Raw genomic sequence first — 72089 nt, 5'->3', positions numbered from 1 at the left:
AGACTCCTTGTAGAAGAAATCTCTCTTAGCATCTAGTGAAAAGTTACACAAATTATTTTCTTTTCTCTGAGCGTATAAGCTTAGAAACCAAACCTGTAGTAGAAATTTGTCTCACAGGCAAGGGTTGGGCTTCTTCAGCTGCTTGCGAAATAGATGCTTGAGAGGTAGAAGTAGCAGTTGGTTGTGGGTCCTCAGGGATCTTTGCCCACTGTCTAATACTATGATCCAACTTTGCAAGTGCCAAGAGATTGGAATGCATGTCATCACCGTCTCTTGAGCTCTCTCAACTAGACATATTACCTCTCTTTTTTCCTTCAGTGCTTGCTTTGACACAAAGCCATTACTATATGCATCAATCATCATAAGATCTTGCATACATAGACTCTTTATGCACTGATCGATGACCATGGCCTTTTTAGTTGTAAAAAGACTATGGGGTCCATACTCTTTACTTTATCATACTCCAATCGTAACATAGTTGCATCTAAGATGGGACCCTAAGCGCCAACATAGTTATCATAGCCTTCATACGTGTTTTCCTTGCTCAAACAAATAAGCACACTGAAGAGCTCGATTGTACCACTGCATGGTGCATGCACAAAATGTAGAGCACCATAGAACATTCTATGCCATCCAGGAACTTTCTGTAGAGCATCTTGCAGACGCACAATATCAACAATCTTTAAAAAGGCAAGGAATGCATATTGTGATTGTCAGCAACTTGTTGTGGATGAAAATAATGGCTCTATGGCCATTCTTGGATGCCCCTATGGCCATCCCAAAATGACTTTGAGGCCTTGGGGTCATGCAAGAATGGCCCTAGGGCCATTCTTTCACATGGTGTGCATGAAAAGAAAGGCCCTTGGGCCATTCTTGGATGCCTCCATATCCATCCCAAAATGACCTTGAGGCCTTGGGGTCATGCAAGAATGGCCCTAGGACCATTCTTCCACCTATTGCGCACATGTAAAGAGGTCATCCTTGGATTCCCCAACGGCCATTGCAAAATGGCCTTGGGGTCATGCAAGAATTGCCTTTGGGGTCATTCTTCCACCTATTGTGCATGAAAATAATGGCCCTATGGCCATTCTTGGATGTCCCCATGGCCATCCCGAAATGACCTTGAGACCTTGGGGTCATGCAAGAATGGCCCTAGGGCCATTCTTTCACATGGGTATGAAAAGAATGGCTCTCATTCTTCCATTCTTCCACATGTTGGATATGAAAAGAATGGCTCTATGGCCATTCTTGAATGCCCTGATATCCATCCCAAAATGACCTTGAGGCCTTCGGGTCATGCAAGAATGGCCCTAGGGCCATCTTCCACCTGTTGTGCATGAAAAGAGTCCATTCTTGGATGCCCCATGGCCATCCCAAAAATGACCTTGAGGCCATTCTTCCTCATGCTGTGCATGAGCAGAATGGTCCTAGGTCCATTCTTGTAAAGAATGGCCCTAGGACCATTCTTGGATGCACCCATGGCCACTTGCACCCATGGCCACTTGGGGTCATGCAAGAATGGCCCTTGGGCAATTCTTGGATGCCCCCATGGCCACTATTTCATGCACTGTGATGCATTTTAAAGTAAAACGGTGGATATTTTAGGCCTTGGGGTCATATACAAATGGCCCCACGGCCATTCTTCCTCATGTTGTGCATGAACAAGAATGGCCCTAGGGCCATTCTTGGATGCCCCCATGGCCAACCCTGACCTTGAGGCCTTGGGGTCATGCAAGAATGGCCCTAGGGCCATTCTTCCACCTGTTGTGCATGAAAGTAATGGCCATTTGGCCATTCTTGGATGTCCCCATGGCCATTATTTCACGCTCTTGGATGCATTTCAAAGTAAAACAGTGGATATTTGAGGACTTGGGGTCATGCAAGAATGGCCCTTGGGACATTCTTCTACATGTGTTGTGGATGAAAAGAATGGCCCTATGGCCATTCTTGGATGCCCCCATGGCCATCCCAAAATAACTTTGAGGCCTTGAGGTATTGCAAGAATGGCCCTAGGACCATTCTTCCACATGGTGTGTATGAAAAGAATGGCCCTATGGCCATTCTTGGATTCCCCCATATCCATCTCACAAAATGACCTTGAGGCCTTGAGGTATTGCAAGAATGGCCCTAGGACCATTCTTCCACATGGTGTGTATGAAAAGAATGGCCCTATGGCCATTCTTGGATTCCCCCATATCCATCTCACAAAATGACCTTGAGGCCTTGGGGTCATGCAAGCATGTCCCTAGGGCCATTCTTCCACATGTTGTGTATGAAAAGAGACCATCCTTGGATGCTCCATGGCCATTCCAAAATGACCTTGAGGCCTTGGGGTCATGCAAGAATTGCCTTTGGGGTCATTCTTCCACCTATTGTGCATGAAACAAATGGCCCCAAGGCCATTCTTGGATTCCCCATGGCCATCCCAAAAATGACCTTTAGGCCTTGGATTCATGTAAGAATGGCCCTAGGGCCATTCTTCCTCATGTTGTGCATGAAAAAGAATGGCCATAGGACCATTCTTAGATGCATCCATGGCCCCTTGAGGTCATACAAGAATGGCCCTTGGACCATGCTTGGATGCTGCCATGGCTACTATTTCATGCATTGTGATGCATTTTAACGTAAAACGGTGGATATATGAGGCCTTGGGGTCATGTAAGAATGGTCCTTACACCTATCGTGCATGAAAAGAATGGCCCTAGAGCCATTCTTGGATGCCCCATGGCCATCCCAAAAATGACCTTGAGGCCTTGGGGTCATGCAAGAATGGCCTCTGGGGTCATGCAAGAATGGCCCCAGGGCCATTCTTCCTTATGTTGGATATATGAGTCCTTGGGGTTATGCAAGAATGGCCTTTGGGGTCATTCTTCCACATGTTGTGCATGAAAAGAATGGCCTCATGGCCATTCTTGGATGGCCCATGGGCCATTCTTGGATGGCCCATGGCCATCCCAAAAAGGACCTTGAGGCCTTGGGGTCATGCAAGAATGGTCGTAGGGCCATTCATCCTCATGTTGTGCATGAGGATGAATGGCCCTAGGACCATGGTCGTAGGGCCATTCATCCTCATGTTGTGCATGAATAGAATGGCCCTAGGACCATTCTTGGATGCCCCATTACTATCCCAAAATGAACTTGAGGCCTTAGAGTCATGCAAGAATTTCCCTTGGGCCATTCTTCCACCTGTTGTGCATGAAATGGTGGATATTTGAGGCCTTGGGGTCATGTAGGAATGGTCCTTACACCAATTATGCATGAAAAGAATGGCCCTAGGGCCATTCTTGGATTCCCCATGGCTATCCCAAAAATGACCTTGAGGCCTGCAAGAATGGCCCTAGGGCCATTCTTCCTCATGTTGTGCATGAAAACGAATGGCCTCACGGCCATTCTTGGATGCCCCCATGGCCATCCCAAAATGACCTTGAGGCCTTGGGGTCATGCAAGAATGGTCCTAGGGCCATTCTTCCACCTGTTGTGCAAGAATTTGGCCATTCTTGGATGTCCCCATGGCCACTATTTCATTCTCTGTGATGCATTTCAAAGTAAAACAGTGGATATTTGAAGCCTTGGGGTCATGCAAGAACAGCCCTTACACCTGTTGTGCATGAAAAGAATGGCCCTTGGGCCATTCTTGGATGCCCCAATTGGCCATTCCAAAATGACACCTGTTGTGCATGAAAGAATGGCCCTTGGGCCATTCTTGAATGCCCCCATGACCACTATTTCATGCATTGTGATGCATTTTAAAGTAAAATGGTGAATATATGAGGCCTTGGGGTCATGTAGGAATGGTCCTTACACCTGTTGCGCATGAAAAGAATGCCCCTAAGTCAATTCTTGGATGCCCCATGGCCATCCCAAAAATGACCTTGAGGCCTTGGGGTCATGCAAGAATGGCCCCAGGGCCATTCTTCCTCATGTTATGCATGGAAAAGAATGCCCCTAGGACCATTCTTGGATGCACCCATGGCCCCTTGGGATATTCTTGGATGCCCCCATGGCCATTATTCCATGCACCGTGATGCATTTTAAAGTAAAATAGTGGATATTTGAGGCCTTAGGGTCATGTAGGAATGGTCCTTATACCTGTTGTGCATGAAAAGAATGGCCCTAGGGCCATTCTTGGATGCCCCATGGCTGTCCTAAAATGACCTTGAGGCCTTGGGGTCATGCAAGAATGTCCCTTAGGCCATTCTTCCACCTGTTGTGCATGAGAAGAATGGCCCTAGGGCCATTCTTCCACCTGTTGTGCATGAGAAGAATGGCCCTAGGGCCATTCTAAAATGACCTTAAGGCCTTTGATGGCCTTGCATGAAAAGAATCGTCCTAGGGCCATTCTTCGATGCCCCATGGCCATTCCAAAATGACCTTGACGCCTTGGGGTCATGCAAGAATGGCCCTTGGGCCATTCTTCCACCTATTGTGCATTAAAAGAGTGGCCCTTGGGCCATTCTTCCACATGTTGTGCATGAAAAGAATGGCCATATGGCCATTCTTGGATGCTCCATGGCCATTCCAAAATGACCTTGAGGCCTTGGTAGAATGGACCTAGGTCCAATCTTTCAGGCAAATGTTTGGGTCTTTGTAAGTGAGTTTTTTTAATAAAACCTCACTTATATGAAATATTAGTTTTTTTGGCTCCAAAAATAAGCAAAATTTGACAAAAATCTCATAAAATTACCAAAAATAGCTAAAATTTTACCAAATGCATCAGAAAATATGGTTTTGGTATTTGGCCATTAATCATGCTCCAAAAATATAGTGATCTGCTAAATTTAGTTGTTTCAGCCAAGTGGTCAAATGGTTAGGAGATTTCAGGGGTGTTGCAATATTTCAAACAAATTGTGCATGATAGAATGATGGCCCTATGGCCATTCTTGCCATGCACATGCAGAGATTGGCCATAGGACTATTCTAAAATTAACCCGTTGACACAAGAGAATGACAAATTCAAATTTTGGGAGGAAATTTAAATCTCAAATTTTGGGGAGAAATTTGAATTTTGTGGGAAACTCAAATTTTAGAATTTGGCGAGAAATTAAAAATTCAAATCTTGGGGGAATCAAAATTTACAAGGCAATTAAACTTTTACTAAGAAAATTCAAAATTCAAATTGTGCATGGTAGCTTTGGACCACCAATCTACTAGTAAAGATGATGTAGCTTGTTGATGGAAGCTTGGCCCTAGAACCGGTTGAAAGAACGGTAGAGGGGGAGGAGACACACACATAGGAAAAAACCCTAATGTATATTGCAAACCCTAACCATAGAGGGAAGCCATCTCCACTCTCACACAAAGCATAATGCTATAATCCATAATCCACACAACATACTATTAGTTGTGTCCACACTCTACTAACCCTAGCTAATGTCCACACACTATGACCAGCTGGACACGTGGTCATTTATGTCTCACATGTTCCTACCTAACATGCCAGCACATAGCATAGCTGGCTCACACTGACATCGAGCTTGAATCTCAACAGCCCCTCTCAAGCTCATGATGTACTGCTGATGAAGATGTAGATGAGCTTGGGATATCAAGACTCTCAACACTCCCCCTCAAGCTCATCCCATGTACTCCCAACATAGTACGGAAGTACTCAAACTTCTCCCTGCTAAGTGGCTTTGTAAAGATGTCTGCTACTTGCTTATCAATCTTCACATACTGTATATCAACTGTACCATCCAGCACCTTCTCTCTGACAAAGTGATAATGGACCTCTATGTGTTTGGTCCTCGCATGAAATATTGGATTCTTTGCCAACAACTGTATACTGCTCATGTTGTCAATGAATGACAACTTTGCCATCAATAGGCTCACACAAATCTGTCAAGAGACTCTTTAACCATATAGCCTCACAAGTAGCAATGGCTGCACCCCTGTATTCAGCCTCTGTACTGGATAAAGCAACTGTAGGTTGCTTCTTGCTACTCCAACTCACCACGGCACTTCCAAGTGTAAAAGTATAACCACTAGTAGACCTCCTGTCATATGAACTACCTGCCCAATCAGCATCTGTGTAGCCATGTATGTCCAAGCTTTTACCACTCTCATAAAGTAGACCATAATGTGTAGTGGTCTTTACATATCTCATGATGCATCTCACTACATCCAAATGAGGCTTTCTGGGGCTCTGCATAAACTGGCTTACCAGCCCCACAGCATAACTCAAATCCGGGCGTGTGATAGTCATGTAAATGAGACTACCAACCATCTTTCTGTACATAGATGGATCATCCAATTCCTCGCCATAATCAGCCCGCAACTTCACATTTTGCTCCAAAGGTGTACTCATAGACTTACACCCTGTCATGCCATACTTTGCCAACATATCCAATGCATATTGGCGCTGTACTAACCATGTACCTGCATGATCTTTGACCACTTCAATTCCAAGGAAGTATCTCAACTCACCAAGATCTTTCATGTCAAATTACCCACTCAAAGCTTTCTTGACATGCATCACATCTGCACCATGATCACCTGTGATAATCAAGTCATCCACATAAATGATGAGTAAAACAATCCTATGCTCTGTCTTCTTCACATAGAGTGAAGAATCTACTGTAGAAATCTGAAAACCAAGTGAGATAAGATATCTGCTCATCTTATCACTCCAAGCACGAGGTGCTTGCTTCAGACCATATAATGCCTTTTTCAATTTGCATACATGAGTAGGATATCTTGGGTGTACATACCCTTCTGGCTGTGCCATATACACTTCCTCTTGTAGATCACCATTCAAAAATGCATTTTTGACATCCATTTGATGCATTTCCCCGCCATTAGCTACAGCCGTAGCAATGACTGCTCTCACTGTGCCCATCTTAGCCACTAGACTAAAGGTTTCATCATAGTCCAAACCTTGGGTCTGTGCATAACCCTTTACTACCAATCTTGCTTTATGTCTCTCAATAGAACCATCAGATTTGCACTTTACTTTGTAAACCCATTTACATCCAATAACATTTTTGTCCTTTGGTAATGCAACCAAGTCCCATGTGTCATTATGGACCAATGCGTCCATCTCAACATCCATTGCTTTCTCCCATACATGCTCTCCAATAGCCTCTGTATAGCATGTAGGTTCCACATGCTTCACCATAGATGTCATATATGCATAGTGCATAGCAAAATCTCGATATGTCAATCTGTCAACTGGATATCTGACTGTGTGGGATCTTCGCAATGCATGCGGGTCACTCTGTACACCTGTAACTCTAGCATGTGGTGGCACATATCTATCCTGCCTAGCACCAGGTGTGCGTAAAACAGGTATGCCAAGCTCCTCATCTAAACTCTCTAAACTAGATGACTCATAACCTGTGATTCCAATTCCTTCGACCTTCTTCTTTCCTTTATCCATAGCACTACTCCCAGTGCTCACACTCTCATGCCTCAAACGTCCTGACCATGGACGTACAGTACTACTCAGCCTCTGCTGCTGGCCCAGACATAGTAGTAGAACTAGAACTTGCTTGTGGCAAGTTCACAGGCACATCAGCCTCAAGTGACTCAATGACTCCCTCATCTTTTGCTTTCTACAAACTAGCAAGCTCATCAAACACCACATCTTGTGAGATGACCACTTGTCTAGTTTGTGGATTATAACATTTGTATGCCTTTCGATCCTGTGCATATCCAACAAATACACATTTCTCTGCCTTAGGATCCAACTTCCTTCTTCTTTCATCAGAGGCACATGTACATAAGCTATGCATCCAAAAACTTTGAGGTGTCCAATGTCTGGCCTATAACCTGTAAGCCGCATCTCTGGCGTGCTTCCATGAATGGCTGCTGTAGGTGTTTTGTTCAGTATATACACTGCAATAGCACATGCTTCTGCCCAATAATAATCTGGCATGCTCTTTTCATTGAGCATCGCCCTAGCCACTTCACATATGACTCTATTCTTTCTCTCAGCCACACCATTCCGCTGAGGTGTATACCTGCAAGTCAACTGTCTTCTTATACCATGCTTCCTCAAGAAATGCTCAAAAGCCTTTGAGGTGTATTCACCACCTCCATCTGTCCTCAAACATTTAATCCAACAGCCATATTGCTTTTCTGCAAAAGCTTTGAAATCCATGAACTTTTCCAACACTTCACTCTTCTCTCTGAGAAAGTATATCCATGTCATCCTGCTGAAATCATCTATGAATGTCACATAGTATAAACTCCCTTTGATAGATGGGTTTTGTGCAGGACCCCATACATCACTGTGTACTATCTCAAGTGGCCTGCAACTCATATTTCCTTCTCTAGGAAACCTCAACCTAACCTTGAAAATACCATCAAGGACAAATGGGGACTTCCCCAGACTCAACAAGCACAATTTCATGTGGTATCAATGGCTTACTCGTGATCATGTATGAAAACATCATAATTTCTTAGTACTCTTTCGATTTTCCTCTCGCAAGTCTAGCCCGTAGAATGGGGTACCATACATCACAACAAATCTCACTAATGTATCATATAAATAGATCTTGGTGCTTGGAGCTTGGAAGTAATCCTGAAAGCACTCTCTCTCACGAGAGAGAGAGAGAGAGAGAGAGAGAGAGAGAGAGAGAGAGAGAGAGAGAATTATACTTACGTTTAAAGACGACCCAATGGGTCTTACATATATTCCGTGTGTAAATTGGATAGAAAAAAAAGGTTACAATGAAATATGTGAAATCATATACATAAAAAAAAAGTGAATGAAATATATAGGTAGTCCTTAAATTAAAGTTTAACTTTACAAGATGCCTTTATTAAATTATATATATATATATATATATATATATATATATATATATATATATATATAGTATACATATACATATGTACTATGTAGTATATAGTGGGTATATAGTGCTTAGTGGTGGCAAGTGCTAAGTATATATTATATAACACTAAATAATATATGGCATAAGTGTACACCATATAATATATAATATATATATTTTATATATTAGTAACTATATGGTCAGTGGTATGTACTATGTACTATGTGATATGTCTTATTATTAGTAGTATAGTATGTACTATATGAATTATGTAATATGTCGTTACCTAGTTGCCTAAAATATAAATTTTAATATGTATATAGACTATAGTTACTACTATAGTTATAGTTAGTACTATAGTTATAGTTAGGCGAAAAAGTTGAGGGTAAAATCTAATTATAGGTTGTAATTAAGCTAAGCATTTTAGGTTTCAATTAACCTAATTCCCACACTAGCACGATGGTAGCACAGGCAAACGTGATTTTCTTTATGGCACAACAAGCGAGGGGGGGTGTATGTAGGAGACGCTTGCAGAAGGCAAGGCAACAAAGGACAAGAAGGTGAGATGACATAAGAGGCAGCACGCCACCTAATATGGCCATGGGAAGCTCCTAATTAAGAGAGTGTGACATAAGAAAATGTGAGGCTATCTAGGGCAGCTAGATAAGGTGCCAGAAGTGCGAGGGGAGGGTGACGACGGCGGCAAGAGTGTAGGTGGTGGACATAAGGGAGATCTCAAAGTATTACTCTCTGCCTCTCAAACTACTACTCTCTCTCTCTCTCTATCTCTCTCTCAGTATTGCTCTCTCTCTCTCACACACACACAATATTGCTCTCTCTCTCTCTCTCTCTCTCTCTCTCTCTCTTTCGAGGATAAAACATATTTGGGTGTGGGGATGGTTTGTAATGTGGTGGAGGCCATGCGTCCATGGATGTGTTCATATGTTGGGCCTTGGGGCCTAGGCTTATGGGCATAGGCATAATGAGTGAGTGTGAAATGGAACAAAGTATATAAGATAATGGCTCATAGTTGTAGAGGGATCTTTTGACATCTTTGACTCTTTTATCATAATACAACTACTTTGATGTCCATGGCTCAAGCTTCCATGGTGAGCTTGTCCCTTCTTGAGATGCTAGGATGGTGACCTACACCCTTGTTGTCTAATCCAAGTATTAAGTGGGCCTCCATCTTGCAATGGATACCTCTAGTAAGGTTTTGATGAATATGAAGGATCAAATAACAATGAACCAAATTTGCCAAGGAGGAGTTGGAAATAATGCATGTGTTTTATAGTCATCCAATGACAATTTGGCTTGGGCATAAACAAGGATGAAGGATAGAGAAGATCATTAGGTACATGGACAAGGTTCTAAGCAACAAGGTAATGAAAGAGTATTTCATCAAATGTAAGGTGCTTCCTATTGAGATGTCAAGCTCAACATGAGCTGACACTCACGAGGTGCCTGCATGATCGTTCAACATTTACATCACTGGCGAGTTTGGTCGTTTGGCACCGACATATCTTCATCGCTAGAGATTCTATAGCTGGACTACATCAACTAGTCCACATCTACCCACTCCTCTTAGCGTGTTCACATTATGGATCGCTTGTATATACTCTATTATGTGTGTTAGTCACTTTATCTTCTTTGTAGACCTCTTTTTTTGTGTGAAGAAGAAGAAGAATTTTCAGCCTCTCACCTTGTGTGTTCTCTTCTAGGGTTTGTGTGAGTGTGTGTGTGCTTGCAAGAGATCAAGCTCTCTCCTCCCATGCATCTTTTCATGGTATCAGAGCTTGGTCATGCTAAGGGCTGAGCGGCAAGCAAGAGAAGCACAAGAAGCGGTACAAGGGTAAAAGCTTCATCTACTCTTCCCTCTTTGTGTTGTCTACTACACCCTTATCGGGAGGTACCGACAAATGAACTCTTCGAGAGGTACCAACAAACGAACTCTGATTGAGGAGCTTTATTTGCGTGGGAGGAGACCTACAAGGCAACTATGGGATTCGTTAAATGGGATTTTTTTGGTCGAAAACACATTTCAGGTGCATCTGGACCTCCGTTTTTCAGTTCCCAGTCGTTCATGAGACGGCATTGCGGTGGGTAAGTTTTGATTCTCTGCACAGAACTCTGTTTTTGGAACTGCAAGAAGGGGGATTGGTTGTGCACACACTGTGTGTGCTACAAAGTAGTCTTAAAGTTGTCATTGGGTGTATGTATGCAAAAATTGAGGTTACTCGTTGTGATAGTTTGGGTGCAGTATAGTACCGCTCTACAAAGAATACAACAGTTTGTGCAGGTCAAACAAGAATGCTGTTTTTGGTAAATTTGTGTTGCAAAAAAGATGTCGAATAATGGAATAAACCAGATTATTGCAGAGAAGATTAACGAGAACAACTTCCATGCTTAGAGGTTTAGATTGATAAATTTCCTGATGGGAAAAGGTTACTGGGACCACATTGAAGGTGAACATGAAGAGGCATCGGAGATACCAGAGATTAATCCAACTCTTGGTGGTAGATGTAAAAGAGTTCAAGGATTGGAATCAAGGAGAAAGGAAAGTCATGTATTGGCTTTATATTAGTATATATGACACCATGATTAGGAATATACATGATGCCAAGTCACCTAAAGAGACATGGGACACCTTGGTGAAGCTATATGAAACTAACACCAAGGCACGAAAGATTCAATTGAAGAATGAGCTTCATATCGTGGAGAAGAAGAATATGCCTGTAAATGATTATGCCTTGAAGATCAAGGTTATTATGGAATCCCTTGCATCAATTGGTGTTTCTGTTTTGTTGATGATGATGATAAGGTGGAAGTGTGTCTATGTGGTCTCGGGTGCCACAATACAAGGCATTCGTCTATTCAAACGGGAGAACATTCCCAACTTCACAAATTTGGTGTCAATATACTGATTGAAAAGAACTTGGGTGAAGATCAATAGTCTTCATAAAATAAAAATAGTTCAAAGCAGCAGGCCTTCTACACAAGTGCAGGTAGAGGACGAGGTAGAGGTCGTGGATGTGGCCAAGGTGGTGGTCGAATAGGTAATCAAAATTATGGTCCAATAGCAGCAACAATCCCAGGATTCACAACAACAACACAAAGGTGAAAGAGGACAGTTTAGAGGCAGGGGGAGTCGTCAAAAAGAGGTCATGGTAATTGTTGGCAAAGTCAACATAATGATACACGAGACTGGTTTTACTGTGGTAAGCCTGAACATGTGCAGAGTGACATGTGAAATGGAAAAGTGTGCTACAAAACAACTATGCATCCTCTAGAGCAGAAATAATGAGGATAATGAGAGGTTGTTTGTTATGCAACATATGTGGTTAATGCTGTGTCTGGAAAGGATGTAGCAGTATGTAAAAGGATGATGTATGGTATGTTGATTCAGGTGCTTCGAACCACATGACAAGTCATGGTGAGTTGTTCAAGGAAATGAAGAGTCTTGAAAGACCAGGTTTTGTTGAAATAGGGGATGACATTGCTCATCCGATTGCCCATGTTGGGGATGTGCAAATTGTCCATGCTTAATGGTAAGGTGAAGTACCTTGCAGATGTACTTCATGTTCCAAACATTACAAAGAATCTGGTTTCTGTTGGCCAGATGATTGAGCAAGGTTTGCAAGTCCGGTTTAACCGCGATGGCTACTATGTAGTAGAAGACTTAAGAGATAAGTGCAGGTTGGTTGCAAAAGGCAACAGATTGGACATAATGTTTACATTGAATGTGAATATGCTTGAAGTGAGTGCTGCAATGTTTGCAAATGGTTTAGGAGTTGTTGCAGATACAGACATTTGGCATAAGAGAATTGGGCGTGTAAATGTGCAAAGAATGAAGTCTCTGCCCTGCAGACTAAAGAAATTGTGATAGGGCTGCCTAAATTTAAAGTTGAAGGTATGCAGAAAGTTTGTGAAACATGTCAATTTGGAAAGCAAACAAAACATGTATTTCACATGACAGAAATGTGAGGAGGAATGTACTAAATGTGCATTCAGATGTATGGGGTCCTGCAAAGACTATGTCTATGGGTGGCTGCAGGTACTATGTAACATTCATTGTTGATGACCACACGAGAAAAGTGTGGGTGTATTTCATGAAGGAGAAGAGTGAAGAGTTCACTCATTTTCAGAATTTTAGAGTTATGGTGGCTGAAAAACAAACAGAAAATCATGTGAAGTGCCTAAGGTCAGATGGAGGGGGAGAATACTTCTCCAATGACTCCGCAACAAAATGGAGTTGCTGAGCGAAAAAACAAGCACATTGTGGAGATAGCACGAGCATTGATGGTGGCAGATAAGAATACGCCACATAGCTATTGGGGCTGAGGCTGTGTCTACAGCAGTTTATATCATGATCATGAACAAGACTCCTATTGTTGCAGCCATACATGATGTAACACCAGAGGAGAAGTTTACTAGCAAGAAACCTGATTTGTCTCACTTGAAAGTTTTTGGATGTGTTGCATATGTGCATGTGCCATATGAGTTGCGTGTACTAAGCTCGATCCAAAAAGCAAAAAAATGTGTGTTTATTGGGTATTCCCTTGAACAAAAGGGATATAGATGTTATAATCCTGCTACACGTGAATTGAGGGTAAGCAGGGAAGTTGTATTTGATGAGATGAGTAGCTGGTATGTTGTTGAAAAAGATGTCATTGTTGGGGCTGATGTAAGTGGAAATGTGGTTGCACATAATGTAAGTCAGCAATCACAATCATTGAGTGGACCAGAAGAGTCCTCATCCAGTGATTCTGTTGATCATGGAGTGGTAGGCTGCATCATAATACCAGTCCTGAAAATGTAGTTGGTACATCACATAAAGGCAAAGAGAAAGTGGTTGAGCCCCTTGGTATGCATGATATTTCTGCAGAGGACATTCTCTTGTTTTGATGGAGATTCTAGTGGCTCGGAGATGAGCCTTGATGAGGAGCTTGGGATTCCAATAATATGGACACCTGTGTGAAAAAGGCTATAGAATCCATGAATACAAAGTTACGAATATCTGGAAGAGTCAAAAACCATGTGCAGAGGTTAACTTATGATGGTTATGTGGCACATCACTATGCTTATATGGCAAAAGTTGTGCAGGTTGTAGAACCCACATGTTTTGATGAGGCTATTGGAAATGTGTGTTGGGAGAAAGCTATGGATGAGGAGATGGATGCATTGTATGGAAATGAGACTTGGGATTTGGTACCATTTCCTGACGGCAAGAAAACTATTGGCTGTAAGTAGGTGTATAAGGTGAAACATAATAGTGATGGTGGCTGCTAAAGGCTAGTTTTTACATCAAAAAGATGTAAAAAAATGGGTTCTTGCATGGTGACTTGCAAGAAGAGGTGTATATGGATCAGCCACCAGGTTTTGAGGATATAGGTCACCCAGAGTATGGATGTAAGCTTCATATGGCCTTGTATGGGCTGAAGCAAGCTCCACAAGCATGGCATGACAAGATTGCTGAGTATCTTGTCAGTATTGGTTTTCATATGGCAGATGCAGATCACTCTTTGTATGTGTGCTTTGTATGTGTGCAAGAGTGATAAGGGTATTGTGATCATCACCATTTATGTAGATGATCTTATTGTTGGAGGGGTGACAGGGAGGGGTGACAGGGGGGGTGACAACTTCGATGAGATTGAGCATGTGAAAAGTCTTCTCAAAAGGAAGTTTGAGATGAAGGATTTGGGAGATCTACGCTACTTTTTAGGAATTGAGGTCATTCGCACACCTGAGGGTATCTGGCTGACAGGGACAGTATGCATTGGACATGTTGTCCAAGTATGGGATGGCTAATTGTAAGCCAATCTCGGTGCCATTAGATCAAAATGGAAAGCTTAGTGTGCGGATGCAGGTTATGTGTTGGAGGATCCCACTATGTATAGGAAGATTGTGAGGAGTTTGATCTATGTCACAATCAGCAGGCCAGATTTGAGTTACACCGTTGGCTTAGAGAGCCAATTACATGTAGGAGGATTAAACAAATAGTTTTTTAATGTTACTCATGTATGCACATTTACATGGGCGGTTTGGAAATCAAAAATTTTAACATGTATACATACAAGAGGGAGTAAATGATTATGTTAAAAAATGTAAAAATGTAAAAATATGGTTATTTTAAATGCATATGTACTTGTACATGGCTATACAGGTTTCGGTTTATGTTGACACATATACAATTGCTACCTTCATCTACACGTGAAGTTTCCTTTCTCCACATTCTACACACGAGCTATAAAGTCCTCCAATATGAAGCCTAGACTATGTGAAGAAGCAAGGAAGGTAGCAAGTGGTATTTTTAAGCAAGGTTTTTAATACTTTGTACATTTAGGATCACATGTCTTGACTATTACTTAATCAAGCTACCCAAAACCATCAAGCTTAAATAATAAAAAGTTAGCCCAAGCCATCCGAAACCATATGTGTCTATATGATTTTGCCTAGCTAAGCTACCCAAAACCATATAGATTAAACTTTTTAACCTTACTTTAGTACTTGTAGTATATGGTTTCATCCAAAACCATGCCTAAAGTTAACACTTGAGCTGTATGCTTAAATAAATCTAAGATACTACAAAATAATCATGAAATTTACAAGGGTTTAGAAAAGCCATATCATCCCAAGCCATGTCATGACAAAGTCATCCCACTCTATATGTCATTAATTTATTAAAAAAAACATTTTTTTAAATCCCATTTTCTTACAACAATAAAACATAGCTATTTTTCTTTAGATATATATATATATTAAATAAAATTATTTATCCCCCCTTTTGTTTACTCCCCCATTTGTAAGTATACATGTTTGGATTTTGAATTTATACCTTCTTCTATAATATATATATATATAGATAAGAAAATTTTTTATCCCCCCTTTTGTTTACTCCCTATTTGTAAGTATACATGTTTGGATTTTGAATTTATACCTTCTTCTGTAATTTTACATAAATTTATTACATTACACAACTATTTATTTAATCCCCTCTTGCATGTATATGATATGTAAGTCCTCCAATTAAAATTTAAAACCCTCTGTGCACTTAGGTGCTAGGCTTGCTTGAATCATCCATACTCTTAGTTGGAAGACTATTGCTAGTAAGAACTCTTAGAGAGTAATAAAAACCCTTAGTAAAATCCATCATACAAGAATGTAGAAGACCCTATAATAATCAGATGCCTATAAAGATATGCTAATGTATTTCATCTCTTAGAGTGTACACCATTTAAACAAAACAAATATACTTATAGATTCTCTTGTTAGCATAATGTAGCTCACCAGATAATCTCTAGGTGTCTTGACTTCCTTTTGGTCTCTCGACATGGCTTGTATGCTGATTTGATTACAATTCAATCTTACTTGAGCTCTTTAAAGCTCATTTTTAATTGCTTAAATTATGAATCTCAAGATGAGAGGGCAGCTAATATGCTATGCTTGCTTATCCAATGCTCCAAAACAAAGGTCCTTACATGATATTGCTCAAATTTCAAATCAAGACAAGTTTTTTTTAAAATAAACAAGCAGCATCAATACATAGTACCCAATATAACTTTCCCCTCAATCGCTGCAAATTTTTGAACTGGGCTTGCCAACTTCTTGAACCGGAACTCGTGATCTTACAGACCTTCCCTGCTGGGAAATTTATCAAACTGGGTGTGTGCCTTGATATGGTCTGAGCACGTGAAATTTGGTCGGTGCCATGCTTTGCATCCATTGGGAACGGCTCGTCACATACATAAAAAACATACCCATTCAATACATGCCAATGTTCATCTTTGGACTCTCTTTGCAAGTCTCACCCCAAGTAATTCAATATATTTTAGTCTTCAAGGCATCCATCCCTAGGTGCAATGAAGAGGGGGGCAGGGCTTGTGAACTTGGGCAGAGCAGCCCTGCATGATGGTGTTGCTGGGGTAATTGCACCTGTAGTTCTTACTCATTTAGATGACTCAAGTCATACTTTTATCTCTTCAACAAGACTACTTTTGTTTTCATAGATCTGGTATTTATCAACGAGATTTGGGTTTTCCAAATAGAAATCTCTTCAAACCTTCCAACTATACATTTGGAAAAGAAGAGTGTTTAGCTTAGAAGTTAACCTAGAGACACCAGCACTTTGCCTGCCAGAGCTCATAGCTGCACACATAAAAACATATGAGCCAACCAGAACTTGTTTTCAGATCTTGTTTTCAGCACTTGTCCCCAGGTTTAGCCAAAGATCTTATGATAAAGCCATGACATTGCCGAGTGGATCCCGTAAAACGATAGGGACCTACACTCAAAGGAAACGATAAGCTTTCTTATTTTTTTCGCCAGTTGCAAGTAGAATTCATAATAACCCATCAAGTGGGTGAACATGTTATTGAGTGAGCTCTTGCTTTTTGGGATCAAAGTTAAGGATCATAAGAACTTTTCCGATCGAAACAATGTAGTGCCAAGTGGGTGACCATGGTGGCAAAGGTCCCGCCCGTATAAACATAGACGATGACTAAGAGAGTACACTTCGTACACAATAGTAAACTAGAAAGGTGACAAATAGCATAAGCAAACACTAATCCAACTCTTCTGGTCAATAATAAGAGCCAAACATGTATTTGGTGGAGGTATACTATTTTGTTTGTTGGTTTTCTATTTTGGCATGCACCCCATATATCTCTTATTAAGGTGAGCCAATGGGCATAAATATTATTGCAACATGATAAAAAGACAAAACTATACTCCACTTAGGGAGGCAGTAATATTATCCACAATCACCATCTTGTTTTTTCCAGTACCTGAGATGAAATCAGGTACATGCATACTCATATTAAAGATCCCACATGGGTGAGGAAGGCAAGGTATCTCAATGTAATAAGTCTGGTCTGTCAACATCCCAATTTAGTGTAAGGCTGCACAAGGCAGCACCATATTTATCTCCCAAACTAATGAGAGATCTCAAGTAACCATGCCATACCCACTTCATGCCTTGTAAGAAAGCCTATAAGAAGAAAAACCTTCAAGAAGAGAATCCTTTATGCACAGCCCTCAAGGCCCTCTCTCTCCAACACATAATGCACATGTTGATAGCATGTGAATAGGAACTGGATGTGGTGTAATCCTTGGTGAAGACCTTGAACTTAGTTAATCTTGTTACTGATGACTCATGAGACCATGCATATACCCCCAAGCATACAAACCTCTATACCCCTATACATCTGCCAATGAAATTCCTTACCCTAATACCTTCTAATAAGATCCCGGAAGCTTACATTGATGAAAGTGGTGAAAAGAGTCTTGTATTTGTTGAGGCCTCCAAAGTATCGGCCAATGACCATGCGGTAGCTGGGGCGACGCTTTGCCCGAGCCCAGTAGCGCAACAAGCTTTGCCTCTTGTGAATGTACTCTTTGTCCACCCTCAGTAGCTCCATCCAGCCCAATACAGGCAAGAGCATTACATCAGCCATGGTGAAAGAGCCCCCAGCCAAATACTCAGTGCTTGCAAGCTGCTCCTCAGCCATGTCCAACAATCTCTCCAGCTGCCTTTTGTTTTCCTCCAATGCGTCCGTATCCTTCATCATCTCATTGGTTGCATAAGCCCTGTGCAGCTTCAAATGATACTTGCTCGCAAAGGTGGGGTTCCGTGCCATCCTGGCAATAGTCACTCTGCGCTTGAACCTGCCAAAGAATGTGCGTATCTTCAAGGGAATGTGGCTCAGCGTGAAGAGCTTTGGATCCCACTCCTCTATCCATCGCATCCATTCGTGTAGTTTCTCCTTATTCACATCATCCCCACCTAATGGCTCATTGACACTGTCGATGAACCTGCAACAAGGTCAACGCTTTCTTCTCATACAAAGCAAGGGGCAGCAATAAAATCCCAAGATGCAAAAATGCATAGGCATGTATCAGCCACATGCACATGCACCGTGCATGAATCCATAGGAATGGATTCAATTGATTGATAAACCAATGCTTGATTAGTCAAGAAAACTTACTGCACAATCGCAAGTGTCTCAGTCAGAACAAGGTTCCCACTTTGGAACACAGGCATTTTACCATCAGGGTTAACCTTGAATAAATCCGCATCCAAATCCTTGCCTTTAATGGGATTCAAACTATGTGAAATGTAGTCCATTCCTTTCTCTTCCAAGGCCAGCCTCACTTTTTGGCTGTTCATTGAAAAAGCATGATGATACAGCTGCATGTCCCCAATGTGTCTTAAACATGCACATTAGCCGCAACCCCCCGTCCAATAGAAAAAAAACTTGGAGAGACTCTTAACTGTTCACAATCTAAACAATGTCTTCTTTGGAGATGAATACATGCAACAATTTATAGAAAATTCTGCAGTCTCATGCCTGTCGAGATGTGGTGGTGTTTAAAATCTTGGTGCCCCTGTTACAAACACAGGAGTTAGTCACAAAAACAATGGCACCTACCTATTGACTTTTTACTTTTGCAAGAAAAGAGACTTTATTAAGTATAAACAGAACTATACAAAGCCACAGCTAAAGGGCCGCCAAAGGCTGGTCAAACATCATCCCAGACGGCAAGGTGATGGTTCCAAGAAAGTCCTGACAGGATTCCATTTGCAGTGCACCTAGCTTGTTTACACCTGGAAGGTCTTTGGATATGTGCCCACGTGGCCATAGAGTATGTATAATATCTTCCCAAATGATGCATATCAATTAAGTACAAAAGATCTGAGTGTCATCCATAGCCTCTACGCATCTTGCCCTCCAAATTTGCCAAGCTGACATTGGCAATGATCTCCCTGTAAGAGTCCACTGTGCCACGGGACGGTACAAGCTGTGAGATTGGGACTTGCCCCAAAGTGCATTTATGAACCTGTTAGCAGTCATCTCCTGTCTGTACCATAGTACTCACTGAGAGCCTCTGTTGTGAGTGTGCCCGTCCAGGAGTTCTCTCCATTTTTCCCCAGTTTTCCGTGTTTTTTTCCCTGTTTTTTATGGTCGTGGGGCAGTAGTGTGCTGGTCGACTCCTCTTCTGGCCAACTAGTTTATGTCCTGGCCCCAACTGGCTATTTTTTTCTGGTGGTGGACATGCAGTCTGCTGTCGGCTGCCTTTAGGCTGGCCGACCAGCACTAGTGGGTGGTATAAATACCACCCATGGTCCCCCACCCATTTTTGTACCGGATCTTGTGTATAGAGAAGAGTTTATACAGCTTCTCTCTCTCTCTTCTGTGTTTTGTTCTCTACAGCAGTTGTCTCATATTTCCGCTATGCATTCCGACATGGTATTAGAGCCCCAGGTGGCTTGAAGCTTGGAGACAGTGGAAGCTTGAGGGTTTGCTGATTTGTGGTGTTGATTGGAGATTTCTTGGGCTGTTCGGGACTTGGAGATTGGGCAGAAGGCGGCCATCACCATTGGACAGCCACCTTGCATATTATTTGCAGCCTCTTCTTCAATTTTTTTTCCCACCCACCCTCCCTTCACAAGACCTTGTGAACCCTTGAGATGGCAGATTTGCTTGAGATGGTTGAGAAGCACGTGAAGATCCCTACTCTCCCCACATTCCCGGTGGATCGACAGTTGGACGGATGGCATTTGGAAGGTAATGATGGAGTCTGTCTTGGAGTCTTATGACTTGGCTAATTTCGTTGTGGTTGGTGTTCCACGGCCAGAGTTGGAGGACGGGGAGCTTTTACCCTCTACTAGGAAAGAACGGGATAGTTATGGGATCGTGTCAATGCCCGTGTGCCTTCTTTCATCTTCCTTAATTGCACACCACAAGTGATTAATCATATCAAACATATGACGCTGGCCAGAGGGATTTGGCAGCATTTGGCTTCTCTGTATAACAGGGTATCACCCATGAAGCGGATCTCCTTGGAAGTGCAGATGCGGGTGATGAATCCTGCAAAGTCTTCAACAATGCGGGAGCACATCAACAAGTTGAAGGCTCTTCAACAGGAAGTTCTTCAAGCTGGGAAGGAGATATCTTCAGAGGACATGGCCATCACTTTAATGTCTCATCTGACCTCTCAGTACTCAGCTTTCTACTCCTCTTTGATCACCAGTGGTGGCAGGCTAAGCACCATCACATGGGAGGAGCTTGTGCCTATGGTCTTGGACCAGGAAGAGTGTTTTACGAACCCTCCACACGGCAGAGGTTCTAAGGCCTTAACTAGCCAGTGGTCGAAAGGCCGTAACAACAACTACAATAAGGGCCAAGGGAAGTCTTCATCGGAGAAGTCTTCTGAGAAGAAACCTGATTCAGAGCGTGATAATTTGAAGGCCGAGTGGACCTGTAGTGAGAAAGGCCATTATTGGAGGAAATGTCCTAAGCGGAGTACCGAGAAGAGTGTTGATTCTTCAACTTCAACTACCAAGACTCCAGCTTTTGTGCACTTGGAGATTTTAGACACAGATGCTTTATCTTCTTCGAGCAGGGAGGCAGTTGGTCTCACCGCCGCCAGGGATACTCGGGAGTGGATTCTCGATAGTGGTGCTTCCAGGCACATGGCTCCTTTCACAAGATCTTAAATGGCAGTCAAGTTGCATTTTCATTGGCGACAATTCCACTATACCGATTCATAGTGAGGGCAAGATGGAGATTATTCCCCATGGCAAAGGGGGGAAGCATTCCTCTCATGTTCTTTACGTCCCAGCACTTGGTTTTCATCTTTTGTCAGTGCATGAGGTTTGCAAGACTGGCTTCCGGGTGGAGTTTGAGGAACATTTTGTTGCTCTACGGGACAAAGAAACACGTCAGGTTGTATGGGAAGGCGGAGTGGAGAATGGTATCTACAAACTCTCAGCACTCTCTTCTCTGACAGGCACTCAGATAGGTGACTTGTGGCACTTCCGTTTTGGCCACTTGAATGTGGATGTGCTGCGGCGGGCTTTCTGGGACCAGATGGTGGATGGCTTGCCAGATGTTGGTAGTAGCAGGCAGGCACATTGTAGTTCTTGCTATAGTTTTTCCATACGGCAAACGCATACGGGTATGGAAGTATGGAAAAAGTACGGTTCACACCCCCAAGAAATTCCATACGTTGGATACCATACGACACCCTAACTTTAAGGAAAAACATGCTACATATTACACAAAAACCCAAAGAAACTTGAAACTGCAAAGATTTTGGGATTAGAAAAAACATAAATGATGTAGAGCCAAAATCCAAACTCCGGAGTCCGGACTTTATATTATTGTAACTTGTTTACATCATACATGTATGATCAATGATGTATCATGTAACATGTTACATAAGTAGGGACTAGGTAGTGTGGAGTGGGAAAATGCCAAAACCTGTCACATGTAGGCTATGCCATGTGGACAAACATGAGGAGGTCCAAGCCTCAAGAAACTAAATAAAACACGAGTGGAAGCGAGCAAAAAGATGGATGATGGAGTGCTCATTGCACAGTGGGCAAGCCGCAAAACCTGTAGACTGACTCCTGAGCAGTGAGGAAAAACAAAACATAAGTAGAGAGTGAAAGAATACTTAGTAACCCTAAGGCTTATGAAACCGATCCCGTCAAGTGGGAAAGACTCCGTTGGACACCCACACGCTTAATAGCACAACTTTAAAACCACAAATATGAAATGGACAACTTAAAACAACTTGAAATTTAAATGAAATGAAATGGAAAGATGTACACCAGCACTGGGGCCGGAACGGGCCGACCCCCCCCTCAATATATGATATATTTATTGGGAGTATTTTAATAAATACAATGCTCCATGGGTTCCAAGAACCAGATAATGTCCATGTACATATGAAAACAGTACCAAACAAATAGGCCCGGATTTCGATGAAGAAAACTCGAAGCAGAACGACCACTAGTGTGGTCCAATCTCTACGGTCCTGTGCTTTCACTGGACTCCGCGGAGAGCGCCTCACTGGTGTTCCGAGACCACGCACAAACAGGCGCTCTCGTACTAACGCCTGGCTCTCCCGATCTCAGCACCTTTGGACCGAGGTTCGCCAATACAGCTTGGACAACCCGGCACCGAACGGGTGTTGGCCGAGCGGGATGAATCCTTTATCAGATTTAAACATATAATACTTTACTCAAATCTGAAAATCACTTACTTGTAGATGGTTGATAGAAAACCAATACTTGTGGTGTTTGTGTAGAATATGAAACCACCCTTGTTGAAGAAAGAGTTGCCTCGTGAAGAATCACCAAGACAAGTACCACCACAAAGGACACAGCCGCCTGCTGTGAGAGAGAAACATCCTCTTGCAAGGGAGGAGAGAGAGAATACACAGCTACTGGCAGAGGTTTAGAGCTTTGGTGTCTGCATGAAGAAGAGTTGTGGAGGGGCAGCCGACTGTAGTAGCACAGAGGCAGGTAGCCTTCAGGTGGTGGCAGCCGGCTGCAGCACAGTAGCCGCCTATGCACAGCAGATTCAGCAGCCGCCTGGGGTAAACATGCGCAGCAGTGCCTTGTGAAGATGGCCCACGTCTGAGAGCAGTAGCAACCGCCTGAAGGAGCAGCAGTACATCAGCCGCTTGGCAGGGTAGTAGGCGCAGCCAGCAAAACAGAGGGTACTGCAGTCGCTTGAGGCGTGTACAGCCACCAGCCACGATGGAAGAGATGGCCGCCGGTTGATGAGTCGTAAGAAGGAAGCGATGGATTCTACGCTTGAAGAAGGAGTTCTTTTTTTAATATAAATAAAAGTGAAGTTACAACTCAAGATTTCCACGCATGCATGTGGGGGGCTAGTGTGGGTAGGTGACCATGCCCACCCCCACACTCACTTAAAAGGGGGGCTCCCCACCTTGGCCCCTAAGTGGGTGCCCAAAGGGGGTGCCCACTTTTAAATAAATGTGAACACCTAACCTTATAAAACAAAGGGGTTAGAATAAAATATTAAAAACAACATGTGCGACATACTTACCACCTGTTCACATGCACTAAAGCTTGTCAGAATACAGAGCAGACTTCACGACTCACTAGCAGGCGTCCCCGCTCAGTAAGTAACACGTCAAGCAGGCAAACACACAAATACATGTCATGCGAAAACAGTTTCAAGCATGCAAATCATGTGTGCATGTGCAAATAGTAACATGGACATATCTCCCGTTCATGGAACAAGTACAAAATATCTGTCGGCACAAAACTGGCACGACATAAAAACATACAAACCTGGTCTTCCTATGGAGTGACAGTCCCATAGGTAAGACACAGTTCCAGGCACGAGTTTCCCTATGGTGTGACAGTCCCATAGGTAAAACACGGCACGAATACTGGCTCTTCCATGGCGTGACAGTCCCATGGATTGAACACAGTCCAGGTCATACACGGGTGGCACTGGTCTGGCTCCCGTCCATACGACACCATCCTGCTAACACACGGGTGGCACCAGTCTGGCTCCCGTCCATGTCAGCAAAATACAGGCCTCTTCACATGAGACACCGGCCTGGCCTCAAGTGAACGCGACGCAAAAACTGGAGATGGACCAAATGGTCGGCCAATTGGTGACATCCCCCCGGGCTTCTAGTTGACCTCAACTGAAAAGCCTCAAGATATGCCTGTAACAATTGCGGATAATCTGCAAAATAATCCTCATTTACCCATTTGGCATCAATAGGCAAATAATTCTTAAACTTCACAAGGTATCTCCTGGAAAGCTTTCCTGCAGGTAGCTTTCTCTCCTTGTGAAAAACAATCTGTTCTGGCTGGAGGATCTCCTCAAGCTCTTCAATTTCTGGCGGATCTTCTGTGATGACAGGCTCATCAGGATCTGGCCCCACATATTTCCGAAATAGACTCACATGAAAAGCATTGTGAATCTTCCAATGACTAGGTAAAGCAAGTCTGTAGGACACTTCATTGATCTTGTGAATCACCTTGAAGGGTCCATAATAGCGAGGAGAAAGCTTAGGATATGATCCTTCTCGTCCTGGCCTCTTCCGAAGCCTAGCCTTCTCAAATTTCAGCAATACCCAATCACCTTCTTTGACTTCCATGTCCCTTCTATGCTTGTCAGCAGCCATTTTATGCTTATCCTGAGATCTTGCAATGGCTGTCCGCACCTGACCAAAGGCAACATCCAAGTCACGAACATATTCATCAGCTGCAAAAATCTCATCCTTGGTACGAAGGATGGGTGGCAAGACCACTCTGCCATAAATAATCTCAAACGGAGCCTTCCCGGTGGAAGCATGGATCGTATTGTTGTAGGCAAACTCAACAAGTGGAAGATACTTCTCCCATGCACTCTTTTGATCTGCCACATAACACTTCAACAAATCCAACACGACTGAATTTGCAGCTTCACTTTGGCCATCCGTTTGGGGATGATAAGCTGATGAAAACTCAAGCTTAGTACCCATATTATCAAACAAAGCCCTCCAAAATAGGCTTGTAGTCCTGGGATCTCTATCCCCAACAATGGATTTAGGCATACCATGATGCTTGAAAATATTAGCAAGAAAAAGCTTTACCATATGATCAGCTTTTATGGTTTTCTTGACGGGCAAGAAGTGAGCTTGCTTGCTAAACCTGTCCACAATAGTCCAAATAGCATCATTCCCATACTGGGATCTAGGCAAATCCATAATAAAATCCATCGTGATACTTTCCCAAGGTTGCGAGGGAATAGGCAATGGCTGAAGCAAACCTGGAGGCTTTTGCCTGTCAAATTTCACCTTTTGGCAAGTAATACATGCACGCACATAAGCCTCAATGTCTTTACGCATGCTTGGCCAAAAGAAATACCTCTGAATCATGCGAGTAGTAGGCATAATACCTCTATGACCAGCATAAGGTGGAGCGTGACATTCGTCCATAACCTTTGGACGCAAATCCTTCACCACACATAGGCAATTATCCTTCATAAGATAACCCTCGTTGATAACATAAGAGGCATGTGAATGACCAGCCATCAAATCAGTCCATATATGGCAAAAATCAGCATCCAAATGATACAAATCTCTCATAGCAGATAGGTCTCCATGAGAGGCCACTGAGACTGCAGCAATATAAGGCCTCCTAGATAGTGCATCGGCCACCACATTTTTCTTTCCTGGAGTATGCACAATCTGAAAATGAAACATGGAAAGAAAATTTGCCATTCTCATCTGCTTCTCTGAAAGCTTGGTTTGAGATAGAAAGTATCTCAAGCTTTGATGATCTGTCTTGACTACAAATTCAGCCCCAAGAAGGTAATGTTTCCAAATCTTTAAGGCGTGAATTACAGCCAAGAGCTCTTTCTCATAGATATCCATATGAAGCTCAGCATCATGCAAACGACGGCTCTCGTATGCAACTGCATGCCCTTCTTGATTTAGGACAGCTCCTATGCAATCACCACAAGCATCACATTCAACCACGAATGACTTGTGCAAGTCAGGAACAATCAATACTGGTCCACATATGATCGCATGCTTGAGCTGCAAGAAAGCATCCTGTTCCTTTGAAGTCCATTTGAAAGCAGTTTTCTTCTTCGTGAGATCATGTAGAGGAGTGGCAATCATAGCAAAATGCCTTATGAAACGCCTGTAGTACGAACATAATCCCAGAAAACTACGTACTTGATGTACGTTTTGCAATTCGGGCCAATTCCGAATAGTCTCTATCTTTGCAGGATCCATTGTAACTCCATCTTTGGATACAATATGTCCCAGATAATGAATCTCTGAAAGGAAAAACTCACTTTTCTTGGCATTGACGAAAAGTTTATGCTTCCGCAACTCTTCGAACACTGTGACCAAATGAGTTCTGTGTTCCTGCTCATTCTTGGAGAAAACCAAGATATCATCAAAGAAGACTCCTGTAAACTTGCGATGGGGTCGGAATATCCTATCCATCATACGATTAAAAGTAGCAGGAGCATTGGTGAGACCAAAAGGCATTACCAAGAATTCATATAATCCGAAGGCTGTCCTGAATGCAGTCTTATGGACATCTTGTGGCACCACGCGTATCTGGTGATAACCACTCTTCAAATCAAGTCTGCTAAAGCAAGCTGAGCCATCAAGCTTATCCAAGATATCATCAATACGTGGAATAGGAAATCTGTTCTTGATGGTAAGCTTGTTCAAAGCTCTATAGTCTACACACATACGGAATGATCCGTCCTTCTTTTGAACAAGAAGCAGAGGAGAGCAGTAAGGTGAGGAACTGGGCTGAACCAAACCTTTCTCTAAAAGCTCGTTTACCTGCTTCATAATTTCTTCTTGTTGTGCAGCACTCACTCGGTATGCGGGTTTGTTAGGTGGAGAACTACCTGGCACAAGATCTATACGGTGATCTTCGGGCCTTCGGGGAGGTAATTCACCTGGCAATGAGTCAGCAAAACAGTCATTGAATGCATTAAGAAAATTCAGCCTATCATTAGACATAGCATCCACATTTTGATGATTTGGCACAAGACTATCACGCACAAAAACCAAGTACGCTGAAAGACTCTTTTTCATTGCTTTATTAATTTGGATGTGTGATACAACTGGGATGGAATCCCCTTCTTTGCCAGCATCAATAAAATGCATGCGGCCTTTATACATAAAAGAAATCATATTGGACTTGTAGTCTTTGCGGGGCTCAAGCCTATGATGCCACGGCTTGCCCAACAATACATCACATCCATTCAGAGGAGCAACTAGGAAATGCTCATTGTCAAGGTAGCCCTGGATATGGATACGCAACTTCCCTATCAAAGGGGTAACCTGCACCTCTTTACCAATAAATGCAGCTTCGGCTTCAATCTGAGGTCCCATGTTTTCAACCTCAATACCCAATGCAGCTGCCATTTGCATAGAGATGAAATTATCAGTTGCACAGTCATCAAACATGAAGAGTGCGGGCTGATCCTTGATTTGCCCCCAAGCCTTGCAAACCATACGCTCTTTTGCATCATGACTTGCAAACCATACGCTCTTTTGCATCATGACCTGTATTACCTTGCACATCAGGAACTGCATTAACATTTGCTTTGGTGTGCTTGTCCTCGTGCTTTGATTTGCGATCTGGGCATTGCCGAAACATGTGGTCTTTGCTACCACAAGAAAAGCATTTTCCATCCTTAGGATATTGCTCTCTTTGCTCCGGGGTTAATCCAAATTTGTTCTTCCTTGGGCCCTGTTCTTTTGATGTGTTATTTTCAGCTTTACCACCCTTGTAGGGCTCCCGGAAGTTCTTTTTAGGTGGCTGTCCACCCTTTTGCTGATTTGGGACAGCCTTGTCCTTCCCCTTGGAACCTCCTTGATCCTGCTTGATCTTGAGTACCAATTGCTCCGTAGCAAGAGCAGAAGCTGTGAGTTGTTGCAACGTATGTTTTGGGTGCAATTCAATACCCGATCTATAAGCAGGTTGCAATCCAGAACGAAACTTCCTCTTTCTTTCATCCTCAGAGATTAGCATGAAGGGAGTCACTTCCAGCAACACTTTCCAAAATTTGTTAACATACTGTTGCACACTTTCATTATCTTTTTGTTCCTGCCTGTCCCACTTTTGAGTGAGAGTTTGCTCCGCGTTGGGTGGCAAGAACTGAGCATAAAATCTATCTTTGAATTCCTTCCAAGTAGAAATGGGATCCTTGGTGATCTTTTCAGTGATCCACCAATGGGCAGCAGTCCCTTTCAAAAACATGCTAGCATGGCGCACCTTTGATTTTTCTGTGAAATCCTCATCGCTAAAAGCAATGTCGAACTGTGCCACAAATGCTAACACCTTAGAAGCATCATGTTCACCATGAAAGACATCAAATTTGACAGATTTATCACCATGAGACAACTCAGAAGGCAAAATTTTTCTGGAAGTAGACCTGTCACTATGAGATACATATCTTGCATGCATGTGACTTTCATGCCCTCCATGAGCACTGGCATACATATATCTGTCAAGCTTAGTGCCTTGGGGAGAGGATGCATGTCGAGAGGTGACAGTCACCTCTTCCTTTTGCATAAAAGATTTCAGCCTCTGGGATGCGGGATCTCCATGCTTCAAACGAGGTGGATTTCTGAATTTCAGCTCTCCGTCATCCCCCTCTTTGATATCACCTTTGCGAAGGAGATAGGCAAGTGCCAACTCCCTTGGTTTCTTGCCCACTTCACGAGCCATTGATTCAAAAGTTACATCAACCATAGCATCAGCCTTCCTGGCTTCAATAGCACTTTGCCGATGGGGATCTTCATGTAAAAACTTTAACTCTTGCTCTTGAGCCTGCAAAAGTTTTCTCATATGTTCCATTTCAGCCCTCGTAGCTTCAGGCTCTTGTTCAAGCATAACTGTCTTTCCTGGAGACAGTTGACCCTTGGATTCACTATCCATAACCCTTTCAAGGGGCTTGTGTCTACCTCGCAGGGCATCAGACCCACGAGAGGCACTAGATGGACCCCTCGAATTTGGCACTTCCAAAGGGTTGCCTTGGCTGTCCATTGTGTTCAAAGTTTGCTAAAAGCGGGATGTCCAATACACAGGTTCGTTTCCCCACTAGGAAGAGGGAAACAACCGTGCTCTGATACCAATGAAACCGATCCCGTCAAGTGGGAAAGACTCCGTTGGACACCCACACGCTTAATAGCACAACTTTAAAACCACAAATATGAAATGGACAACTTAAAACAACTTGAAATTTAAATGAAATGAAATGGAAAGATGTACACCAGCACTGGGGCCGGAACGGGCCGACCCCCCCCTCAATATATGATATATTTATTGGGAGTATTTTAATAAATACAATGCTCCATGGGTTCCAAGAACCAGATAATGTCCATGTACATATGAAAACAGTACCAAACAAATAGGCCCGGATTTCGATGAAGAAAACTCGAAGCAGAACGACCACTAGTGTGGTCCAATCTCTACGGTCCTGTGCTTTCACTGGACTCCGCGGAGAGCGCCTCACTGGTGTTCCGAGACCACGCACAAACAGGCGCTCTCGTACTAACGCCTGGCTCTCCCGATCTCAGCACCTTTGGACCGAGGTTCGCCAATACAGCTTGGACAACCCGGCACCGAACGGGTGTTGGCCGAGCGGGATGAATCCTTTATCAGATTTAAACATATAATACTTTACTCAAATCTGAAAATCACTTACTTGTAGATGGTTGATAGAAAACCAATACTTGTGGTGTTTGTGTAGAATATGAAACCACCCTTGTTGAAGAAAGAGTTGCCTCGTGAAGAATCACCAAGACAAGTACCACCACAAAGGACACAGCCGCCTGCTGTGAGAGAGAAACATCCTCTTGCAAGGGAGGAGAGAGAGAATACACAGCTACCGGCAGAGGTTTAGAGCTTTGGTGTCTGCATGAAGAAGAGTTGTGGAGGGGCAGCCGACTGTAGTAGCACAGAGGCAGGTAGCCTTCAGGTGGTGGCAGCCGGCTGCAGCACAGTAGCCGCCTATGCACAGCAGATTCAGCAGCCGCCTGGGGTAAACATGCGCAGCAGTGCCTTGTGAAGATGGCCCACGTCTGAGAGCAGTAGCAACCGCCTGAAGGAGCAGCAGTACATCAGCCGCTTGGTAGGGTAGTAGGCGCAGCCAGCAAAACAGAGGGTACTGCAGTCGCTTGAGGCGTGTACAGCCACCAGCCACCACGATGGAAGAGATGGCCGCCGGTTGATGAGTCGTAAGAAGGAAGCGATGGATTCTACACTTGAAGAAGGAGTCTTTTTTTTAATAGAAATAAAAGTGAAGTTACAACTCAAGATTTCCACGCATGCATGTGGGGGGCTAGTGTGGGTAGGTGACCATGCCCACCCCCACACTCACTTAAAAGGGGGGCTCCCCACCTTGGCCCCTAAGTGGGTGCCCAAAGGGGGTGCCCACTTTTAAATAAATGTGAACACCTAACCTTATAAAACAAAGGGGTTAGAATAAAATATTAAAAACAACATGTGCGACATACTTACCACCTGTTCACATGCACTAAAGCTCGTCAGAATACAGAGCACTTCACGACTCACTGGCAGGCGTCCCCGCTCAGTAAGTAACACGTCAAGCAGGCAAACACACAAATACATGTCATGCGAAAACAGTTTCAAGCATGCAAATCATGTGTGCATGTGCAAATAGTAACATGGACATATCTCCCGTTCATGGAACAAGTACAAAATATCTGTCGGCACAAAACTGGCACAACATAAAAACATAAAAACCTGGTCTTCCTATGGAGTGACAGTCCCATAGGTAAGACACAGTTCCAGGCACGAGTTTCCCTATGGTGTGACAGTCCCATAGGTAAAACACGGCACGAATATTGGCTCTTCCATGGCGTGACAGTCCCATGGATCGAACACAGTCCAGGTCATACACGGGTGGCACTGGTCTGGCTCCCGTCCATACGACACCATCCTGCTAACACACGGGTGGCACCAGTCTGGCTCCCGTCCATGTCAGCAAAATACAGGCCTCTTCACATGAGACACCGGCCTGGCCTCAAGTGAACGAGACGCAAAAACTGGAGATGGACCAAATGGTCGGCCAATTGGTGACATCTTAAGCCTCATCAAAGCTCCCCTCATCCTCAGCATGATCAATGGGCTCCTCATCCTCATCTGCATACTCCTCCTCCTCCTCCTCCTCATCATCATCATCATCAAACTCATAAGCCTCGGTAGCAACAACTGAGCATGATGTCCCAACATGGCTAGAGGATGGCTGGGCAATCGAAAGAGGCTCCAAAGCCTCATCGTCCTCTGCAATAGCCTCTTGCAAATCTTGCAAGGCAATCAAGCGCTCCTCATCTTTTTCTTTGTTAAGCATATCCAATGTGATCTCCATTCTCTCATAGCCTCTTTCTTTGATCTTGGAGATAAGCCTCAAGTTTGTGTATGAAAACAAGCTTCTCCGTATGAGAAGGAAGAAGCCTGTTTCTTCTCTTAGTATGAATGAGAGAAAATGTGCTCCAATTTCTTTCACATGGGGAGGCACATGTGCCTTGAGAAAGCACCCTAAGTGCAAGAGCTTGTAATTTGGGTGTACAAGCCCCAAATGTCTCCCACCATTTCACACCCTCTTGCATTCTTTTCTCATCTTTTGCAATGGGACGAGCAAATGTACCGCTTTCTCGCTTATACTCGTCTAGCTCATCAATGAGATCTCCTTGCAAGGCCAAATCACCCTTAGTGTATTTTTCCAACAATGTCATCCATTTATCATGCACCTCTGAGTCACTATCTTGCTCTTTTTCTTTCCATACAGTGTGCAAGATATAGCCCATAGCATGCAATGGTGTGTGCATCATTCCCCATCTACCAATGCATAGATCTTTGATCTCTTTTATCTTATTGGCCTCAATGCCTTGCATGTTTTGCACTTGCTCTACCATACGATCTATAAGCTCATACATGAGGCCCATGGTGGTTCCTTCCCTGTCAGCCAAGCAGAGAATCTTCAAAATGGGAGCACATATCTTGACAGTGGTTCTTGCCTCTTGCCAAAAAGATGCAGAGAACACAATGTCTGAAACCTCAATTGCCTGAGGGGTCTTTGATGCCTTCATTTTTACAAATTTATCATCAATCATTAGCTTGCGCACACCCTGCATACATCTCTCATCCAAGAGAGTAACCAGCATAATAAAAAAGTAGGCAAACTGAGTTGCAGAAGGCTTCACCAAGTCCTTCTTGCTGAGTTTTCTAAACAATGCCAACACTGTGGACTTCCTTGTGACAAATGTGATAACCTGAGTTGCTTGGTTTAGCACTTTTGCAACCCAAGAAATTTTGCCAATGTCCTCAAACAAGAGGTCCAAGCAATGGCATGCACATCTAGTGTAGAAAATGGTCAGCCACTCCTGCTCAACCAATTCCCCAGCCCGAACGCAATTCGACGCATTATCCATGCATACCTGCACAACATTTGCTAGGCCAACCTCAATGATAATCTGCTTTAAATGCTGAAAAATAAACTCCCCAGACTTGAACTCCCCAGATGTGTCCACAGATTTCAAAAATACAGTGCCATGAATGGAGCATGCAAGAAAATTTATGATAGGCCTGCACCTAGTGTCTGACCATCCATCAAAAACAATGGTGCATCCATATTTTTTCCATTTCTCGCGCACACCCATGATCCCATGATCAATGCATTTGACCTCATCCACTAACTCAGTGGTGCGCAAGCAATGGTAAGATGGAGGCACATAAGGACTAGCATGTCCAATTGCCTTCACCATCTCCAAAAAGTAAGAACTCCTCACTTTCCAATGGGGAATGTCCTCTGCATAAAAGAATCTGCGCACTGCAATGGTTGCTTGCTTTCTTGCTTGTACATTCCATGCATTTGCCAACTCCCCCTTCCCTTTAGACATCTTTCTCTTCTTACATGATGACCCAACATTTGCACTACCGCTAACTTGTGCACTTCCCTGTGTGCCCATTGATGCGGACCCTACACCCTGAGATACATCTCCACCCATATCATCCACCAAAGCATCCACAAAAGCCTCTTTGCCATGAACACCGCTATGACTGTCTGCATGCAACCTCCTGCAAACATCTTTAACCTCTTCTGATACATTTGCGCAAGGCCCCACACCATGGCCAACCAAGCCCAAAATGTGTGCCCGAATGCGTAGCGGACCTCCATCCCATTGATGAGGACAATACTTGCATTTACAAGTGAACTGCCTTTTCCCAAGGGCCTTTACTTGGATCACATATTGCCACTTTGGACGCTTGGATCGATCCATCTGTAAAAAGGGTGATTTAGACAGAACTTCGTTAGAGGTTGAAGAGGCCGACATTGGGCACAAAATTCACGTTTGAACAAACTTGACTCTTGAACTTTGAAGTATGAACTTTGAAGAGGGCTCAGAGCCTCAAAGGGAAGGCACACAGTGCACAGTGCACACTTGTAACTTGTAAGTTGTAACTTTGCAAGTGTGCACATCCCAATGGCCCAGCAGCACTGCTCGCAGAGTCGCTGCTCACAGCTCAAGTCTCACGAGAGGGGGAAGGGGGAGCGAAGGACCAAGGTAGAAAAAAGGCACAGGTTGCAAGGCTGGCCGCTGTAGTATGTACTATGTAGTATACTGTACATAGTACATACATGATACTACAGTGTATCAGTATGTACTGTGCAGTGTGCACAGTACACTGTACAATGTACTACATAGTACATAGTGATAGAACTTAGAAGGTTCAAGGGGGCGCAAGCGGCAGATACTATCATACTAGAAGTCTAGAAGGGGGCGCAGATAGAAGGCAAAAAATGCATAAACTTGACAGTCGAGAGTCTCATACAGTCTAGAAGGGGGCGCAGATGTAACTTACAGGTAAGTTACTAACTTACTAAGCTGTGCCCACTGCCAAGTGTACCTGGAGGCTAGGTCACGGGTGACGGGTCCTAACTCCTGAAGGCGAGTCGTGACTCGTGAGTCGTGTCTTGAGACTTGGACGTTGGCCCTTGGGTACAAGCGACAGCAACCGGGTACAGGCCTGAGGCGACAGGTCACAATAGTCCACTGTCGGGTACACGCAACAGCAGCCGCGCAGGGGAAGCATCAAATCGTTGTCGGCGCCAGGCAGACTAAAAACCCAAAAGACCCAACATTTAGGGCACCGTACGGAATATCCAAACGGATGTGTACGGACGCGGACGTGGGCAGGAGTATGGAATGTGAAACGCACGCATTGGAAAAAAACTATGGTTCTTGCATTCGTGGTAAGCAGCACAAGGAATCTTTTCCGAAGCAGGCTACTAGGCGGGCTTTGAAACCTTTGAAGTTGGTACACACTGACTTGTGTGGACCTATGCAGACCCCATCCTTGGGAGGTTCTTTGTACTTTATGCTGCTTGTTGATGATTGTAGCAGATTTACATGGGTTTATTTCCTTTCCCATAAGGACCAAGCTTTTGCTCGGTTCAAAGAGTGGCATGTTATGGTGGAGAAGGAGTCTGGATTGCAGATAAAGACTCCTCGAGCTGACAAAGAAGGAGAATTCTCTTCTAATGCGTTTGTGCGGTTTTGTGCGGAACATGGCATCAAGCGGGAACTGGCCGATACAGGTTCATCTTCGGAGAATGGAGTGGTTGAGCGAAAGAATCAGATTGTGGTGGAGATGGCGAGGACGATGCTGGAGCATCGTGATCTTCCTTGTCCACTTTGGGGAGAGGCTGTGGCTATGGCTGTCCATATCCTCAACCGATCTCCGACGACTTCAGTACCAAAGATGTCTCCCATTTTCGTGTGTTCACATTCCAAAGAAGCAGAGGGAGAAGCTTGACTCGAACTAGAAGCTTGTATTTGTGGGATATAACTCTCTTTCCAAAGGCTACAGGTTGTATGACCCGGAGCAGAACAAGGTTGTTGTCAATAGAGATTTTGTCTTTGATGAGCATATTCCAGCTTCCACTATTGATGAGCCGCCACTTCTTGGAGAACCAGATGAGTCTGACGATGATTCCCAGTCTATTGTTCCAGCTAGACAACCTTAGTCAGTTGTAGAGGTTGAGCCCGTAGCTGGAGATAAGCCCCCGCAGCAGCAGCAGGAGGCTCCACGTTCTGTTCGAGTACCAAAGTGGTTGTTAGACAACCTTTGGGAGTCAGGTGTTACGGAGCTTCCCTCCGAGTGGACCACAGAGGACGGACCTCGAAGATCGCACAGAGTTCGTGACAAAAGTCATTCAGCGGACAACATCTTCACCTTCTGGGAGGCGACGGCCCGAGCTAGGTTTCTCGGCGAGGACTTGGTCGTTATGCTTCTCGATTTTGAGAAGGCATACGATAGAGTCGATTGGGGTTTTCTGGAGGGCACTATGCTTTGCCTGGGTTTTGAGCCAGACTGGATTCGAGGAGTGGCGGCTCTATATTCCACAGCTCGTAGCCAGGTGTTGATGGTAGGAGGATGGGGGCCGAGTTTTGAGCTGACCAGATCAGTCCGTCAGGGATGCCCTCTCGCTCCGTTCCTTTTTCTTTTCTTTGCAGAGGCTATGAGCATGTATATGACAGTAGAGGAGGTTGGCTTGAGAGGACTCCAGCTTCCAGTTCGGGGTGAGGACTTGCTTGATTCTGAGTTTGCTGATGACACGGGATTGTTTTTGCATGGCAAGGAGGCCAATCTACAGAGGGCAGAGCAATCTCTACAGGTTTTTGGGGTGACTTCGGGAGCATTGATCAATTGGCGCAAGACAGTGGCTTTTTGGATTAGTAGCGCTCCCGCTCCGGCATGGAGCCCAGACCCGGGTTTTAGATGGATTCCTCCTGGCACAGCAGTGTGGTATCTAGGATGCCAGATTGGACTTGATTTGTCACCTGAGCAGCAGATCACCCCGCTTCTTCTGAGCATTCGGAAGAAGCTTCTATATTGGAGTACAGCTCGGCTTTCCTTGGCTGGGAGGGTGGTGGTGACAAATCAGGTGCTTTTAGCGACTATGTGGTATATCACGTCTTGCTGAATTTTCTCGAGCTCTTGCATCAGCCAGGTACAGAGGCTGATCAGGAACTTTCTTTGGTCAGGGCGGGATGGTCACCCGGCCCGAGCAAAGGTTGCTTGGGCAGTTATTACTCTTCCGCTGGCCCAGGGGGGCTTGGGCATTATAGATCCAGCTGATCAGAGTAGAGCCTTGTTGGGGAAGCTTATTGTTCGGGGGCTGCTTCCAGGCGCGCTGAGCCTTGGAAGGAGTTTCTTTTTCAGCGGGCTGTAGGCTAGAGCTCCCCCAGCAGGGGGCACTTGGGCACCAAAGATACGGTGGATCTTCATAGAGATGAGGAGGACAGGCCTCAGTAGAGGATGGGAGGACAGATTTGCCTTGAGCATCCTGTGCGAGCTTGGGAGTTGCTGAGACCGGGGCTTTCTCAGAGACTTCCCACTTGTGATGAGGAGCGGGCCAGACAGCCGCTCATCTGGAGCCCCGCAGTACGCATAGAGCAGGGTCATATGCTGGGTTCTCGGCCTCGTCTAGCCTGGGGACCATTGGCGGCAAGCCCAACACGCAGTTTTGGAGATTGGCAGGCCTTTTGCAGTCTCCCGGAGGAGATCCAGGCGGAGAGGCTGAGTCACTTCAGAGTGGGGCTGATTATGAGGGGCTGATTATGAGGGATGACATTCAGGAGGCACTCACTGAGGAGTGGTTCACGCCTTTCGAGCCAGTGGCCCCACGGTGGATGGGAGCCTTTACACAGTTGGAGATCCTGATTGCTGTCAGAGCTTGCACTGAGGATGGTAGATACCTCTACTATGAGATACAGGATGAGGGCAGACTTCAGAGAGTGGAGGCGGAGTCGCCTTTGGTTGCAGAGTGCATCTTTCACAGGATACGGGTAGTGGCCGCCGCTTCTCGAAAGTGGCATATTGATCCAGACCCTGCAGATGTGGACTCTGATTGGCGCATATGGGCATATGCTGCGTGCCCCTTGGCCCACTCCAGTGGGACCTTGGCAAGTACGAGTGGCATGATCCTTATGCGTCCCCCGAGGCCATAGAGATCACCTTTTTCCAGTACACTGTTCGGTTGGGAAGGCATATTTTGACTGTGAGGAGGATGGTCTCTCCAGTTGCATCAGAGCATTGGCGGCTACAAGGACTCTCACAGGAGTTCCTGGAGGATTTTTGGACCAAGCTCTGGGCTAGCAAACAGGCACGCAGGATCTTGGCTTTCCAGTGGTTGGTTGCCCACAGGGGCTCTGCAGTTGGCACCTGGCTTGTCTACAGTGGCCTTCCGCCGGCCTGCGTCCGATGCGGCCACCCATTGGAGACACAGCGACATTGCCTATGGGACTATCCACAGGCGTAGCAGATTTGGCTGAGGATTCTGCGCATTTTGGTCCCCCTCTCTCCAGAGGGAATGTATACGTGGGGAGCCGCTGCTTGGTCGACTTCGTCAGGGCTAGCTATGGGATACAAGACGGAGCAGGCCAGCCAGGCCATCAGATTCATTGGGGGCCAGGCTTGCCTTGTTCCTTCACCGGATTTCTCAACAGCCAGCTGGACACAGGAGAGGGATTTATGATGGGAGCTCCTCAGCAGCCTCACCATATGGTTCACCTGGAGAGCCTGTTGTTTCAGGGCTTTTAAGGGGAGACTGGAGCCACCAGCAGAGACTGTTCGGGCTATCTGGCAGGAGCTGATTCACACCCTGCGAGGACAGTATGACCACATCCGGGGCGACTCGGATCGAGCGATCTTGCGACGCCAGGCTTTCCACACCACTTGGCGCAGCGGCCCTTTCTATACTCTACACGCGGGTACCCCCCGCTGGCACTACACACCACCTGTTTGGATTTTCCCCCCTCCTATTGTATGATATAGCCTCTTAGTTTTTTTGTACTTTTTTGCACCTAGGGAGAGTCTCCCTAGCTGCCTTGATTGATCTCTGGTCTGCCTTCTTATGAGCAGGAGAGGGTTTGTAGTCCATCGGGCTTTTTTTATAACTAATGAAAGGATCTTTTCATGGAAAAAAAAAAAAAGTCATTCAGCGGAGCTCTTACAGGTAAACTGTGCTTTGATGTCTTATATCATTCGGGACAAAGAGCCCACTTGTGTGAAGGAAGCTCTTTATCAAGAGACTTGGAGGAAAGCCATGCAAGTGGAACTAGATGCCATAGAGAAGAATAAAACCTGGGAGTTGGTTCCGAGGCCGTCAAAGCAGTCAGTTATTGGTGTCAAATGGTTCTTTAAGACCAAGTATACGTCTGATGGGTCGGTGGACAAGCACAAAGCCAGACTTGTGGCTAAGGGTTAGGCTCAGCGGCCTGGCATCGACTATGAGGATACCTTTGCACCGATAGTGAGGATGACCACGATTCAAATTGTTCTTGCCCTTGCCTCTTCTCAATGGTGGCCCGTATATCAGATGGATGTCAAATCTGCATTCGTTAATGGTGACTTGCAGGAGGAGGTGTATGTTGAGCAGCCTCCAGGCTTTGAGGTTCCGGGATCAAAGGGGATGGTTTACAGATTGCAGAAGACCTTGTATGGTCTTAAGCAGGCTCCGAGGGCTTGGAATCAGAAGATTGATTCCTTCTTTCTATAGACAGGATTTTAGAGATCAGTTGTTGCAGATCCTAACTTGTATCTCTTTCGGGAACGTGGTTTGGTCACGTTGATTATCCTTTATGTGGATGATCTTATTCTCACAGGCGTCATGTGGAGCACATAGCAGTGACAAAGACTGCCTTGTCAAAGGAGTTTGAGATGACTGACTTAGGCTTACTCCGTTTCTTCTTGGGATTGGAGATTTGGCAGACCCAGAGGGGATTCTTTGTTTCTCAGCAGCGGTATATTCATGAGTTGCATGAGGCCTTTGGGATGGAGAACTGCAAGCCTATTACTTCACTGATGGACCCGAACACCAAGCTTACAATTAATGATCCTTGTGAGCACGTTGATGCCTCTGTGTATTGGAAGCTCGTTGGTTCATTGATTTGGTTGCTGAACACCAGATTGGACTTGAGCTTTCCCATGGGGTTGTTGAGCTCATTCATGCAGACTCCTTTGAAGACTCATTGGGACGCAGGATTGCAGATGATGTGATATTTGCAGGGTACGAAGGATCTTGGACTCTTCTATCTATGACACTAGAGAGGGAATGACAGATGGAGTCACACTCCAAGGTTGGAGTGACTCAGATTGGGGAGGAGATCCAGACACGAGGAGATCTACATCAGGCTACGGATTTACCCTTGGCTCAGGAGCTATTTCATGGAGCAACAAGAGGCAGCCAACTATTGCCTTGTCGTCTACAGAGGCAAAGTATCGGGCTGCTTGTGGTGCTGCTTGCGAGGTTGTGTGGCTATGGAGGTTGCTTGGCGAGATTGGGTTTCCACAGTAGGAATCCACGGTCATCCAGTGCGATAACCAGAGCTGTATAGCTATTGCTCGGAACCTAGTCTTCCATGCCCGGACCAAGCACGAAGAGATACAATATCACTTTGTTCATGAGAAGATTTTGGCTGGTGACATCTTGCTTGTTTATTGTTCGACGGAGGACAATGCGGCAGACCTCTTCACAAAGTCTCTACCTCAGGCTATGCTCCGGCAACACTCCAGGTTTGGTTCCCAGCTAAGAGGGGGTGTTAGCAGTCATCTCCTGTCTGTACCATAGTACTCACCGAGGGCCTCTGTTGTGGGTGTGCCCGCCCAGGAGTTCTCTCCATTTTTCCCCAGTTTTCTGTGTTTTTTTCCCTGTTTTTTATGGTCGTGGAGCAGTAGTGTGCTGGCCGACTCCTACTCTTCTGGCCGAATGGTTTATGCAGGCCGACTGGATATTTTTTTCTGGTCGTGGACATGCAAAACTGTTGTCGGCTGCCTTTAGGCTGGCCGACCACCACTAGTGGGTGGGATAAATACCACCCATGGTCCCACACTCATTTTTGTACCGGATCCTGTGTATAGAGCAGAGTTTATACAGCTTCTCTCTCTCTCTCTCTCTCTCTCTCTCTCTCTCTCTCTTCTGCATTTTGTTATCTACAGCAGTTGTCTCATATTTCCGTTGTGCATTCCGACAGAACCAACCTTAAGGACAAGGTTTGAATCCCTTCCCTCAAAGAACCAGTGGACCAAGTATAGACTATAGACCATGTCTCTCCTGAAACTGCCACAAAATAGGGAAAGCTCTTCATGGAATTATTTGCATCAATCCACTCCCGCTCTCCCAGATCCCAATAACAATAATGGATCGAGAAACCACTATAAAACTATAAGAATCACATATAACACACTCATGAGTGGGCTCAATAAACCAGTGTCTCCCAAAGCTACCCTCTATCAGCTGAGTGCACTAAACTCCATCATGACTGAAAGAAGTAGAAAATAGTGATCCCATCTTGGCTCCAAAGAGTACCAATCACCTAAAGGCACCCCAGTCCTAAAAAATGCCCACCCAATGAGGTGATCCAATCAAGAGGAATGGCTATATCAATATGCTCAATACATTTGTGTCTCCATCTCTCAAAAACTTAAGGCAATAGGTCTCTCTCTCTCTCTCTCTCTCTCTCTCTCTCTCTCTCTCTCATGATGAGATATGGCATGGACATTATTGTATCACTTTGGTCTCATAGGCCCATTGGGTCTTTAGTAGATGCTTAATACTCTCTCTCTCTCTCTCTCTCTCTCTCTCTCTCTCTCTCTCTCTCTCTTCCAGCCCCTTCACATCCAGATTGAGATTTACGTATAGAGGGGATCGATCATGTGGAGATTGTCTCATCCTATGTCTACCTTGGTGTCACTTTCAATGGCCCACACTGGGAGAGCAAACAGAATCTGCCTCTATAGCATCTAAATTACTGAAAACATCCAGCACAGGACATCCAGCAGCTCTGCAACTATCCTCTGAACCTCTGTTGATACAGTCGGACACCTGAACCCTGTCAACCTGAATCATCTAACCCACCAAAATGTCCTCCTAGGTCAGATCTTTTTTTTTTTTTTTTTTTTCCAGGAGAGAGATCCTACTAATAGTTAACATTACAACTCGCTCAACGTCCCAGCCACGCTGGTGTCGTGAGCTACAAGATCATCTACGCGGCCCTCTGAAGAGGGCGACGAGCACACTTGACCACAGAGAGCGGAGGGGCTACACTGGAGTCCTCCTGGGAAAGGCGGCCAGAACACGATCGACGCTGAAAGGGAAGCTTATGGAGAGCGCGGATGAGAGGTGCCGCCGAGGGGTCCAAGCAGGGTTTGAACCCAAGACCTTTCGGTCCTAGGCAAGACTATCACCTCTTTGGCCTCCTAGGTCAGATCTAACTCTCAGCAACCCTGATCTCCAATCCTAACACCTCAGCCAAACTCCTCCTCTGATCATCTGTTGACCTAAAGTGACCCCGGCTGACTCTTACCTGATCTCCTGCTGACTGTTATCTGATTCCTAGCCCTTGCTAGCTTGCACTTAGCCAGATTGAGTTGGGCTCCATCTTCATCAAGCCTTTTAAACACCATATCTAGCCTCTCCACATGGATCCATCTATCACTATAAACACAAAAAATATCCATAAAAATTCTAACAAAGAAGCCAAGATATGGGCCAAAAACCCTATCCACCCAGCTTTGAAAACTGGCATATGCATTAACAAGCCCAAAAGGCATAACCATGTAACAAAACACCCCCTAAACCCATCACAAACTGAATATCTATCATGCCCTCCAACCTGGTCTAGTATCTCATCCTGAAATGGGAGAGGATAGTGTAACATGCAGCGGAAGTATTCGTAATTAAGGATCCTATCACACAAGTCTCACACCGCCTTCTTTATCCTGAGTTTCGTGAGTTTAGCAATCCACTTTTATCACTTCAAACTTTAAGAGATTTAGAGAGAGAGAGAGAGAGAGAGAGAGAGAGAGAGAGAGAGAACAGTACACTAGATTGGGTCTCGAATTACCCATTGAAGGGCCCCCTCCTATTGCTAGGAGTATTTGCTTTATTACTTTGAAGAGAATGACTTTGGACTGACTTTGGACTATAGATAAGCCAAACGCAAGATCTCTAAAAGACCAAGAGTCGGGCTGAACTATACACGGCTGTAGAAGCACCAATGATGACCGATCTCAAGCCTATGCACTCTTCCCAATGGAATGTAGGAAGGCTGTAAATCTGAGGCTGAGATATGGGCTGTTTGGGACTGTTTCTAGGCTGTGTATGAATGCTGTAAATGAATGACTGCATGCGTTTTAGCTTCACCGGATGGCTGTAGCAAAACGATGAAGAGATGAATGCTGAAAACTCTGTATGTAGAAAATGCAGGATTCCCTGATGGCTGAATGCTGTGTGCTGCTGCTTTTTACTGATGGAGGGCTGAAAGCTCAAGCGTTGATGCTCCTATGGCTGTAGGATGAAAACTGCTCCAAAACGCTGAAGAGACAAATGTGAACTTTGGGCTGTAGACTGAAACGCTGATGTGCCTATTGCTGAATGCTGAGTTAGATGAAATATGAATGCTATTGAAGGCTATCTATATATACAAGTGCTGGTCGACTGGCAACTAATGCTGGCCAGCTGTAGCATAAAGTGCTACACGACTTGCTATATGGATAAATAAAGTAATGATAGTATCAAATGCTGGAAAAATGCTAAATAAATACTATAAAATATGGAAAATTTACCAGATAATGTTTTGAGGCTTCTGCAATGGTGTAGATGGCTTAAATGCATATGGGATGAATGCTATGCAAAAATGCACACATGTCCTGATGCAAACTCTAAGGCTCCTTCCTCGTCTAGCCAAACAGCTTCGTGGATACCTCGATCTCGGAACTTCGTGTAGAATTGACGGAGTCTTCAACCGGAAACCATGCTTCCAACAATGAAGAAGGATCTGCTCAGGCTCAATGACTTTTGCTTCGTCTACCATGTCTGGCTGTTATTCATCTGAAACATCAAACACTTTTGGTCCAACATATGGTTTTAGCCAAGAAACATGGAAAACATCATGCATTGTCCAACTGTTAGGCAACTTTAACTTCATGGAGACATCACTTATCTTTTTCACTATAGGAAAAGGTCCAAAACTGCGAAAAGAAAGCTTGGGACAGCTTTGTTTCATGATGCGCAAATAGACACGATCCCCTTCCTTGAAGTGGATATCTCGTCTAGACTTATTTGCCTATCTATGAACTGAATAATGGCCAGGCTCAGAATTGAGGGCCAAACTGAGTTGAGTACCAAACTCCGCGGAATTGACATACTGATCTTCTATGCTATCCAAGTCTTTTCCAGAGATGTTGATAATGGTAGACTCCTGAATGGTCTGGATGCGGGTTTTCTACTAAGAGCATCGGCCACTGGGTAATGCTTACCAGGGATGTACTTGTTTAGTCGTCGGGAGCCACTTAAGTGCTTGGTGGTCTGGGTTAACTGTGAAAACTCGTCCATAAGAAACAGGTTTCAAATGTTTGAGTACTGACTATTGTTCTAGCTTGCCTTTGACTATTGTTCTAGCTTGCCTTTGAAAGTCTTGGAAAGACGATAGGGAAAATTGCTAGAAGGTGCTGCCCTAGGGACCAAATCAATATGATGATCCTCAAGACGAGAGGGTGGGAAACTGGGTGGGAGAACATCCTTAAGCAAAATGTATGAATGAGAAAGGAGATCTGTTAATTGAGGGACTGAAGAAGAAGATGAGACAGCTGTTATCGATGAGATAGAAGCTATCTGAGCATAAATCAATGCTCCTTCCGCTTCCTTGTGAATAGCTCGTCGGGCCTGGAGATGAGAAATCATAGGAATGCCAAGAATGTTCCTATCCCCACGAATCATGACAAGCTCAAGAAAACCTTTAGTGATAATAAAGGTGTCCTGTCCCCAATTGGGAATAGGTTCATACTGACGAAACCACTGGATTCCTAAGATCATGTCACACCCCAAAAGAGGAGAGACAATGAAATCACTCTATCTTGAGGATCTGTGATCCTAGCTAAAGGAAAATGAGCATTAAATTGATGAATAAATTGATTAACTGCTAAATGATCACACTTACCATCATACTTACTAAAGTTCGGTTGAGTTTGGATGACGGTAATCAATGTCGCGGGATGTTGGCTGGTGGTACCTATGGGTGGGAAAAATGAAGAGAGGTGCTGATACCTTAGATATATGGCCTCCTTTTTCCTTTGGTGTTCGAGTAACATGCGCGCTCTCGATTGAGCTCTCGTTGGTGCTCCCGAGCGGCGAGTTCAGCCTGATGCCGATCTTCGTCGATCCTGCGTTGGGCTTCCTCATAGTCCCGTTTGTCTGCTTTCTCTTCCCGTCATCAGGCTTCATCTTCTCGTCTTTGCCATTCCATCTAAAAGAAGAGAGTGACGAAGTCGGGGGTAACTGGAGGAGTGGGTTTTGTTGTTGTTGCCTCCAAGAGTTGGATACGCTGCATAAGAAGCTGGTTCTGAGCTTGGAGTCGAGCTATGGTATTTATAGTAGGTGGAAGAGCAAAGTCTCCTTCGGAGGAGATGTCTTCGTGCTCATGTGTACTCTCCTATGTAGACATGTTGCTGAAGTCGGTGGTCGTGCCGGAGCGAAGTCTGACCATCCAAGGATGCCCTCATGCTAGGATGTAGGGTGTGTGGACAAGCTGGCTCTGATACCAATGTAACATGCAGCGGAAGTATTCATAATTAAGGATCTTGTTACACAAGTCTCACACCGCCTTCTTTATGGACCACACTTGAAGTTCCCCTCATCTGATTGTAATCTTTGGCAAATAGCTTGGGATACCTGTCAAATAAAGCCCCATGCTGCTCTTTTTCCCCACTAGTCAGATTACTAGCAAGCATCTCCATCAGCTTAGCTTTTGGTACATTGAGCTCTACATCTTGAACATGATCATGTTCAGCCACATGACCAGCCATACCATCCCCTTCAACCTCACCTATATAGACCCCACACATGTCCACCTCCAACTCCAACAAGCTCTAATCCAAATCCATGTCATCATCAGCTTCATCTGAGGATCCTGTAGAATAAGCATCATAGCTATCAAAAGAGGTTGAATCAGTCCTTGTGTCTAATTCCTCTCCAATCACTAAAATCTTGCCCATCCTCAAATCATACCTTAACCTCTTCTCTTTAGGCTTGTCAACAAACAAGTCAATATGAAACCGGCCTTCGGAAACTTGACGGGCGGTGAACACACTTAATCACACTTAAACGATATCCTTCAGCCCACAAAATTGTCTAACTCTGGTAGACCTCTCACTGTCAGACTCGACCCTAATTGACTCCCTCTCAACTCAAAAAGACTAATTTTACCCTTCTACACCTTCATCTAACTGATCTTGATACTCAACTACATTCATCCACTCACAATATGCTCAAACCCAAACACTCTGTCGTCTTCAAATTTGCAAAAACAAACCAGTCTCAACAACCCTGAGACCCTGGGCTCAAACAAGAGAAAGAGACATGAAAACTGAGAGAACCTCCATAGCAATCCTCCTTGATGAAATCTACAGCCACCTCTGCAGATCTTCTTCTTCAAACACAAATCAACAGTTGAGCAAAGTCCTGGGTAGCACCAAGTTCCAACACAGATGCAAATAGAGATCCTAGGGCTTGTGTCAACAACCTTCACCGGATCCTCTGTCTCACATGCAGTCCCTCTGCACTGGTCTAACCCTCACCTACTCACACTGCTTCCTTCTCTTCTCTCTGCACGCTCTCTCGTCCTTCTCTCCAATGGATTTTCCCAAAGCCTCCCTCCTGTCCTGCGACCTTCAGCCAAAAGCCCCATTCATAGAAAACAAACACACTACTTCTCCTACCTTCCTAACAAGAAACTGCCACACGTTGCCTTCGAACTCCCCCATGCAATGTTCTATACTAGCAATGTACATCATATCTTCCTACAACCTGCCTTTTCTTCCTCTAAGCTTGTCTATGTCATGATTTCATTGGGCTCAAAAAACCTCTCACAACGCTTCACCATGGTTCCTGTAGCACATGCCAGAGTGACACGGGGATATGCAGCCTTGAGCTTACTTGAGCACGGCAGTGCTTCCAGGCACATTTCCCAGTGCCCAGGACGAAAAGTTGGCTTTTTGACACCCTCGTCACACCAGCCTTGATGTAGGGAGCAGCTTTCTAGGGGCCGGATTTATCTGATGAGGATTGGTAGTGAATTGAGAGGCCCAGGTCATCCGTATGATCAGCAGCAAACCATCGTCCCACATGAGATTATCCAGTTAGATTTTGCAACAGCCCCGATGGTAGTGGATGCGCTCTTCCACACAGTCACATACCTCCATCGCATCACTGAGATGGATCCCCACAGGTACCCGAGGCTTGCCCTGGAATCCTAGCACTCGAGGGCCACCCTGGAAGAGTTTCCACTTGGTTCTCAAGATATGGGCTCCACATGGACCACCTCCCACCCCTTCAACACAGTTTGGACTCTCATGAGGACACCAACCGGGTTATCTCATTGGATCTTTACACCCACTGCACATGGATCACACCTTCGGAGCTCCCACCGAAGATGCACTTCTATAGAGATCACTTCCTCAGGCTCACTGAGGATGGATTCATCTAGCAGCCGGGCTACCTGAGTGTTTTCTATCTCTGAAAACCCTAGCTCATAGGCACGAGTGTTCTACACTTGTCCAAGCACCTCCTGATTGCCTACAAAAGTGGATTCCCACATATACTACCAAGCACGGTCAACAAAATCAAGTATGCTTGGCCCTTTGTTCCTGTTCCTCGATAATCACCCATTTACAAAGCTTGTACATGTCTGATGTCCTCCGCCCACATCTGATAATAAGGAAATGATGACAACAGTGACATCCACTCATCGGTTTTTAGGAGTACAATGACCTCCTCCCCCTCCTTATTGGTGAGTTTTGGTTGTGGGAGAACCACCCTCAGGCCCACTTGTAGTGCGATCAAGTCAAAAGCCACTTGTGTGATCCCTTGGCCACACCTGAGCACTAGAGCGCCCGAGCTACCCCTTCTTCATATACTCAGCTCACCTAAGGCAAGCAATTTCATTGTCAAGAGAAGTGATCCACCTCTACCATCCTTTGCACGACAGGACATCCCACTGCATGTTGGCTCCTGTTCTCTATGAGTTTGGAAGCGATTGTGGAGCATCTCCCTTTTCTTATGACTCATCACATACATGGGTCTTGTGATCGGAACCTACCATGCAGTTGCAAGCGGCCCTACATCATATATTGTCAACACAGAGACCCATGGGGGACTCCCTGAAGATTAGCAGGTGTGATGGCAGATCTTCATGATGGGCAGCCACAAATCCCACTTCATTTCAGCCATGTTTTCTTTTGGGTTGGTGGTTGGGGGCACACTGTTGCGTTGTTAATGGAGATGAGTACGGCAATACACTGTGAGAAGGATGACCTGGGGTTTGATGCATCATCGAGTCACTGCCATTATAGTAGCTCATGCTTTAGTGGGATGATGGAACCTTTTGACCTCCAATGACCAAAGATGGGACCTCATCAACAGCATCTTTAACAGAGGTGCTTGCAGTGTAGCGAGGCTCTCCCATTCTCTCCGTCTTTTGGAAGCAACTGTGGAGCATCTTCCTTGTCTTATTTTCCATGGCTCATGGCCCACACAGGTCTTGTGATTGGTACTTCCTCGCAAGTATAGGCTTCCCTTCCGCATACGTTGTCGATGCAGAGATCCACATGACACACAACATGCCTTTGGGATTGTCCGAAGGCTTGGCAGGTGTGGTAGCAAATCCTCCGCCTCTGGCCTTTCGCCTTCAGATACTTAATATGGTGGTTTAATTATGAAGTTTTGTCTACTTAAAGCGCACATATTTTTATGCATGAACCTGCATAGCATGTGTCTATGCTATGCATGATGGAGTGGATGATTTGAAGATTTATGAGAAGACCCTCATGGAGTTAAAATTGCACTTGGTTTTCGTTAATATAAGAAATAACTTAGAGTTTCCATTGGTATGATATGATATAATAACCAAGGGGGTTACACCTAGTACACCACCACCACCTATGTGCGTTGTGCAAATGACACCCTTAATTACAGAATAGAAACCTCGAAAGCACCCGTTTTAAACATTAAAACCCTCGTAATACAATCTGTGTCCAAGCTCAAAAGAACCCATACTCTGCACCGATGTGTTACACACACAAAGAAGAGTGAAAACCCCTGTGTTTCCCCTAAATGCTCAGGCAAAGAGGTTCCATCTCTTTGATTAAGAGAGAAACTATGACTCATTGTACAAATTCGAGCTCCATAATGTAAATAATCCAGCCTAACTGGGCCAAGATGTCTTTAAAAATGCTTTCATATTTTCTGGGACTCATAAAATGATTTGATGGGGTCTATCATCAGACCACGAGGTTAAATTCCTTCTGTAATTAAAGGAGAGATGATCAAATGATTCAACAAATTAAAGATGATTACAGGGATTGACCCCTCTTAAGAAGGTATATTCAATCAGGCCTTTAAAAATAAATAAATAGCTTGCATCATTTACAGACTGATTATTGTCAAAATTTTCATTAATGACCGCAGATTACACCTTTAACTGATCAATCACAGATTGAGGAGACACCATGTCCAACTCCACAGCAGTTTCGTTTTCATGATCAGAGATTAAGGGAATTAAAGCTTTAATTACAACAATTAAGCTTCAGATACATATAGGACCTTGAATTATTACAAATTAACGCAGAAATTATAGCCTTTCAGGATCACAGATCAGAGATTAAGCTTCTAAAGAAAAGCACAGATGACTAACCTTTGTTTGATGATCAGGCTTTCCAAAGGCAGCGAAATTGGGTGCAGAATTTGGGGGCAAATAAAATAATTGGGCGGATCTTTCAGGATAGGGGAAAATCCTGCAAAGGGCTGAGCGGCGTGTGGGGGCAAGAATACACAGGAAGAACCCAGGTCCCACACGGACAACAACAACAACAACAAAAAAAAAAAAAAAAAGAGGGAGGAGACAGTTTGATTCTTTACAAATTAAAAAAATAATTCTGTTGAAAAATACGCTCCTTTGATTGAGCAGTGGAGAGAGAGAGAGAGAGAGAGAGAGAGAGAGAGAGAGAGAGAGATTAACGTTTTTTCTAAATAATGTGAATTAAAACCGGAAAAAAAAACGACCTCTGATCAAAATAAATAATTAATCATGAGCTGCCAATTTTATTTTCCTAGGGCTTTTCTTTTTCTTTTCCTTTTTTTAAATCTAATTATATTACACACTATATAATTATATTACACACTATATATATTTTACTGTTTATTACTGTCAAGCTTTCCGAGGGCTTCTTTAAAAGGTGGGGCGATTTTAATTAACTACTGCCCTTGGGATTTCCAATTTAAGGACCATAATAATTAAACCATAACCTTGTCCATAATTTAATGTGAAATTACCTTTGAAAATTAAGTTTGAAAAAACTACAAAATTTCGACCAGTTGTAGAAGGATAATAATTTATCGGTTTTCTTCAATTTAAAATTAAGCTTTTAGAGTTTTTTTTGTTTTTTTGTAAATCATTATTAGAAACTAATTAAAGAAACTTGAGATAATAACGAATGCTAGTTTTAAAATTAAGCTTTTACAGTTTTTATTTATTTATAATCATTATTAGAAACTAATTAAAGAAACTTGAGATAATAACAAATGCTAGTGCAACTATATGCACATTTTCCAATGACTCCAAAGCCCAATGTGTTATTATTATTCATCCCAAGACCCTATAATGTCCATTACCTTTTTATAGACCTTCACAAACAGTTCCCAATGTGGCATTGAGGTTGTTATATGCACCTTCCTTCACAAACAATCCCCACTTCCCAATGTAGATTAAGGCTCCTTCCATGTTTCCATCTTTGGTGAGAACCTTTATAAACAAATTCCAATGTATATATATGTAAACTTGTAGGTAATTAGGTTGGAAAAAGACTCCTCTTTCCACTGCTTTCGCCCATTACATTAGTTGCCTTGTGCTAGTCATTTATGCAAAGTACCTTGCTAACAAGTCGGGTTGTATCCCTTGCTTACGCGATCAAAAGATGCTCCCATCTTCTTTTCCATGAGATTTTGCTGCATTGAGAAAGGTGGAACTGCCTTTCCATTGTAGCCTTTTTTATGCAAAGTGAAAAAGGCCTTCTTATGGCACTAGGGGGTTCTACGAGGGCCTCCAGAAAACATTATATTTCCCTTCTATAATATTTTAAAGAAGCAAGAGATGGAGTTATGGGGATGAGGAAAAGATAAAACTCCTTGCCACACACAGTCACCCTAGCCCCTTCCGATGGGGGAGGACTCTAAGCCTTTGACTATTTGAGTGCCACTGTGAAACCATCTACACCAGCAACTAGGGTTCAGTAAAAAGCTTATATACCTATGAGTGTAACTTAGACCCAAATGTTATACTCCATCGATGGTGGTTGTAAACAAACTAGACAAAGGATTAAAGGAGATTGGTGGTTGCATCCTTCTCAATCTCATCTATGTTGACTTTATATAAGGGATTTTGCTCCCTTCAATGTAATTTGGATGGAAATAACGAGATCTCCCACCTACAATAATTGTACAAAGGTCCCTAACTAAGACATAAGCTCATGGCTTCCATGCTACTTGGGCACTCAAATACATAGTTTGTCATACACGCTATTTCTACTTGCCACATAGGAAAAGTAGAGTATACATTCATGAATGTGGAATACACATGCATACCATCTTGAGGGTTTCCAACCTCATCATTCTAATGTTACAATATGAAGTTTCTTCCTTCATTTCAACAACCTCAACTAACCACCAGTGCATACATCCTCTAACATTTCAAACAAGTGTAAATACCTTCAAAATCAAATATGTAAGGGTTACAACAACAATAGCCCAAACTAAAGTTTCTTTGTTGCCACTCCTTCATTTCAACCCTCAAGTCACCATCACTGCACACATCAAACGAGTGCAAATGCCTTCAAAGTCAAATATGTAAGGTTCACAGCAATACCCCAAACTAAAGTTTCCCCAAGTTTCCTCTTTAAAGTTTCTTTATCATCTTTTATAGGTATACATGCAGAGAGAATGTTGTTCTAAGTGTTGGAATAACCCAACGTGAAAACCCTATCAAAAAAAGAAAGAATAGAGAACATTAAAATGTCCTAAAAATTGTGGGCAAACACATACACAAAAAAACCACCCATATTTTGCATGCATGCGCTTTCCTTTAAACTTCTTAGGAGTGAATGTCTAATTTTATTTGACGAGAGCTATGAAGTGCTTATTGTTGTGCATTTCTTTACAAAGAAGAAATATGTGCTCATGCACTATGCATCATCCTCAATTTTCGTTATGTAGAGTGCTATTTGGTTATTTGATGTTTTAATACACATATTTAATCTAAAAAGAGGTCAAATGTGTCCTTCGAGAATTTAAATAAATGGATTTTAGAAGACAATTATATAAGCATTTTCATAGAAATATTTAAACTCTTGTTGCATGAAGCTTAAGTTATGAGGAATACCATAATTCTTTATAGTATTATGCTTCATTAGTTGTTTTCTTGAATGATTTTAAAATTTAACCTCTCATTCAATATATAACTTTCTAAGACCCTCATGTATATAACTTTCCTCTTGACTTAACATGACCCTTATGTAGATTAAAGTATAAAAGTAATCTATATGTTTTCAAAAGCCTTTTTCTTACGAGTGCATAATTTTAAAACCTGACCTCTCATTCAATATATAACCTAGCCTCTCATTCAATTTATACCTTTCTCTTGACTTAACAAGACCCTCATGTATACAACTTTCCTCTTGACTTAACTAGACCCTCATGTAGATTCAAGTATAAAAGTAATATATATGTTTTCAAAAGCCTTTTCTCATGAGTAATAGATCAAAGTATAAAAGTAATATATATGTTTTCAAAAGCTTTTTCTCATGAAAGCATAATTTTTGGCCAAACATAATTCTCAAACAATTTGAGCATAAGGATATGAAAGTTACAATTGATAAGTGATCTTTCTAAAAATGAATCCTAAATCAAGAGTATAAGAAATCATCTCATAGATGAATGGAAAAGAATCTATGTTTAACTCAATTTGGAATGTGATTGACATGATAATACAATTCTAATCATTTAGACCAATTGTTGATGAAGGACATTAGAAAGACATTAAAAATACAATGTTTTAATGTCTTTTGCAAAATTTTATTAGAAGTCCTAATGATATCTCGCATACCGTGTGCCTTCTTCAGATGTAAGATCTATGTTAGCCTTGGTAGGCTGTAAGGCCTTTCTATCTAAGTCTCAATCAAGGTAGAAAGAACAAAAGACTTGAGAAGATTCACATACACATCTAATCTACTATTGACTTGTACTTTAGGAACATAAAGTCTATGCACAAGCTTGACCAAAATTTGGATGAAGGCTCAAAACTACCTCTATTGCTTTCCAAAAATTGTCTTATGTTTGACATCCATCTATATAGCTTTCCCATGCAACATTTGAAGTGCTTTATAATATGTGAACATTCTTGGGCCTTGGTATGGTCCACACTTCAATAAAGCCAATCCAAAAATTTAGCCCTTGGGTAGCTTCTCCCTCATAAATGGTTCTAGACTATGATGTTGAGACCCCCAAATCCTTCCATATCTATACCATTTAACTATCAAGTGTGTCTTTACATACCATTTAACTATCAAGTGTGTCTTTACATACACACACATGACCATCTCCACAAATCGCCAAAACACACCTATAAATAGGGCAATACAAAACGAACTTTTCTTCTTAAAAACTATTAAAGAGAAAAATTATATCCTTGAGTGGAATATTTAATGCACACAAGAATTAATTTTGATGGATCACTAATGCATCTTCAAAATTTGGCCACACACTTTCAATGTATTCCTAACTCTTGTATAAACTCCCCACAACAAATGTGTGAAACTTTGTTGTAGAGGGTGCAAGAGTGAAATATTTGAGCGGAATATTCAATGCACACAAGAATTAAATCTGGTGGATCATTAATGAATCTTTTAAATTTGGCCACAATCTTTGAATGCATTCTTAGCTCTTTACAAAATTTTGAGGTTTTATCCATATATTTAACTTATAAAAAGAGATATTCAATGACACTTTACTGGCATCTATAAATGTTATGAATGCATTTAACATAATAAAGTTAAATAATGGTCTCAAATAAGTACAAGTGTTTAGATGTGCTTTTTCCAATACTGGCGAACGACTCGTATGCTTTTCTCAATGAGGTACATGGACTAATCACTTGGGGGATGATGATGAAATTTGATAATATGTTGAAATGTGCAATGTAAAATGCATGGGTTATTTGGTTGAGTGTGTGAACGCACCCTAGAAAATCACCATGATCATCCCGTTTTTGGATTGTTAACATGGTATGAGAGCTTGGGTGGGCTCTTGGTCATGGTGAATATTTATGTATAGTTTTCTTGGTTATGAGTTCTTTGATTAAGTATTTTTTTAGTTATAATGAAAAAAATTTATGCACACTATCATTTGGATTTGCATTTGTGAGGATTTGAGAGAGATTTGGAGCTGCCATTCTCAAGTTTGAGAGGATATTTGCAAGGAGGTTGCATAGAAGTTGCCCAAGAGAGTTGCAAATGGGAGTTTTGCAACATGGAGAGCCTGCTCATCATCAAAGAAGCTGAAAATGGAGATTTCAACAAGTATGAAGGCTATGGAGTCTTCGGTGTCATCAAGGAGAAGCTGCCAAGGAGATTTGTGAAGGTATTTTTGGTGATTTTGCCTCTAATTTGGTATTTGAGCATGGAAGAATGTTCATATTTGAGAAGGGTTGCTATGTGTGGGATTTGTGAATCCCATGGCTCTTGCATTTTGGGCAAGGAGCGTATTAAAGGTGCATTCTTGTTTGTGTCAATGGCAAGTGGGGCTAGTTGCAGCTCAATTTGGAGCATGTAGGAAGGGCATGGCTCACAGAATTGCTCATGGAAGAAAGGAAATAGAGGTGGAAGCAAGTTGGCTTTCACAAGATTATGCACCCTGGGTTCTTGCAGGAAATCTATGAAGAAGAAGCAACCTTGAAGATGGTGTATGCAAGAGAAGCATGCACATAATGGAGCTCAAATGAGATCTCGTGGAGAAGACCATGAAGATGGTTCCTAAGAGGCACAAAGAAGATGGCATGATTACAACATGCAATAGCTACATATGGAGCTTAGGAAGATGCAACCAAACACAATGCCTACTAATGGAAGGCGGTAGAAGAAGCAAGCTCAAACATTAAGCAATGAAGACATGTATGACTAATTGAAGGCAAGGGAGAATGCTTAAGTAGTGCAGGTGCACAGTTTATGTAGCATGTTCTCATTATGTAAAGGATATCAATAGAGAGAATTAACTCAAAGATGGCTATAGAAAATGCTGCAAAGTAATGCAGCATACGCCACACGTGGAAAGCTTAGAGTGGCAAGGTGGCTGTCACACACAGAGAGAAACTGGGAGGAAATGTAGCATGCTAGGGCTACTTGAGGTCTACTTGAGGTCTACCAGCTATGGCGAGATGTTGATGAAAAAGAAGCGTTGAGATAGTAGTCGATATAACACAAAACAGCTCACAAATTAAAGAAGGAAATAAAAGCCATGGAGGCCAGTAAAATCAAAGCGGCTACAGTAGTGAGGCAATAGCTGTATGAAGGTAGCTAGGAGCAGCTGTAGAAGAGAGTGACATGGGATAGCTATAGACGGTTGTTGAGTACGTGCAAAGGGAGGTGGCAACTATTGTAAGATGCCATAAATTAGAGAAGAGATGCTAGAAGCAATGGCTATGTTAGAGGAAAGCTGCAGAGCACCATGTGGAGGAGAGAGAGGGTGGATAATGGCCACCCACCACCACGGCCCATATAGAAAGATAGAGTCAAGCGGCCTTCATCGTAGCCACCAACAAAATACAGCTCACATTATCTCTTATATTTTGCCAAAAAAAAGGATATGGATTAAACCCTAACGTTTTTTTAAAATCCCATTCACACCACTTATTTGTTAAGACCCCATTCACATGCTTTGTAACATGTATGCTTAATTTCTATTGCTTGTGTGAAATGGATTTGTATCCCTTCACAACCCTGAAATAATGGGCAATTATTGGCATTACAAAAAGGAAGCCGTGGATACTTTGGTGTTTTTTTCTCTCACCCAGATTGTATGAGGGTTCCCTGCCCAGGCCACGAAGAGCCTTAAAAAGGATTGTAGATTGCATCTCACCCATGTTATGAGGGTTCTCTACCCGAGCCTAGGGAGCTCAAAAGGAATGTAATTGTGGTGTGCATGCATAGGCATTGCACTTTATGGGTTGGTTCCTTTTCCCGAACACGTGGGTGTCCTAAAAGCACTTGGGTGGTTTCGCCCGAGAAACTTGGTGCTTGAAATGGACTTGAGGTGTCTAGGTTGGCTAGATACACACACATACACTTGTTGAACACTCCAATTTGCATTGAGGGGGAGTGTTGAGATTGGCAATGCCAAATTGTTGGGGATGAGAAGTGAGGTGATATAAAATTGATTGGAGAGATTGTATGCATACACCCAAGTTTACATTGAGGAGGGGTGTTGAAATGTGAAATGTAAAATGAATGGGTTTTCGGTTGAGTGTGTGAACGCACCCTAGAGGTGCAAGATATTGTGGCAAGATAAGAATGCCACATGTAATATTGAATGGTGTGTGAGTGTTGACCAAAAGAGTGGAAAAGGATTTGCCACATGGATGATGATGTGTAAAGTGGGATAAGGCTAGATGGCCTATATCATTGTATGGTTCATTGTGAATGCAATAGTGCAATAAAATTGAGTGTTGAGTGTGCATTCTCTCTCTCTCTCTCTCTCTCTCTCTCTCTCTCTCTCTCTCTCTCTCTCATGGAGTTCTTAGTGTGGTTTAATCCACCTTAATTATGTTGCTTAATCTATATCTATCACCATGATCAATCCCATTTTTGGATTGTTAACATAATAGCCTACATATCACATGTGTTCCACATGAAGAAATTTGATAATAGCCTATGTATCACATGTGTTCAAGAGGAATAAATTTGATAACAGCCAATTTATCATATGTTTTTTAAGAGGAAGAAATTTGATAATAGCCTATGTATCACATGTGTTCAAGAGGAAAAAATTTGATAATAGCCTCGTAAGGTAATAATGACTTAAATCATGGACTCCATCTATTAATTTTATAAAATACTTTGAATATGCTTAGCTACATTTAAAAAAATGGAAATAATCTTCTTCTTTTTTGGAGAAACTATCCTTCTATTCATAAACTATTTACTTTTACATAAGGAAAAATACAAATGCTCCCTCCAAGGTTGACCACTCTTAAGGGAGACGACATCAAGGGAGGGATCATGATAATCTTCTTATCTTGTAGTATTAAAAAAATATAATTACCTAATAGCTTTCTACACAAGCTTATGTGTTACACTTCTATTACTATTAGCGAGCAAATTGGGTTATTGACAACTTACCAGTGAGTGAGCAAGCAAGAGTGAGCCAAAAGATGTATGGATATGTACAAATATAGTAATTAATCATAAAGAAATACTAAACTACCTATATTTACTAACATCAAATAACAAGTTGATCATGAATTGACAAGCAATTTACAAATAATACAACATAAAAAATATACTAGTGGTAATACTGAGGCAAGAACAAGTAACATTATAAAGCTAGTTTCTAGGAGAATCTGAGACACATGGCATTTCATGATAACTTCAAAAAGTTGAAATTCCTACCACATGGAGATGCCTATGTTGGTATTTCTACCATCACAAAATAGTGCTATACTAGATATTCCTGGTTTACCAAAAAGGAGTACAACATAAAAGGAGGAAAAGGAACTCTAGCCTAATGTGAAGTGGAAGGGTAGCTCCTTATAGCTTTTGTAAGCTTGTCCTTCAAAACATGTTGAGCTATTTTTGCTTGATGGATGTGCATATTGTTATTCACATCTTGCCCAAGCACCATCAAAAACACAAAATATATATGTTTGCAAGCAAGATATGTCTTCTTCTTGTTTACCCTTTCCATAAATGCACCACATGAACATGAGGGTTGCTTCTGTATTATCACTTCAAATGGTGGCATCCCCTACTCATCAGCATCCTTTGTTTTCAGATAGAACATTTCTTTAACACCAGCCTTGTATATGAATCCACCAACAATCTCTGATTTCATGTCCAATGCTTGCTGAATCTGTTCAAATGCAGCTTTAGATATACCTCTTCTAGAGGAAAACTTATGGCTTTTTTTTCCCAAGAAGTTCATTGTCACCGTGTGAAGTTGTGGATGTTGGGAGATCCTCAAGTGAAATACCAATATCAAAACTTGCACGAATAAGCTTTTGTGCTTCCCCAATTTTCAAGGAGGTGCCATTTGCAATGGGCCATACATTAGGAACACTAGGGGGTAGATGTAAAACTAGTGTTTGAATCTTCCGTGTATGTCTCACATTAGTATTGTAGAAATAGCACATCTTATCTTTTGTCCATTGTGACAATTGATAGTCACTGGAAAAACAAGGAGCGACATCCCCACCTGGCAAACTGCACATCACATTTATGACCCTTTGCGTAATGATGGCACTTTGTCTTTGGAACTCTCATAATGTCCCATTTTGTATCATGAATTTCTTTTTCCATTTCTACTAGTTGTTTGTCTGTATCATGCTCCAAGTCTATTTTTGCATCCTTTGCTTTTACAGAGTCCACCCGATCTACTGTCACAGAGATAAATTCTAGTCTATGACTACAATTAGCAGCATTTTCCTCTTCTCCTTGGTGAAGAGGTCTCTTTGCTCGAATAGCCTTTTTCCCCTTTTTAATTTTATCCTTTCTTCAAACATTGGAGTTTCCATCAATGCATCACCAACTATCATGAAGTGGCTCTAGGAGATGGGCTGGTCTTTTGCCTTGACAAAGTTCTATTAGCATTTGAAGATCAGGTCCACTACCAATGTATTTTTCCTCCATGAACGCTAGGTGTTGAGTGAATTACAAGATTGCATTTATCAAATCTGCAACACAAGCTTCATATAGAGGCTAATTTTGTGCTTATAACCCTCTCCCACTATCCAACCCCATGCTTTAATTCCCATAGATTAGTCCTGGGCACCAATGCATTGATTGTGGGATCCCCACCTTGCACACACATAGGATTGCTAGGTCTTGACATGATCTCATTTTAAGAAGAAAACATATATCTTACAAACAACAAAGAGTTTTTATGCACCTGTACAAGAAAGTGTCCCCAATGTCCTACTCTAAATTGCCCCCAAAGAGTTTTTATGCACCTGTACAAGAAAGTGTCCCCAATGTCCCCAATGTCCTACTCTAAATCGCCACCAACTAAGCCAGCTATTAAGTTTTTCAATGTTCTTATTTGCAGTTTTGCTTGTTGCCCACCAAGCATGAAATTTTCTGAACTGTATAAGAGCATCATCTTTTGTCTTACATGCCCTCCACTTTTCACACATTGCAATGTGCACCTCTCTATACTGTGAGAAAATATATTTATTGGTATGAACATTAAGGCTATCTTTCCAATGAGAAAGGCATGAGCGTTCTTTTACAACCATCTTTTCTCCATTGTTGTAAACCCTACAAATAACATTCCAATTGGCTCCTTCCTCATCAGCTATAAATCCACAAAAAATTGATGGCTTCCCTCATTGCTCAATCATAACTAAATTTAGATTCTCCCAGAATAAGACATGTGCCTCTTCATCTTCCTCCTTGAACTCACATGTGGCAATTGTTAACAACTCTTGGATACTTAAAATAAAATTAAAATATAAGAGAAGTGTGCAAGGGAACTATTTGGACACTGAAAATAAAATTAAAATATGAGAGAAGTGTGCAAGGAAACTATTGATCAGTGAAGGCTCCAAAAAATGAAATTACTCACAAGGGGTCATACATGTGTGCGGCCATCGTATGCCATCCCTCAATTCTATAAAATTGATCAAAGCAAACCCAAGAGTGTCGCAAATCACCATCACTGTCAGCATCCATTCAATCCATAATGTCCACCCTTGAGCCTAGTCATGTTGTTGACGTCTTAAATATAAAGCACCTCTCATCTAAATTTTGAGCTTGTAAGGGGAAACATTGTCATGTGGAAGAATGCAAAATGACTTTTTCTCTTCAATTTCAAGATTGCTTCTATCCCTTCACCTTGTGGTCGCTTAGTGTTTCGACTCTACATGACCATTTGCTTTAGCTTGCACAACAAATATATCCATAAACACCATGTTTTGAAATTTCCAACTACAATACATAAAAGTAGTAGGAATCACTTACTTGCCAAGCTTCAACAATCCTTGGAGCTCTTGTGCCATCTCACAAAACTCTATCTCAGACGTGTTCTCCCACCTTTCTATCTTCATCTGTAAATTCTTTCAAAATCAATTCCATGGCAATAATCATCTGAATCTTTGTCAGACCTGCATTGTGGTCCATGCTAACTACTCGAGCAACAAGGTCTTTTGTGTTTCTCAAAGCTGCTCTACACATCCCCTTTGGTACCTCATGTGTATGCATCCCCCGCTGTATAAACAGTCTGCTGTGTGAGAAGATTCTTTGGGGGCATAAAGTAGTATACACACATTGAGCATATCCCCACACACAAAGGAACATGCTTACAAAAGAAGCACTCCAAGTTCCCAAAACTACCCATTGCCAAAGAGACCTCTGGAGGAGACTTCAATAATTTCCCTTTGCAATACAGTCTATTTGGAATCTTTGAATGGGCAAGGAACAAATATCTTTCATTCATACACTGATAAGTTCCACCACAAAAGCTTTTTCTCTTAGAATAAATGTTTTGTTGGATTTGGTTTGTGTCTAAGGTTTTGTTCATGTATTTACATCATACTTATTTTCCATTCCCTCCATCCCTTTTCCATTTATCAATTCATAAATAGAATTCCCGACACAAAGCTTAGGTAGATCAGTCACTTTACCCTTGTTCCACCAACTTTATGAGGAGATCAGTATGGGGGAGGAGTTTGAATTATCTGGAATGCTGACACTGGTTCTTGAAATACAGTCTTTGCTAATATCCAGGACAATGTTTTAATCACATGATGCTTCTTGTCTGACTTCCTCATCTGTGGAGAAATGTCACTCTATCAAAATTTCTATGGCACAAAAAGTCAAAAGTTTCACTTTATTATAGAAAGAAAAAGGGAGTAATACTCACATTGGAGAGTTGAAATCCCCACTTTGTTGTGTTACATTGGTGTTGCAGCAGTGCGACCTAGAAGACTCTGGGTTGCTTTAATCTACTCTTGCTAAAAAGCAAGAAGATAAACTACATTCAAGTATGAAATGTTTCTCACTTTCAATCCCTTTATAGACAAGGGTTGGACAAAGAACTTGATAAACCACATCCATTTCAAGCAATGCCTCTAACACCACATCATGATTACAATTAATCTTTTCTTGCAGCATTTTATGCGAAGCCATAACCTTTCCATCCATAGAAGGAACTTCAATAGAAGTTGCTCCAACATTTCCTAAGAAAATCTTTGCAGACCTACAAAATTAATAGATTAATGATTTATTTACTATTTTACATTCACTTTTATTTCATTTTGATATCTTATAAACCTCACATATATTATCGATTAGGCATAAATCATTTAAAACATTGCTATATGTTATTCAGTAAAAAAATATCAACATAAGTTTTGCTATTTTAATTCAAAACTAATATTTATCATTAATGATAAAAAATTCTATTTTATGTGAATAGTAATCTAATCTTTAAATAAAAAATAATATTTTCTTATGATTAAATTTAAATATTTTTTATTTAGCAAGAAATAAGTATATATATATATATATATATTTACATAAATAAATATATGTGTATATATATGTATGTATATTTATTGATATTTTTTAACAGTTTATAAGTTTTAATATATATAGATATATATATTAATTTATTTTAATAAGACATCAATAATTTATAAGTATTAATATATATTTTTATATATTTTTATGTATTTAACTTAATTGATCATTATTGATATTTATAATAATTTATTTTAATAAGACATCTAATAAAATTTTTATATATATATACATAGTTTATTTATACTCAAAAGTATCTGTATATATAGTATCATATTCACTACTTTCTATTAATTAAATTTTTTCTCAGGTGTCTATATTAATTAATTTAGGAAAACTTTAGAAACACTAATGGGAGACATTGAAAGTTTGGAAGAAACATCTCTAAATTCTATCTATAAAATCTACAGGGAACCTTTTAGAATCATTATTGAGTCCATTCGACCACAAGTATATAAGGCTTCATTTGCAATCATGGGAAGGTCTTTTACTTTAGCAAAAGTTTGGAACAACACTATGTCATACCTTATATAAAGGCACATCATTTCAACAAAGTCCAACAAAGTAAAAAGGAGAATACAAGCCATCATTCATAATGATGTTAGAGGCTTTTCCATAGGACAAAGTTTTGAGTACTCCAATAAAAAGGACTTATAGTCTAACAAAGCAATCATTCATAATGATGCCAAATGTTTTTCCATAGAATATTACGATGGCATACCTTTTACAAGGATATGGACTTTTATAAGAGTAGACCAACAAATCAAAAAGGGGTAAAGACCATCATCTTAAAATGGTTGTCCTGTTTGTAGAGCACAACACCTAAGAGTAGACTTTTATAAGAGTAGACTAGCAAATCAAAAAGGGCCATCATCTTAAAATGGGCTGTCATGTTGTAGAGTACATCACCTATAAGTACTTGCAAAGTTATACTATTTTGGTAAAACTAAAAATAATTCTAGAAATACTATTGAGAAGGGCTTGTTGTTTGTTGTACCTAATATACATACATACACACACACACACACACACACATGCACACGCACACACACACACACACACACACACACACACACACACACACTATATAGTTCCCACTTGCCCCCGCAATTGATGGACACCAAGGTTCTCTGTCGCTAGGTGAACCACCTCTCCCAGTGGGTTGAGCTTGGAGTGGAGTAGCATCATTATCAACTGACTGGCATGATCTCTATCAAGAAAAACAAAAGATGATTTGGAAAGGTTTGTTGGTCTAATTTCATGTAGGTTCTCCTTTTAAGAAAGATTTATACACACACACACACACATGTATGTATATTATATATTATAGTATGTACATATATATATATATATATGTATGTATGTATGTATATTACACACACACACACACACACACACACACACACACACACACACACACACATATATATATATGGGGGTCTATATTGTAGCTCTTCAAATACTCAAACTAAACTAATTAGAGAGGCCTAATTAAAACCTAATTACAACCTCATATAGGTTGTAATTAAACTCTACATTTTAGGTTTATTAAAACCTCTACGTTTTTGCTCTCCACGCACAGCTGTGAGGCGGCAGCACAAGAGGGCGGCGGACGCAAGGCAGGATCTCTCTCTGCATAGTCTCTCTCTCTCTCTCTCTCTCTCTCTCTCTCTCTCTCTCAATGAAGAGAACTCTATGCCTCGGGAAATACTCCCCTTTCAAGTTCGGCATGATCTCCCCAAGAAAAAGGTAGAGTACACAACTCTCTCCTCATTCTCAGTATTCTCTAGGCTTGTCTAATTTTTTAGCTCGAGTTGTTTGCTACCATGTCCATAGCTACGAGCTATCCAATGTCCAAGTTCTTTCAATGCAAACATTAGCATCTATAGATTTGAAGAGTTGTTTCATTGACTTCTTCTTGGAGAGTTCCATGACACCATGGAATGAGCTAAATTTTTTCCTTAATTTTTGTACTAGAAGATTTCCTTGTAGTACGACAATAAGGTAGTAAAAACCATGCAACTTTAATGAGTGAGTTGAGAAAGGGCGGAACTCGTGTCTGCCGAGACAGAGATATAAGTAGTATTGGGCCTTTCCCATATCCTACCTTGTATATTAGCACAGTGCTTGTACAAGAGGAGTAGGCCCTAGGGTGAAGATGATACACATGACATTCTACTAGGGCATACATGCCACCATTCTCTTTGACGGCTAGAAGACTTCCACATGGGGCGACTACACTTTCTTGTTGCTTGCCCTCTTCATCGTCTCTGTCCTCTATGAGTATCTTGCGAGCGGGAGGGCTTCTCGACCCGCCATCGCAGCACCCTCTTCATAATATAAATTCCATCATTTTGATGCAGAGCCCCTCCTTTTGCTAATGACCAGGAAATTCTCTCTCTCTCTCTCTCTCACCCACCACAAAGCTCCTAGACTCTTCCCTCCTTGGTGTCAGAGTCGTCATCGCCTACCTCCTCAAGTTGGCCATCATGTCCAACAGCTTGGTTCCATGTCTTATCTGGCCATGGTGTTCAATCTCACTAAGCACAATTGAATGCCATGGCTAGATAAGCCATGGAACCAAGTCGTGGACATAATATGGTAGGCACGCTTTGAGTTGACATGAAGTGTTGTAAACTCTCTCCCATAGTTAACTGAGAGGAAAAAGATGATAGACAAGCACACACACATTTCCACTACTCTCTTAGGGGAAATCAAGGTAAGGTCTTTAGATGGATACTATAACCTAGAGTATGATATGCCTGGGCGAGAGTGATCGAAACGCACTTGTGACTATTCTCAAGGGCAAGGGGACCAAGGAGGACAAACTTCAAATTGTAATTGTATATTTGCTAGCAGTAGAAGCTACCCTTGTCCAACCTTAGTACAATTTCTTATAAGATCATGATGATTTGTATTGATAAGATGTTGTTGCTGAAGCAATCAAGTTGAGTACTTTGATGAGTATGCTTAAGATTAGAGAGTGTTCCTCTTGTGATTACGTGTTTTGACTCACATGTTTGTGGTGTTGTGAGTCAAATGCCTGGTTTTGCCATTAGAAATGGGAGTCCTACAATTGGTCGTATGACATCGTCTCAAACATTGGCCCATGGCCTATAGGACCACGCAACTACATGGTTCTCTTTGAATTGCTTCTATACCCACCTTCACTCCTAACTATGGCACTGCCACTAGGTATGGTTGATGCCTATTTTTTAATCCTTACTCCCTAGTTAAGATGGGCCTCTACTGTGAGTGCTACACTCACCCATACATATGTTATGGGCTACCACACCTCCAAGAAGGAACTCAATGCATTCACCTTTGGAAAGAGCAATTGAACACAGCTGTCGTAGGGCACTTACCAATGCTTTGAGCTCGTGTCCCTTGAGGTCTCCAAGCTCACTTGAGAAGCTCGAATCCTCCAAGCTCCACCTCCATGCTGCCACCGTAGAGTCGCTCACACCACCACACAAGGCAATCACTCTCTCTCACTCCTCCACACAAGCATAGAAGCATATAAGTATAGAGAAGGCACATGTGCTAGAGTAGTCTCTCTCAATCTCTCTCTCACTCCTCCACACAAGCATAGAAACATATAAGTATAGAGAAGGCACATGTGCTACTCTGTCAATCTCTCTCTCAAGATAAAAACAAGAACTCTCAGAGCACAAAGGGGGATTGTGTCCATTCATTTATGAGAAAATACCTTATATACAATTGACCCTTATTCACACTTGGGCACCCAAAACTTACTTAACTAAGGCCTTGGGTGGCCAATATCTCATAATGTACAACTTTTATAGTGCCTTTGCATGACACTTATTAATGTCCTCAAATGGGGGAGCATATTTGTTAATCCTCAAAGAGATTCACATGTTCGCTACAACTTTCCTATATTCTTTCCCCAGCAACATTTACAGATGTAGGAGAAAAGGTAGAAATTCTTGTGGAGCTTCATAAATCCTTGTAGCTCAGTGATATCCTCCAGAGATATGTATATGTATTTTATCAAAATTGTAAAGTACAGTGGTCAACATGGCTGCTAGATGTTTGTGGATATTCTGATATATTTTAAGAATGCCAAAAGGATGATATAGTGTAGACTCACAAAGATTTAAATGTTGGGGAGGAGTATTATATACTTCTAAAAACCCATGGCTTATGGTCCACTGGTAACTACGAGCTACAACTGCGTAATTGTCCGATGTTTTAGGAATATCATCTAGAACGACAGGTCTAATTTGTCGACACCGTTGTCTAGGATGCTTGCGTTTTGTAGCACTTGACACCAACTATGAAGGTTGAGCACAATGGGGTGCAATGGATAGAAGAAAATATCCTTAGGATCAGTCAGTACTAGGTCCCCCTTGAAAAAGCCCCATGATTACAGTAGGGTCAGCATCACATTTTGTATTTTGTTTAATAAGTGTTAATTCTCCTAGGCTCAGATCATCAGATAGATTGATATCATATTGTAGTAAAGAGAGTGTTAGTGTAGACAAAAAGAGAGTCAAAGTTTGAGGAGGGGCCTGAGGAGTTACTGGCAATGAACCTATTTCCGAGGATCGCTCAAGGAGTAGTCGCAACTCGTTGGTTGGCTCTTGTCTTTGGTTGCATTCCTGGATTGCCAACTGGCGCTCCAATTCTTGTATGCGAGAATCCTTGGTGGTGAGAAGATCTGATATACTCGTTTCTCGCACCATTCTTGTGGCATCCAATTCTTTAAATCTCCTTGTTGCTACCTCCTGTGTTCGTCTGGCCACAACTTCCATTCCTTGCGCCTCTGCAATCTTTTGACTAGCTTGGAGCTGCTGTGTAATCTGCTGCATTGCCTCTTTGTGTGTATCCATCATCTTTTGCATTTTTGAGTTTTTGGTGTTGATGGTCTCATTGAGTGGCCGTAATTTTTCTACATTTGCTTTATTGCTTTGTTCTCTTTCTTGTTGGAGTTGGAGCACTCTTTGTTTAGCATCCTTAAGGGTTGTGGAAAGTCAATTCAGGTTGCCTTGTAGTTCTTCTTCCTTAGCCTGGGAGGTATGCTGGAGCTCTTGTAGAGCTGCTTTGTTGGAATTAGGGTTGCAGGAATGCACACACAACTTCAAGAAGATGAGGAAGCTTGAGCACAACACAGTAGTGTATTATGAGTGCCAAAAATGAAAGATAACAAGCCCTAGAAGATAATGGGCGTATATACAATGCACGGGGGAAAAAACCTCCTAGTGAGGGAAAAAGTGCCCCGGCGGTCCTAAGTGTGTTCACACACATCACTACTATAATATGGTAACAAATCCCCCCTGGAGTGATGCGGTGAACAAGAGCTAGCACTCATGTATAGGGAAGTGTCTAGCTATGTGGACGAATCCACAAAAGGGAGTAAGCCCAAAGCTTTGCGAAAAGCTTCAAACTTCTCACGAGGCAGAGCCTTTGTGAAAAGGTCTGCAAGGTTATCCTGTGTTGGCACATAAGCCAAACTGATCTCTCCTGCAGAGAGTCTCTCCCTGACATAATGGTAGTGCACCTCAATGTGCTTCGTACGAGCATGGAACACTGGGTTCCGCGCAACTGCCAATGCGCTCTGACTGTCAGTGAAGATGGTGGTGGCAGATGGCTGCCCAACACCCAAATCAGCCATAAGGCGTCTGAGCCACACACACTCAACCGTAGCTGTGAAAGCTGCCCTGTACTCAGCTTCACAACTAGAAGTGGCCACAGTAGGCTGCTTCTTGCTCAACCATGATATGCATGAGCTTCCAAGCATGAAGCAAAAACCACTCGTGGACACGCGTGTGTCATAACAACCAGCCCAGTCAGAATCTGAAAAAGCATGTAAATCTGGCGGCAATGATCCCCCCTTGGGATAAAACAACCCAAGATGCCGAGTACCACTCAAATAGCGAAAGATACGCTTCACTGCCTGCCAATGCTTAATGCCTGGGCTATGCATAAATCTGCTCACCTGTGAGACTGCAAACTGAATGTCTGGCCTCGTAATGCATACATAAATGAGGCAACCAACAGCTGTCTGATAGAGTGTGACATCAAAGTGATCTCCAGCATCATGAAGACTCAACTTCAAACCTGTCTCCATTGGAGTAGCAATAGGCTTGCAGTCTTCAAGGCCAAATCTCCGCAACAATGTTTCAATATACTTTGTCTGACACAAAGCAATACCTCCATCACACTGCTTAAATTGTATCCCCAAATAATGATGCAAATGCCCCAAATCTGACATCTCAAAAGAGGCATTCAAATCAGCCTTAAAATCAGCAATATGACTCTCATTTGGTCCTGTGAGCAGCATGTCATCGACATAGAGAGCAATGATTAGATGTACACCATCCACACGTTTAACATACAAAGTGCTTTCTGTTGGACTATTCTGAAACCCATGTGCAGTCAAATATGCATGTATTTTTTCATACCAAGCTCGTGGAGCTTGCTTTAAACCATATAAAGCCTTTTTTAACCTGCACACTTTGTTTTCCTGCCCTCTTTGAACAAAACCACGAGGCTGCGATACATACACCTCCTCATGCAAATCTCCATTTAAGAACGCAGTCTTTATGTCCAGCTGATGTACATTCCAACCATTATGAGCTGGTAATGCACAGATGCTACGAACAGTGGTCATACGACATGTGGGAGCAAAAGTCTCATCAAAATCAATGCCCTTCTCTTGAGCATAACCTTTTGCAACAAGCCTAGCCTTATGGCGATCCACTGTGCCATCAGGCTTACGCTTCAATTTGTATACCCACTTAGTGCCAATGGCCTTCTTGCCAGGGGGCAAGTCACATAAAGACCATGTACCATTCTTCATAATAGCATCGTATTCTGCTTGCATAGCAGCCATCCAATTTTCTGAACTTTGTGCCTCATCAAATGAAACAGGCTCACTTTCATCGCACATACTAGAAACAGCCAATGCATAACAATCTGACGCATAAGAGGCACCATGAGAGCCAGAACGAGTGCGACTAGACAAAGGGGCATCCAACTTGCTGTCACGCAAAGTCTGCACCAGCCATCTAGGCATGTTCCTAGAGCCCTCAATCTCTTGTCTCTCATCCTCAAGTGCATCATGCACATCTGCATCAGATATAGGCTGATCTGTGCCATCATTTAAAACCTGCATAGGCTGAAAAACTGCCTCTTGAGGTATTGCACTTGACTGTGCACCACTGAAAAGAGGCAACAATGTATCATAGACATCACGTGAGCTGATATCTGTCTCCTTAGTACATGAAACCAAGGGCTGAACTGCATCTTCCACAAATACAACATCACGGCTAACCAAAATGCGCTTTGTCTGTGGATGATACAAACGATAGCCTTTGCTCTCAGCACTATATCCAACAAAAATACATTTGACAGCTTTGTCATCCAATTTTCTGCGATGTTGCACAGGCACTAATGCATATGCCAGGCAACCAAAAACACGTAAATGGCCAACAGATGGCTTGCGGCTATGCCAAGCCTCATATGGAGTGACAACCTGTAATGCTTTGGTGGGACACCTGTTTAGTACATAAGTGGCACACATGACAGCCTCAAGCCAAAAACCATGTGGTAGACTTTGACTCTTAACCATACATCTTGCCATTTCCATGAGAGACCTGTTTTTTCTCTCAGCCACACCATTTTGCTGTGGTGTATACGGCACTGTACATTGGTGTTTTATCCCACGCTCAGCCAGAAATGCATTAAATTCTGAAGACATATACTCCCCCCCTCGATCTGAACGGAGGGTGTGCATGCCTGGTAAAATCATCAATGAAAGTCACGAAGTAAAGGTAGTTTCCAAATGATGGAGTTTGCATGGGACCACAAACATCACTGTGAACAAGCTGCAATCTGCGTTCAGCTCTCACTGATCCATCTTTGGGAAAGGAAGCACGCTGCATTTTACCCAATATGCAGCCCTCACAAACATGCTTGACAGGTGCCTCAAGCTTAGGCAAAGAAGACACCATTTCAGATTTCTGCAGGCGCAGCAAACTTGCAAAATTCAGATGACCAAAACGTGCATGCCACAGTTTTGCATTTGAAATAGCCTGCGTATCCATAATAGCACATGCTGAATCCTCTACACATTTGCCATCCATATTGAGCTTATACAGCCCTCGACATAGTGAACCAGATGCTACAATGATGTCACCACAAGAGAGATCATGAACAGTACATCTGTCATCCACAAATTTTACAACCAAACCTGTTTTGGCAAATGCGGAGACTGACAGCAGATTCTTTTTGATCCCTGGCACATACAATGCATCAAAAAGTGTAAAGGTGTTGCAATTTGCAACATTCAGCACAATCTGTCCAACTCCTTTAACGGGATAAGAGGAGTTATTGGCACAAGTGACAGTATTCCCTGTGGGAGCAGACTCAAGGAAAGTGAATAAACTGTGCTGCGAGGTGATATGCTTAGTGGCACCACTGTCAAAGTACCATACATCTGAATCTACTGCAGACATACATGTGTCATGCAAAGATGGGTCATAACTGCACTGCGCATTGAATGCCCATTCTGTATCTTGAACAACATTAGCAGATTCATTGTTAGAAGGAGAGGCATCTGCAACAGCCATACCAGCCTCTTTCTTCTTAGCCTCTTTCGCAGCCAGCTTAGGACACGCTTTGATGACATGATCATTTCCCTTACAGTACTTGCAAAATGTCTTCTGTTTGTCACCCTTCTTCTCATCTTTGTCTTCCTTCTTTGGTTGCGCAGCATTTGCAGATTTCTGCTTACTAGAAGAAAAGCCAGCTTTACCTTTCCCGCTTCTCTGACTAGCAACGAAAGCTTGATCTGCGACACGCATAATATTCCTGTTTTGCCTTGACTGGTCTTCTTGCAGCAAAACAGAAACTAACTCCTCAAATGATAAGGCATTGGGATTGCCTTTCATCATCAAGCGAAGAGTGGAAGCAAAACCCTGATAAGAATCTGGTAGACCATTCAAAACAGTCTGCACAAGTGAACTGTCTGACAGGATTTCATCTGCAGAAATGAGCTGCTCTTTGAAATCCTTGATCTTTGTCAAAAAGCTATCCATAGAATCACCTTCGTTCATATGCTCACTCTCCAACTGTTTTCGGAGGTAAGCAACACGAGCCTCATTTCTTGCCTGATACAATGTGGCAAGTACATCCCAAGCATCCTTAGAAGTCCTGTAGGAGCGAATATGTGGGATAATGGTACGTTTGACAGACAGCGCAATCAAGGCATGAGCCTGCGCATCTCTACCATCCCAACGAATCTGCTCTGCTGAAAGTGGTGGTTCTCGAACAGCTGCTACAGCACTTGTGCCTGCACCATCATCAACAGTACCTGTTTCTGATGTGTTTGCAGCATTCCCAGCCACAATAGGACGTGCATCAATACCCTGCACAATGTTCCATAACCCCTTTGCTACCAATACATGTCGCATCATATATGCCCACAATGGATAGTTGGTGCCATCCAACTTATCCTCAGCAGCCAACATGCGGAATACATCATTGTTGTCAGCCATGGCCAATGACTGTACTACTAGATGTAAATGCTGTCTGTAAGAGGTAAACCTGTATAAAATCGACCTGTGCTATGTAGCACAGCCCAAAACAGACGAATGGGCACCTGTCCTGCAGATTTTAATCTTGACAGAAAATCTGCAGAGTAGGACGATTTTGCCTGCGTAGTACTTGGAATGCAAAAACGGAGGGCGAAATGACTTCAGATCAAAATTCTGAAACGAACAAGCCCTACGGGCTTACCCACGGCATATACTAACTTGCAGACGCTCGTGAAACCTCGTCGCAATCGGAGGAGATGAAGCGGCAGGTGCCGGTGATGCTGCCCGGGAGGAGGAAGCCTGCTCTGATACCAATTGTTGGAATTAGGGTTGCAGGAATGCACACACAACTTCAAGAAGATGAGGAAGCTTGAGCACAACACAGTAGTGTATTATGAGTGCCAAAAATGAAAGATAACAAGCCCTAGAAGATAATGGGCGTATATACAATGCACGGGGGAAAAAACCTCCTAGTGAGGGAAAAAGTGCCCCGGCGGTCCTAAGTGTGTTCACACACATCACTACTATAATATGGTAACATGCTTAGCCTGGATGGTTGCTTGTTCCTTGTTATGTGCCACTTCTCTTTGAATATGCTTCTTTGCCTGTTCCAGCTACGCTTTCAAGTCTGTATTTTCCTTGATTATTTGTACTAAGGTTTGACTAAGAACAAGATTATTGTTTTCAAGTGTTTGGTATCTCACTTCCTGCTTCTCGGCAGCCTTTAAGCTTTTTAGGATAACATCTCTGTGTGTTTCTTTTGCTACTGTTAGATGCTCTTGAAGTGTTTGAACTTGATTGGTTGCATCCTGGACTTGCTTCCATAGTGTTGCATTTTTGTCATGAAGCATATGAGTTGTGGCATCGCCACATTCTCTGCTCTTGTTCCCAAAGAGAAGCACTTGTTTCCGTTGCTCCTTGGCAATTGTAAAAGACCTTCCAGGCCTTCCATAGTCTCATGAAAGAATTTGTCGTAATCCATGTTATGGATGTAGCATTATATGGTAGTGATGTGTGTGAACACACTTAGGACTGCCGGGGCACTTTTTCCCTCATTAGGAGGTTTTTTTCCCCGTGTGTATGTACACCCACTTATCTACTCATTTTGCGCTGTGTACTTATCTTTTATATCTAGCACACATTTTTTCATTCTAATCTACTGTCTCAAGCTTCTCTATCTTGTGTGTGTGCATTGTTGCAACCCTAACCCTAATTCCAACAATTGGTATTAGAGCTATCTTCCTTGTTGACACTTGATCTAGTAGTTTGCCTCCCTTCACGACCTTATTTTTTTGACTCTGATTGAGATACCCTCTTAGGAGAAGAAGGTATATATTATAGTGTTCTGTATACAAAGTTTTCGGTGTCAACGCAGCGGCGAGATCCGGCGCATTTTGGGCACCGCAAGGTTTCTACAGACGTTCTGGAGAGGCTTCATTTTGGATTGGTTGTGCTTGATTTTGGGTGTTTGGGCTATGCAGCAAAGCATTTGGTGTGCAGTAGTATCTACAGTGTCTTCAATAATAACATCGACTA

General features: G+C 42.7%; 1 protein-coding gene and 1 pseudogene across 1 annotated transcript; both read right to left on the bottom strand.

Annotated features, from left to right (window-relative positions):
• Positions 1-17350: 17350 nt before the first annotated feature.
• Positions 17351-49208, bottom strand: LOC147617485 (glutathione S-transferase TCHQD-like). Its single transcript, XM_086775738.1, has 3 exons — positions 48852-49208; positions 18758-19157; positions 17351-18584 (listed from the first exon to the last, which is right to left on the bottom strand). The coding sequence occupies exons 2-3, from the start codon at positions 18964-18966 to the stop codon at positions 17999-18001; spliced, it is 795 nt and encodes a 264-aa protein (XP_086631864.1). The 5' UTR covers positions 18967-19157; positions 48852-49208; the 3' UTR covers positions 17351-17998.
• On the bottom strand, positions 31181-34821 carry LOC147617486 (uncharacterized; annotated as a pseudogene).
• Positions 49209-72089: the final 22881 nt, after the last annotated feature.

The sequence above is a fragment of the Cibotium barometz genome, chromosome 36, assembly GCF_041138505.1.
Source record: "Cibotium barometz isolate CiBa-2024 chromosome 36, ASM4113850v1, whole genome shotgun sequence".
In the NCBI taxonomy this organism is placed as follows: domain Eukaryota; kingdom Viridiplantae; phylum Streptophyta; class Polypodiopsida; order Cyatheales; family Cibotiaceae; genus Cibotium; species Cibotium barometz.
Note: the sequence above shows the minus strand (reverse complement) of the source record. Positions and strands in the feature narration are given on the sequence as shown.

Bases quoted from the DNA above. Each gene is read 5' to 3' on its own strand.
- LOC147617485 (XM_086775738.1), bottom strand. From the start codon at position 18,966: ATGCAGCTGTATCATCATGCTTTTTCAATGAACAGCCAAAAAGTGAGG. The intron at 18,585-18,757 runs GTAAGTTTTCTT...ACCTTGTTGCAG, and splicing joins GAGACACTTGCGATTGTGCA to GTTCATCGACAGTGTCAATG.